We start from the raw sequence: 69,899 nt of genomic DNA, 5'->3' as shown, positions 1-69,899 counted from the left end.
GTCTCGTAGCTTCCTGAGACTTTGGAGGTATCTGCCAGGATCTGACATCTACAGAGAGGAATGTAAACAGATTTAAAAAACCATTACCTTTATACAACAAACAAAAGGATTGTAGTACTAATATTCCGGCAAAAAACACTGCCTGTGGGTACATTTAGTATTTCAGCAACCGGTCTGTTTCTCATCACGATGACAAAGTTTTTAAGAAAGTATTTTCAGTTCTTGCCCCAGCTCTCACAGGAAACGAGACAGGTCACTTAGGATTCCAACATGACAGCTTTGGCAGATTTATTAATGACAATGCAGGCAGTCTCCCCCATCCTGTTCCCACGTGAGCCACACAATCGCTAGCCAGCAGTGCCTATGCCTTTAGCAGAGTTTGTATAAAGAAACTTCGGCTTGCATCTTGGCTGCAGCTGCTTGTAGACCGACTCACTTTAAACACCAAGGCAGATACCAAAGCTCATCTAAGAGAGTTCTTACCTTCTTCATAAAGAAGGAGAGCGCTAAGCTCTGAGGAAGAGCAATTTCTTTCTGTGTAAATTCATTGCACATACCAGAGCTCCAGAAGTTACAGTGAAAACATTGAGACAAAACCCCACTACTTACAGCAGCCTTTCTGTTACTTTCCCAAAGGAGGTAGGAGCTAATTAAACAACCCTGCTTTGAAGATTCTTCAAACATTTCAAGGGATTGTTTTCTTTTTTCTTCATCCTAAGAAAAAAAGGCATGATAGCATTTTTGGTGTTCAGCCAACTAGATGCCAGATCTCAATAATTCAGAAGCTACAGAACAGCTCTGTACTGAAAGCTAGAGAGCAGAATCAACTGATTCTGTGAGTCCCCTTCAGACTACGAGGGGTCCTCCCATTTGAAGATCCAGACTCAGGAAGCACTTAGCAGTTTTCCTCAGCTAGACAAAAGCTTTTTGGCTTGCTTGCCACTGAAGAATTATTTCTTTTTTACATGCATTATGACTGGAAGTCTTCCTTTGAGACCTGAACACACTGCAAGCCCACGATGAAGCCAAAATTAGTTTCACAGTTTGTAAAATGCAATAAACTAAGTTGATAATGTTCCTTTAAACAACCAGTAAATTAAACTCACGAGAACAGAAATCCTAGGCCACTTGAGGAATATAAGATCATTTGGCTGTTGGTTTTTTTTTATTAACCAAGGTAAACAGCATTAGGATCACCAATAAAAGCATTCAAATACATCAGATCAGAAACACTGCTCACCTCAAAGAGACTCAAGACCTTAGCCAAGCAGTGGAGAATAGATCCTTTTTGAGCCTGAAGAAAGCATTAAGATAAAGCATTGTTAAAGATACACAAAGAACAACAGCAAATTTTTGCTAGTAATTCCAGACTACAATTTTGTTTGCCTTTCAATCATTCCTCCTCTTTGCTTCTCTCAATGTTTTGTTTATTTGAGACAGTACTGAATCTCTCGGAAGAGACAGTACAAGCCTCCGGCACTCAGGATATACCAAGTGTATCATTTCAATAAATTCATTGAAACGATTGATCCACAGTCAATGAAGCAACAGGAGTACAGGAGCTCCTTGGGGGAACAAAAATATTTTTTCTAAAATAACTAGATGCTGCTATTAGCCTATGTTGAAGTCAAGGGCAGAAATAAATCTTACTTTCTCCAACTGACACTCTGCTTTGAGACTCTCATAGACCACAGCTTTACAACAGCTTCCACTCAATGACCAGGGAGGACGGATAAAAAGCCAGATAAATGGGGCTGCGCACACATTCAAACGCTCCGCCAGACTGAAGAAGTGAGATGCCTTTAATCCATTCACTTCTGCACGACCCTCATCGGAGATGGACACTGAACAAAAAAAAAAAGCTAGAAATCATTTAAAGTTTATTCATAACACCTGCTTGGCATTTAGTCAGGCTAAGACAGACAACAGGATACAATCAGGAAAAGATTGAACAATGTCTTCCCTCTAGAGCCTTAATCATGCAGACAGCAAAATAAGAGAAATCTTACTACAAAATCAGTCTTTAGGAACATACAACCCTGAGCTGGGAAGGTGGTGTTCTGCAAATCAACACTCAAAGCAACATTAATTTCTGTCAGCGTACAAACTGGTATGCAAATCCCTCTGCAAGGAGGCTTCTCCTCTCAGTTGTCAGTCCCTTTTGGCACATTTATCACACTAGGTTAAGTAGCTAAGTTCGATCAGAAGTTTTCAGAGGATAACTTCTAAATATGAATTCATAAACTATGCATTGACTTCTTTTCTAGAAGAGCTGTGCGCTATACTATCATTTAACACCTAGCAGTTTAGCGACCAGCATTTAGTGGCCTGCACTGAAAGGTACAACTGAAGAGGCATCTTAGTAAATGAGACCTGACCACCCACTGAAGACTGCAAACTGCCCCTGCACTTCACTGCTCTAGAATCTGGGTACAAAAGCATCAGGGTTTGAGATACAGAAGAAAGAGCTTTGTAAGCAGCCAGTAAGAGTGCTGACTTTACAGTGAGACAACTAGTTTGATGTGTATCTATATGTAAGCCTTTAGCTCATCCACATTTCCTTCTGTCATGCCAAAGACCTGAGTACAAGCTTCCACACTTACAGCCTTCATTGTACAGGTACGCTATTCCCAGCTTCACAGCAGCTTCAAAGTTACCCCTTTCAGCAGCCCTGAATGGGAAACAGAGAAGATACTCGAGTTTGAAATCAGTAGCTGCTTCCAGGCCCACATCTTCAAACACTTTACTTCCGTGGAGGTCAGACTGTGAATTTGGTAACCACAAACCATAAGCATACGTGCTTTCACTGCAGAAGTTAAACTAAGTTATGCTGAGGATTTTCTTGCTGGTGGCCTTTTATATGCCAATATCCAGGAAAATCAGACAATTCCTAGGAATTGTTTCCCATTCCCATGCAGCATCCCCAATGCCAGAATGCAGTAATACATTTTAGTACTTGTACCCTCAAGGACATGCATCAAGCCCATGTGCTCCTCCCTTCCAACTGATGTGCACATAGTCGTCTTCTTCAGAAAGAAGATAACACATGCATCAAAGCAGCAATAATCAGAAGCAAAATAATTACCATGACATTTAAACTGACAGATCCCCTTCAAATCAGAAGGGTAAAAAGACCTTCTCCATCTTTTTTAAGCAGATTTAACATTACCCTTTCAAAATTCACTCATTTTAATACTGAAATTTACCTATTTTCAATATACTCATTTACACAAGACCAAGCCAACTCAGGCTTTGAAATACAGTTATGCTTGAGCCTCTGATCCCACCTGCACCTTCATAGAGAAGTACCAGCAACAGATTTTAGATAATGTGTTGTGTTCCAATATGGAATATTAATGCCCTTAAAGAGAAATAGCTTCAGTATATGCAATGGGCCCTGCTCCAGTTAGAGAGCAGTTATAAGCTGCAGCTCAGACATGAAATCAACAATTCTTCATCACCCTAAGCAAAGACTTCTACAAAAAAGGGAACGTCAGGCCCCCCACTTACAGTGAATATTGATTAGAAATGCATATGTACCTTCAAACATCTTCTACAATGTCAGACAGATTTTATTCTTAAAGCTTACCTTTCAAACATCTTCAGATTCTGTGGAGAAGGCCATATTTCTTGGAAACTTGCACATGCCCAAACACTAGCATGATTATCCACAAGGTATTTAAGATGCGAGTGCACCTGCAAGGGGGGGACACCGTAAAATTATAATTACTAAAATAAAGGGACCAACAGAAAAATAGTTCTTTGCAATCTAATTTTAGATGGGTAACTAATTAATCAGAAGTTAAGATTAACTTGTTACCTGCCTAATTATCATTAGGGCAAGAGATGCCAAACCAAACTAATTTGTTCAGCCACAGTGATCTAGCAGGACAATTCCCACAGAGCACTCAAATACTGCTGCTAATCTTCTTGAGTACTGAGAAATAAAACTGCTGCTGGGATAGCAAAAATCTAATTACTGTGTGTACCCTTTGGTTTTCTCTGGGTTTACCCTGACACAAGAGGCCAGCCTTTTCTGTGTGCAGCCCTGGCTCCTAAAGGCAGAGATAAACCATGGTGTGTGACAGCGGGGAAGCAGTGGCAGACTCACAGCTCTGACCGAGAGGATGTCTTCAGCAGGAAGGCCTTTCAGAACATGAAACAGAACATCTTCAGGCAGACTTAACAACGTCAGGACTCGAGGCCGTTTTCTTATCCTTCGCTTTGAAGGGAAGGAAAAACACCTGGAACATCTACAGTGAATCACTGAAAAACAAAAAACAGGGGTCACCTCAGTTAGTGATGGAACAGCACAAGGAAAGAAGGCACTACAGAACATGCACATATATAAATGTATTTGAATACCTATTTACTACACAGCATAGGACATTTCTTCAAACTTCTATCAGTCATAGAGAAATTTAGCACGTGTCACACACCATAAGGCTGAGCCACAAAGTAGTGACTTGTTCAATTTAGCCAATTAAGCCAAGAGGCTCAGAAGGGATAGCTTATACTCAAGTCCTCTTCATTGAGGAGAAATTCTCCATGCCCCAACTCCATCATTTGACTGCATTGAGTTAAACTGTCACTACTAAAACTTCATTTACCTCCCCCACACCTCGGCTTCTCCTTCTCAGTTGATAGCAGTCCTTGGAATGTCACCTGAGAGATTAGGAAGTTGAGACCCACCAAACAAGCTCAAGCCAAGCAGCCAGTTGCTGCCATGGGTGATCATAGAAGATCCCCCAGAACCAGGAAGCCCTTTTTTTTAAGTTTCAGCACCTTGCAATGCAAAGACTAAGACATCATCTACATCTTCTGTTCCTCATGAAGACAGTTTACCCTGCCTGCATTCATCAAGAGAGGAAAACAATCTAACAGCTAAGGCAAACCCAAGCGCAGCACAGGAGTACTGCTTGCTGGTAGAGACTCATATTCCATGGTTGAAAGCCCAATCCCTTTTCCATCTCTTGGGGACAGCCACCAAGAGCCTGCCCCCAACCCTGTGCTCCCACTCTAACAGGGGCAGGAATTCAAATCTGTGAAAGGTGGTAGGAGGGAAAAAAAGCACATTCCCTTCCTCCAGCTCACAAATGGCAGCAAAGGATCACCCTCACAGAGTGGTATCCCAGCAGGACCCTCTGAATCAATCCTGGTTCATGCTGTACCTTTCAGAGCCCTGCCATGCAGCAGTGCAGACACCAACAGTGCTCATTTCCATGTCAGCCTCGTACAGCTCTCAGGAGCAGTCCATACAAGCAACAGAAGCTGATTTCCGCGCAAGAAAAAGGCTGAACATTCTCCTTCAAACATAGGGGGGGGGAATAATAATTCTGAAGTAAAAGCTTGAGTCCCACAAATTAAAAGACCATGTTAAGGTCCTTTGTCTTTATTACAGAAGATTCTTCAGTTGCATTTTTCAAATCTAGTTTAAAGTCTCATACAAAGAGATTACACTTGGAAAATTTACTGATTTTTTTTCTAAAAAGTTTAATAAAGGATAGTCTCCACTAGAAAGTCCAATACTGTGGAACATGCACATGCTAGCATTGCTTACCCTATTTTCACTAGTTCATTATTAATTTGAATATTTTTTGATGTAAATGAAAATAGTAGAGTCAAAGTATTAGTACAATGAATATATCAAACCACTCCATATTATCTATGAGGTAAACCAAGTCACAGTAACATAGTCTTACAAGATCACAGAAGGCACAAGCTGAGAGAATGCTGCAACTCTCAAGCTCTCTTTTACAGTGAAAATATAAGGTGGCTGAATAGTCAAGGTGAAGACAGAACATTATCGAGGCAAAAAATATTCTCCACTAATATTTCTTCCCCTCTGGCCTTCTACTTTAGGTGTTCAATGTCTCCTAACATGGAAAGCCTCATGATCTCATACTAACCTCCAGTCCTTCATGTACAACTTCATCAAGGGACCAGAGAAGCAACACGCTGCATTTCTCTTTGAGAAGATAAGAGCAGCAGCTCTTACCAGCTGCAGATGCAGCAAAGGGAAAGAAACTTATGGAGAGGTCAGTTTCACCCTCTCCTCTCTATAAGCACGCCAGCCCGTAGAACCAGCAAGTGTCCAAACTCCATAGCTAATGCAAAGTTTATGGACAATTTGTTCAAAGCGAAGTTGCTGCATCATACTTAATTACTTAACACAGGTTTTTCAGTTTGCAAAGGGAAGGTTATTTGGGTTTTCAAAAGCATGATCCTCAAGAGGGGGCTGCAGATACCTAAGGCATCTGTGAGCCCACTGTGCTGATGCCTGGTCTTCTGTTCATACGTGCTATTAACATCCTTAGCACTTCAGGTTTAACGAGATGGACCACCAGACTGACACAAAATAACATCCAACATCCCACCAGTAGCACAGACCCTACTTGTTACCTGTCTTTGATGAAAAAGCTATCCCCGTAAAAATAAAAAAACTGCCTTGATGCACACAAGGCAGAACACTGCTATCCTTCACATCCTCTTCCACCTCCCGTAGCAAACTGCAGTTTTATTCAGCAGTATTACCGCCATGAAAAAGACACGGACTTTGCAGTGGTGTGCCTATACGTACAGCCAAATGACTGGGGAGCGTGGGGTACTCGGGCAACTCGGGGAAGAGAAAAATCGATTACAAAAGAGGCAGTCTGAAAGCAGGGGGAAAATTTCACTTTGTTGCTTCACAAAACCCGAGCGATTTAGGCTGGAAGAGACCTCGGGAGGTCACCCAGTCCGAGCCCTGCCCCCGCAGGGGGACTGAAGGACACAGGCTCGACCCGCTCCGAACGCACCCCCGGGGCGAAGGCCGCCTTCCCTTACGCGCCCGGGGGGCTCCCGCGTAGCGATCCGCGCCCGAGCCGTTGGCAGACGTCTTCTATGTGACCCCGGCGGCCGGCGCAGGCTCAGCACCGGGCTGCGCGCTCAGCCGCGCCGCAGCGCTCGAGGCCACCCGCCAGCGGTAACCGAGGAGCCGCAGCGAGCGGGAAAGGCGCAGCCCCAGGCCGGGCCGGGCCGGGCCGCGGCACCCGGCCGAGCCCTCGCCGGGCCAGGAGACCCTGGGGGGCCGCGCCGCCCCCAGCCGCGCCGCCGCCGTTTGAATTCCGGCGCGCAGCCGCCCGCGCCCCGCCGCCACCGGCCCCGCAGCCCTCAGGCGCCGGAGGGAGGCGCAGCGGGGCCCGGCCGGGGTCCGCCACCCGCGGCAGGGGCCGTCCCGCCCTCAGAGGCCCCTCAGGAGGGGCTCGGCTCGGCGCGGGGCGGGGGGGTGGGGTGGGGTAGGGTAGGGTAGGTGAGAACACACGGCGGGGCCGCCGGCGCTCCTCAGAGCGGAGGGAGAGGGATGAAGCGGGACCGCCGGAGCCCGGCCGCGGCCAGGCCCGCACTCACCGCCCGCCTTCATCGCGGCGCGTCCCCGGGGACCGAACGGCCGGCAGCACCCACCGCGCCCCGACCGGCTGCAAGTGAGGGGCGCCGAGGGGCGGGGCCGAACAGGCCGACGGAGGGGCGGGGCTCCGCATGGACACGTCCCCGCCCGCAGCCACGCCCCGCGACGCTCAGCGAGGGTCAGGGAAGGCGCCGGCGGTGGGCCCCGCCCAGGCCCCGTCCCCCACCCTCGATTGGCCTAGGTCCTCTGAGCGACGCCTACCAGCCTCGCGCACTTTTTTTTTAAACACAGCAGAGTTCGCGATTGGCCGGAAGGGAGGCGAGAGGCGGTGCTCTCCCCGCGCCGCGGGCTGTGATTGGACACCGAGGATGCGAATTCGAATCGGGGCAGTTGGCGGTTCGAGCACCCCCCGGGCGCGGCAGCGCGGCTCATGCGCGCGGCGCACGGACGCCCCCCCCCCCGTCCCCGTGCGGGGCGTTGCTATGGCAGCAGCCGCCGGTTGTGCGGCTGGTCCCCTCAGTGCCGCCGCCATCTTCCCATCCGGCCGTCTAGCCTTGGGCTCAGCACGGGGGTGGCAGCCTGCAGCGTGCGCCCTGGCCCGGGCCCCGCGCTGTGAGGGCCGCGGTTCCCTTCCTCCTCTAGGCCCCGGGTGGCAGCGGCTTTCCCAGCCTCAGTGGTGCCTCATCTGCAGCCACCTGCTCTAGCACCGAGGCTTGCCCGGCCGAGGGAGCTACACCAGGCAACTACTGAGGGACACTTGTGTTATATTTCCACCGAATTTACTTCCACCCCAAGTATCCGAGGCCTAAGGGTGTCAGTGCTGGAGCAAGGGCAGCAGGGAGGAGGGAGCAGAGCTGCCCAGAGCATTTCTGACATGCTGAGCTGTGGTGTTGCCCCGTCACTCCACAGCACAGAGCCCTGCCCTGCATGGCCTTGCGTGAGGGTGAGGGGGAATTAGGAAGACAATTTGCAGTCAAAGTTCAAACCTGAGTCAAGTATTCAGAGGAAAGTCCTGATGATCCTCAGAAGGCAAAGTGATAAAGATGTGTGCTGAAAAGGCTGGCAGACAAACAAAGCAACATAGAGAAAATCAGTTACTGCTTTAGCTCACCTGAAGACTTTTGAGAGTCTTTTAGGACAGAGCGGCAAGAAGAGGAGCTGTTGTTTTGTGGGGCATAAAATGTGTCATGATTTCTGGTGGCTGGAAACTCCTGACATTGTGTACCTTGAATAAACATTGTCAGTCCCAGCACAGTTGGGGTTTCTTCCTGGTAACGTGTGTACAAGCTTCGTTTAAGGACAACCCTAGATTTTACAAGCACTTTTGATTGGTATAATGCAAACTTCTGGATGCTTCTCTGCACATACACCCTTGCAAAGGGTTGGGTTGGCTTTGAAATCTCACCCGTGATCTCATTTTATGGTTGGGGAAGCTGAACTTGGGTGGCTAGATGGCTTCTCCGAGCTCACGCCACGCTAGCTGTGCTGGGACTGGCAGGCCCTTGTGCTGACCCACGTCCAGTGCAGTGGCCGTGGGGGATGAGCTGCTGTGGACAGACTTTCTCCCATGTGGGTCCACCTCTCCCCTCCATCCGTAAAACCGCATAATGTTCCTGGGGAGCACAGCAGCTGCTGACGTGGAAAAATGGTACCAGGAGCACAGGGAATATTTAGCTTCTTTTAATTGAGCAGCATTTTGAGTTAAAAAGTTAATGATGCTGTTGTCTTTTTTTCCTTATTTCTTCTCCCCCTCACAGCTGTTTCTGTCAACTAAAAATAAGTTGAACCAGCAAACAAAATGTGAATAATCAGCTCCCCGCAGAAAGCCAAAATACCAGTTCTTGAGTCTTGAGATGCTCTTTGAGTCATAGGTGATCTGTAGTGCAGGGTCCCCTCAGGTAGATCCCGTTCTTTCTAGACAGTGCAGCTGCAGAGGAAGGCAGGGCATGGGGAAGGTTATATTTGAGGGCCAGATTGTAACCAAAACCTGTGTGGGCACAGGGAGGCAGGAGCTGAGATTTTCAGAAGCAGTTAAGTTTGGCCTGTTTTGTCCTTTCCGGAGTCAGATGGCAGAACATTCAGATGGCTTTATCACTGACAGACCAGATCAGAGGTGTGTGATGGAATTCATGTTACCTAAACATGGCCATCTGACAAGATCTTCAAAAGCCTGTGGTGTCTGCAGCACTGCCCAGAGCTGACAGATGGGACAGGAGCGGGACCGGCACCCTCTCCAACAGGCTGGACGCCAGGGTGGATATCCTGCCCTAAACACTTCTGCACCCTCCTTGAAAAGACATTACACAGTTAAGAGTTGGTCTTTACAGCGGAAAAAGGCTCACTAGTGTTCATTTTAATCACTGTTGCCATCTCCTGAGCTGGATTTCCCTTATTATCATGCCTCTTTCTCTGCTGAACAGCAGGCAGAGGGTTGTGTTTCTCCTAAATTGGAATGCCTCTTTGCTCCCTTCACATCTGTTGGCTGTGAAAGTGAGGGTAAATACAACTAAGGCCTTTTGTTTGTCTTGATTGCTGTGACTTAAACAAAACTCAACAAATGTGTAATGCTTATTCGCCATACTGCCAAATGTGTGATTCTTCTGGAGGCAAGCTGCTACACTAGCTCAAGTTTCAGTCAAGGTGTTGGTCCCTCTCATGAAGAGATTCAAGGGCCTGAGACCATGGCATCTAAGCAATACATCCACAGTCAACGGCAACACTCCCCTGGAAAACCTGAAAATTTCTGAAAATACCTTTTAATCAGGTAAATGTCAGTGTGCACTTTTTTTGTGTCCATTTGTGAGAGAAAGAGGACTTGTTGCCACCCAGATTGTTGTTCACTCACTGTCTCGGCAGCTTCAGCCTTTTAAGCCTTTTCAGCTGGGCATTTGTGAAAGTCTTCTTAGTGCTAGTCGATTTTTCCACCCTGATTTGTACATGGATCGTGATCAGATTCAAATGTGTAGATTTTAAGGGAAGAGCAAGAATTTTAGTCAAACAGGACTTAACAGAAAGTGGTATAAACAGATATGAATGTAGCATCCTGTCTAATGCCTTCAGCTAGTGAACGGGCTAACAAACAGCTTGATTTAAACATTCAGAATGTGTTCAGTCTGGTGAACAAGTTGCAGACAAGCACCTAAACATTAAAGGTTCCATTACATGCTGTTGCAAAAATAATTTCATTTAGGTATACAGCAAAATTACATGTCTGCATTGCACTGTGGAGCTGTGTGGTTTGCAGAGGTTCTTTCCCTCCAGACTAACACTGTCCAAGATAGTTCCAGATCTGAAAACAAAATGACTGTGATATTATAGTGCTACATGGAAGTTAATTAGCCAGGCTGAAACCCAAGAGTAATTAGCTCAGCTGCAGGAACATCCCAGCTATGCTGTCCTCAGGATCTAGTTTTTCTGCAGGGTCTGATGTGATGCCATTTTGAATATGAGGATGCCTGAGGCTGGGAAAAAAGCATGCAACAGGGAGTAATTTTGCTACAATTTTTACATAGTCCATGATTATTCAATCAATAAACATGATAGTTTTATATTACAACATCTGAAGAATACATTGGCAGTTGCAAAATGGAACCTTTTCCACAGTTCAAAGGGCAAACAAAAGCCATATAGGCCATTTACTGGATGAAAGGCTGAAATGCTCTATGAATTTTCCTGACAAATCATTCTCAGCTGTCATAAGGCTAAAGTACTGAGAGGGTAGAAGAGCCAATTTTCTCTTGAAAGAGCCAATTCTCAGTTGAAATAGTGGCACCACTCTTTATAACTTTTTCTGTCCTGCTTTTAAAAGGGTGGTGTAGCCCAGCACTTTATTACAGTCTTAGCACAATATAATAACTGCTTGCTGGAGAAAGAAGTTGCTGTCCAAGGGAAAAAAAGAGCTTCTCCAAATCTGCAAATCTAGCTGCAAAATAGGTGGAAGTGTTTGCCTGAGGTCGTTAGATGATAAGGTAACTATGGCTAAACTTTTATGTCAGGACGTGTCAGCATAAACTCTGGTGGCCACATCCCTATGCTGTAGATATTTCCACACAACGTTACTGAGCATAATTTGTAATCCCTGTGTTTTAAGTTCGTACTAACATTTATTAACAATGCTGTTTGGAGTCAGAGCTGCAAATCAGCAGTGACGGGCAAGGGCTGTCGCTACAGATGTCAGGACATCTGTAACATCTTCGTCCTTTCCCCAAACTGCATTTGTCTTTCCTAAGGAACACGCCTGGGAAACATGCCGAGCGATGAACTTTCCCTGCAGATCAGGGCATGAAACTACCACGAGGTGGCATCAAGCCCATACACTGGGGCATCAACTCTCCGTGGTTCCAGTTCTGAGAACATAGCGCAAAAGTCCTAACCGCAAAAGGGGTGCACTGATATTTTAGAAGTGGAAGCTTTACATCTACAGATCTTTTTCAAGCTTAGTACTGCTCTGTGTAATTTCACTGCCTTCGATGAGTACACGGTCATAAACGAACACGAATCAAGCTATCTGCATGAAGCAGGCTAATGCAGTGCTTTCCGAAATCCAGGTCTGTCCCCACCAAGGCAGAGGAAGAGTGAACATGGCTTTCAGCAACAAATAACTTGGCAAAAGAGGCCTGCAGTGTTTCATTTTCTTGGAGAGGGGGCTGTGGTTTCTGCTGGTGCTATCTGCCTCTGAAGTCTCAGTGCACAAAGTGAAACAAGCGTCTAACTTACCAACTTAGCTAACAGATGTGTGCCCGGCCCGTGTGTTGGCTCGTGTGAGGTCCTCATTCTGCGAGGACAGGTTGTGTGTAAAGCCTCTGGCACCGTGGAGGAAGCGGTGGGTGACCTAGGTGGGCTCCTGCAAGTACTGCAGAAACCAGGGGCCATGCTCTGCACAGGCAATGACGAGCAGTGTTGGGGGGCTCAGGGTGGGAAAGGCACAGTGATGCTGCAGGATAGCCATGGAAAAGGGAGCATGAGGAGTGATGCTCATGTCTCATGGGACCTGGCAGCTTTGTGTCCCATGGTGGCGAAGTGCAGTGGCTCAGCTGAGGCCCAGTAACAACCCACCTCCCGTGATGGACAGACCCAGCGCAGGCAGCCCCAGGAAAGGCTGCAGGAGCAGTGACTGATCTCTGGAGGTTCTGGGGACAGGCTCACTGTCAGCCTGTGCCTTTCCCATCCTCTGGGTGCTTGCAGGGCTTTGCTTTGGGGGCTATCAGTGGGGCACCTTGTACTCCCACTCCATTCAAGTGGAAACTTATCAACAGCCCTGCAGAAAACAAGGTACTTGGCCAACCTCTTCCAAACAATAGCTGACTCCCTTTAAACTCTTGCATTTTAAACACTTGAAGAGTATCACTTCTTACAAAACCACACTTGTGTGGGAGGGAGGTACCTGGCGTGGAGCCAGTGAGCCATAATTTGGAGAAACAATTGCGCAACGTGGGCAGACAGAGCACTGCTTTATCTGCCAGACAAGCACTGGCTGTTGTAGCACAAAGCCAAAAGTTCTTGCCATGACCGGACTTTCTCCTCCGGAGGCTCTTGCTGATATAAGACAATCTATTTATGTAGCTTTATTTTTAAAACCCCATGTTTTCAAGATACTTTACACAGATCCTCAGCACCCTAAAGGCTGAGGTGCCAGGAGGGGGCTGTTGCACTGGGCCTGTGATAACTGAAGATTTCGGCATTATTGGATAAGGTGAGCAGCAGGCTGGCTCCTGTCTGTGCGAACACTTCTTTCCCTAAAAGTTACTAAATGCCACCAAAGAAGTCTGGGCCTCACAACTCCAAGGGCAAGTCTTCAGAGCTGAAAGCTCCTGGATACCTCTATAGCTTCTTTTACACTTTATCCTCCTCTCCAAACAAAGTGATTGCTTTTTGGGTCTCCCTTATCATGCAGGGCTGAAAACACAGATTCCTTTCTGTGCATGCATCCATCCCTGGAGGATTTCGCTCTCCCTCCCTTCCCTGGGAGGCCCTCATTGCTGTGGCTCTACCACAGGAGTTAGAGGTACCCCATCTTCCAATTCCACCCTCATCCTCCAAAGGACTCCAAAGGACTTGGGAAAGCTGCCGCCTTTCCCTAGTGTGCACTGGGGAAGCAGAAGCCCAGTTCCCACTGGGATGGCACAGGAACATGAGATGAGGAGGGATGCCCAGATTGCTGATCTTAGCTCCCCCGGATATGCAGGTTTGCTTTGGGAGAGACCCCAGAGCTTCTTCACTGTGTGTCCTGTGGCAGTATGGGCAAAAAGTCTTCAGTACTCTACTATGTGTTCTATAATTACAGGTAGGAAAAGAAAAAGAAGAAAGAAAAACACATGTACCTAACCCATTGCCAGCCCAGTGCTTGCAGGGCTTTGCTTTGGGGGCTATCAGTGGGGCAGCTCTGGGTCCCTGGGAACCCTGGCCCACCTTCTATGTGAAGTTTTGGAATAAAATCATGAATAGCCTCATTATAGCTGAAGCACAATTTGCCATGACTAGCTACGCATATTTATATCTATCATGTACTTTGCTGTTCCACACAAGTGAATGAAGAAACCACACGAGCTCCAGCTGGGCTCCAGATTGCTGTATATACAGCTCGTCATCTCAGCTATATGTGCTGCCGATCTACATATAGCCAAGCACTAATTCATCGCAGAAGGTGGTGATCACCCTGAGTTTCAGATCATGTGAAGGAATACTGCCCTAGTTCTGTGTGGTTCCTTGCTGATTACACAGTCTGAGCCACTTAATACTGGGTGTAGGATTGTTTTTATTTCCTGCAAAGAACAGAGTGTTTGGCAAAAGAGGAGAGTGAGAATGACAACTGTGTACACATTTCACATGTTTCTAGTATTATTTCTCCTCCAGAGAAGAACAGAGCTGTTATTAATAATCACCTTGCCAAGTTTCTGGATTGATATTTTGAAATGAGCTGGGTGTATAATTTAGGAACCACAGGCAAGGGAGAAAATGTGCTTTCAATTGAATTTGAAATGGGTGGAGAGTGGATGATGCAGAGAGATAAATGACGGCGATTTTGGAGGGCTAGAGCTGTAGCGAAGAAAGCCGTAAAACAGACATTTTCCAGACTTGGTGAAGCCAGAGGCATTGCAAGGCTTGAGGAGTGAAAGGAGGTACAAGAAGGGGAGACACAGGCAGAGTCCCTGCGGGTGACGTCCTTAGTCTGGAACTGAAAAGGCATTCGGCTGGGGTAAGGCATCATAAGACTGTGTGTGTCTCTTTGCACAAGCTGGACAAAGGGTGCCGGAGCTCAGGAGGTCTCAGGTGGCCACAGGGAAGGAGGCTGCAATAGCAGGGCAAGGAGAGGAGCAGTCCCTAGCAAGGCAGAGGCTGGAGCAGAGCTTAGACACTGGCGCAGGCATGCACATTGTCCGACATTTGGAGTACTGACCTGTCCCCGGGCAGTGTTATCCCTTACCCTACCAGTTACATAGGGGAGATATAGAAGCTTGGCAAATGTGTTGTCACTTAGGTAGCATCAGAGCTCTCAAGGCGTAAAGCCCTTGAGAAACATGCATTTGGCACGTGAAGGATACCGGGCGAACTGTAAGATAGAAGTACTCGGCAACTTCGTCGGTGTTCCCTCTCCTGTCATCTGTGACCTCCTACAGAAACTAAGCTGCTATTTGAAAACAGGGGAAAAGAATGAACTGTTTAGCCATTACGACTGCAGACTCTCCAGACTGTGACTCAGTGCCATGATGTCTGTGTGAGCCTTCCTCCAGTCAACCTGAAACAAGGACTCTGAAAGAGAAATTGTGTGGGATTACTGGATGCTCTCTATAACTCCAGCAAAATTAAATTTTCTTCCGTAGCAAACAAAATCCTTGTAAAACCTTGCCCATGGCTAACATCACAACGGAGGTTTCTCTTCTTGCCTGCATTCCAGTGTAGGCCCGCTCAGTCAACAAGGCTGGCGTTTGTCTTGCTACAGCAACCCCATCTCTTCCAGCCTTAAGATCTGATAGTGCAAATATTCTAGGTGTGCTTCCTGGCACTGCCCGCTGGCTATCAACAGGCATTGCTCGTCAGAGGACAGGCAACAGAAACACCCTTTCCGGGTATACACTACAAGCACTGGCCAGCTGTGGCCACAGAAAAGCTTCCTTCTCATAGAGCAACCATTTAACAAACACCACAGCCAACACATGTAGGAATGTGGCATTCAGAGCTCAGCAGCCCCCCAGACCTGGGCACTCCATGATACTTCAGTGGCCCCTGCGACCCCCAAGCCGGGGCTGACCCATGCCTGTAATGCACAGCCACCCTGGAGCTGCCCCAGGGTGCCTCCCCAGCTGACCAGCATCCATGGCTTTGCACAACACACGGATCATTTCCCAGCATGTGGTTCTCCAAACCCAGCCCCCTGCAGGGTCAAGGAGGCTGCTGGCAGGGCCCTCAGCACAGCCGCTTCCCTTCCTTTTGGCTTGGCTGCCTGTGTCTGAGGCCAGCTCTGGTACGGATATACATATCCCAGGCCTGCACCGGAGCGTGGTGCAGTGAGAAGCCTTGTGGGGTTCTCCAGAGCTGCCTTTAAGCTCAGGCTCCTGCCTTTGGGGCCATTGCACGAGCCATGTCACAACTATGGCCATGCCTGAACATCTCCCGCTGTGGTTCAGACCCTCACCTGCTGACTTGACTTCTTGGCTTGACCTCAGACCAAGTCCTACTACATTAAGAGGTGCTGTGCCCTTCCTTCCCAAATAGACAATGTTTCCTCTGCAGTAGCGTATGTCAAAATATAGTTTGGACAGTGATTAGAAGGCTGGAACACAATCTTCTGTGACTTGACTTGGATTAAACACAGCCCAGCCAGTTTGAGCCTTGTAAACACGGCAGCTTCCAATGAGCTAACAGTGGTGCATCTGCACCTCATGTGAAATATAAGCCTCAAAGCCCTGCAAACACAAGGCATAAAAACATCAGTCACTTTTCAGGCTCAGCTTCAGCAAAGAACAAATTTATGCACAGCCGCGGTGGAAATACATTTTGCTGAGTTTTGTGGTGCCAGGATTTCATGGTGTCTCTCATTACATTTCAGAGGCAATTTTAAGACGTAGATCTTTAGAGACCTGGATTTTTAATACAAAAAAGAAGTGAAATGTGTAATGCTGAAGAATATCTTTTGAGCTCTCCTCAGACAGGAGGAAACTGCTTTCCCTCGTGTCATTTGTCTCCTGCAAATAGATAATGATATGCATTAAATACCAGTCTGGATCCCCAAATGTATTTTGCCAAGTAACTGCCATTGATTTTCTTTATGGATCCATGACTTGTTTCTCCATACTGTGCTTGCATTGCCCCTCTTCACAACAAACTTTGCAGAAGTGTAGGAAAGAGTCTGACTGCTGCATCTAATTGCAAGAAGAATGAATCATTAACACATTTTAAAACAGTTTAACTAGAACAGAAAACAGAATCAGTCTGTAAGGCCACCATCTTAATAATTAGGAGGGCAAGGGTAAGAATTAGGCTGGCAAAAATCTCCCATATGAATTGTTATGCAATGGAAAGTTAGCAATTGTGAAGCAAAATCAAATTGGGCAATTCATGACAAAATTATTTTTGATTGCTTGTTGGTTATATTTTTTCAATTTGGGACAAATAATTTGGTTTGTTCTTTTTTTATATAATAATTTGCAGGCATACCTGGAGATGGAGCGATGGGTGGGATTGCAGCTTCCCTTGGAGTCCATGAGGCAGGAGGCAGTCTGTGTCACTGTAGGACACAGTCACTTTCTTCACTTTTAGTTATTAGCAACATAAAAAGTGACTCCATTTCTCTTGCCATCCCAATTGCCTTTGTTTCAGTCTGCTTCCCAGAAATTGCCTCTCTGAGTAAGTACGAGCAAAATGTCTGCCTCCTGCAGCGAGAGGCATCAGCTGCAGGCTCAGCCAGCTCCATACCAGTGCAGCCGTGTCTGAAATCTAGTTTAGAAAAAAATAATTTGTTCTTTGTTCACATGATATTGCTTATTCTTCTGCAGTGGATCAGCATGGGGGCTTCCCACATGGTATATCCAAAACACAAGCAATTATGCCTACTGGGGCAGGCTAATAAATATTTCTCCAGCATTTGGTGAGGATGGTGAACTCCATGAGGTCAGGAGATGGGTGCACAGTGATGATTTGTCTCTGCCACCATCCTCTTCTGGCTTCTGCACCTCGCCAGTGTCAAGAGGTATAACAGTAGCCCTATATTCTTATGCCCTTTAGGTTTTTCAGCATTTAGACAGATGACCTGCGTGCTCTAATGACACCCTTTACATTCCATCTGTTTGGCACCTGCATGCTCACAGAGGAGGCTCTGGGTTTGTCCTGTCTGAATCAATACAGCAGAGCAAACCGTGACCAGAACCAGCATGCGGAAGGTCCTACCCGGCACAGTCATCAGCCTCTCTGTCTGAAACATGAGCAATCCTCATGCAGATGCTGGGTACGTTAGTGACTTGTATACTTTGTGTGAGCTCCAGCTTCCAGTGACGCTCCCTGGAGAGCCGGGCTTCTTCACTCCCCAGCATGGGGGGATGTGAAGCACTGGCAGAGCTCTGAGGGGGAAAGACTTCTCAGCAATTCCTTCCACAATTGTGGTCTTGAGGAGCAGATGAACTGTCAAATGCAAAGGAAAACAGAGCTAGTGGGTCTAGTTGATGCTGTTCAGTCACCCAAGCCAGCTTTGGGTTTTCCGGCCCGTTCTCAGTCACAGGAGTAGCTCATGTTTCTGCTAGTACAGTACCCAAGCAGCTCAGCTGTGCCTGTTGGTGTGCAGCTGATGGCTGACATCACCCACAAACCTGACAAAGTATGAAGAGGGTATCAAAGAAGCTTGAGTTAAATGGAAGGAGCAGTTACATCTTCGCAATTTCTGCAAGAACTGAAGAGTGGAGGACACCACAGCAGGCACAGACAACCATATGGAGGTCTGAATGGAAGCCTTGAAGCTCCCTGGTCACTTGAAAATTAACCTTGCACAAGTGTGTTTTCACTGCACAGCCACCCAAAGCTGGCACTGGGGAAGAGGCAGAGCTCTGCAGTGGCAATCAGGGCCAGGGAGAAGACAGGCACTGACTGCAGGGACTGCATGGGCTTGAGCATCACAGGAGATTTCTTTTGAATAAAGTACTTCCACTACAAGTAGATGTGGATTTCTAAGCACGGAAACTCATCCTTCTTTTTTGTACGGGGCTCAGGAAACCAGGTTTTATGTGTGTTTTCTGTAAATATGCCCCATCACACTGAAGAACATACCTGACTGATCCTCACTTTCTCCCCTAGCCGAGCCAGCTATGCCAAGTGCCATCTACAAAGATGCCTCACAGGCTGGGCAAAACACCAGCTTTCACCTCCCAAATCCCCACTAAGCAGGAAAGTAAAACATTCACCTTGTTCTGTCATGACCATGATGAAGATGAAGAACTAATACTCATGTAGCCTAACTTCAGACCTTAGTTAAATTACCTAACATAGGTTTTGGCAGCCCCTGGTCCTGGTGGAGCTGCAGCGAAGGGCAGGTGTCCCTGGTGCATGAATCAGATGCCGTGTGAGTGGCATCACCCTGCAGAGCTCTCCAAGAGGGACCCCAGTTGTTGGGCTCCAAATGCAAAAAGCAGGGGGAATTCAGGCACAAGTGACATCCCTGATGTTGGACATACAGCCTGCAGCATACCAGCCACAGGCTAGCACCTCAGCTGCTGAACTAGCTTTCCTCTCGCTCCTGTGTAAGTTAAATTAAAAGACTCTTCTTGCAGAATTACACCCATGTTTAATGACTGTTGTTGCCATCAGCATATCGCTAAGCGGTCCTAGCTACAGGTGAGGGCCCTGCTGTTTCAGGCTCTGCACAAACACTGAAGGCTGGCTGCTGCCAGAAGTGTGGCGTGCTCACTTGGCAGTGCCTGGCAATGTGATAAAACTTAAGTCAGAATCAGAAAAATCGTGCCCTATGCAGGAAGGCCAGGTGGCCATGTACACCAGATTTGGAGATCACGTTTTCCAATTCCTGCTGTAAATCAAGGTGTTTTTTAACAATCAGTGAAATAAAACATTTGCAAGGGAGCCCTGGCTTCAGAAAAGGAAGTCACTGATATGCTTGCACTTACATTTCTGACTTTATGAACTATAAAATTAGAAGTGATTTCTGTAAGTGGTCTGAGGGTGTAACGGAAGAAGCTTGGACAAGCCGAGCCAAAGAGGCAAGCATGGGAATGCATTCAAAAAGCCACCTTAGGCTCAGCCTGCGTAATGTTACTGACAGCTGGCCAGGAATACACCAAGCACGCTGCAAGGTCCAGGCCCTGTCCAAGGAATCTGCAACCCAACACCGACAAACTCGAAGCCAGGACATCACTGGGGAGGAAGGGAAGTGTGTCTGCAACAGGAAGGAAGAGAAAAGCAATAAACACAGTTGTGGAAGTAAAAAGGTTGATGGAGGACTTTGGGAGACTGGTGAACAAGGGACAGAATGGAGAAGGGGCAGCTTGAAGGGCTAAAGCAAAAGAAAATTGGAGACAGGAATGGGCAGCGAGAAGGAGAGAGAAAATAAGTTTGAACTAAATTTTTAATATTACTCGTTATGGATAAAAAAATGGGTTTAAATAACTGCTTGCTGTAAAAGTCCTGTTGTTGTCCTGCTGCTATGTCACTGCATGCTCATCAGAGCACGTGTTCGCTGTACCGAGTCCTACCACCTCATCACCCCACTCTGTGTTTGTGGCACACAGCAGCCCCCCTCAAGAGAGCAGGTAAAGGCAGAGAGCTCTGCACTGCTTCCAGCCAGCAGCACCAGAGCAGCACCTCCCTGCAATCCTGAGCACTTCAAGGGATGACCCAACCTTCTTCGCAGACCCTGGACCCAGATGACACCAGCAGGGTGAAGAGTCAGGCCAAAACCTCTGAATGCGCCTTCCATGGCATTGCTACCAGCAACTCCATGGTTAAACTGTATTATCCTCTTCTGATAGCTGTCTTCAATAATTATACAATTTCATTTTCTTTGTGGTGATGCTTTAACTCAGTGAGCTGGAAACATTCCCAGAGAGGAAAGAAAACTCTACTCTGAAGACATTTATCTTAATTGTTTTATGAGGGACCCATAGAAAATGACACTAAGTTATCTCTAAAGAGGCAACATTAAAGCATCTGCTCCCCAAAAGGCACCTCATGCTGAACCTCTGACAGGTCCACTTTGCCTCTAATGTGCTTCTTCATCCTGCAGCTGAATGACATTTATTTTTTGCCCTTCATCTAAGAAGACTGTTAGTCAGCTTGCCCTGGACTTCCCAAAACTGAGATAAGAGCAAAATTGCCAGAAATCCAAGTGATCTCAGAACAGGGTACTAAAAAGCCTGACTCTTCTGTGACTTGTAGCAATGTAACCCTGGGGAGCTGCTGTCCGGACCATCGGCGACGAGGAGTAGCTGCTAGAAGAGACCCTAAAGCCGGCCAGATGTGCAGAGATGCATCACCTCTCTCAGGGAGGCATTGCACCTTGCCAGGAGAGTCAGCCCGATGCTTTAAATCAAAGTTCAGCTGCTCAGTTCTTGAGTTGTGCCTGAGGTCTCCAAGGGATAAAGCTTTCCTGATGGGGTTTCAAGACACCAATTTGAAGCCATTTCCAAGAAGGAAATTGAAGTGGAAAAAAAGAGCCAGTGGAAGAAGAAAAAGTTATCGTTAAGACAGAAAGGCTTCAGCTGTTCTGGAGTGAGCACTCCACTTACAGGACCACCATAAGGCTGCAGCTGTAGCCTCCTACCCTGTAACTGCAAATGAAATATGACTTTTCGGGGCAATCTTAGACGCATGCTAGGTGGAGAAACCAGAGAATAAATTCCTGGGAAGTGGGGTTTGCCGGTGGATGGGTCAGGTGAAGCAGCTGTGGGCTCCCTCAGTGCTCTGGGCTGTGCTGGGGAGCCACAGGCAGCTCCATCCCAGGCTGCGAGAGGACCAGACAATCAGCAACGCCGCAGGAGCTTTCCCCGGTGCACGGCACAGTACCCAGCTTTGCTCCTGTGCAGTCAGACCTCACATGAAGTGCTTCAAAGTCTTGTTTTGATACACACAGGGAGCAGTAACTTTATTAACCAGATTTACTTCACTGAACAGTTTCTCCATAATCACAACTGGTACAAACAGCGTTCAAAAGAGCGTGTTAAAGTCATTAGCTGGAGATTGGGTGAGGAAGTTATCCATTCCCTCATGATTAACCACCAATTTCCTACCCATCAAGGCCCAGCACTGCACTCTATTAGACTTTATGAAACATGCAGGGGGTATGTATGCAGAGAACACAGTAATTCTTTTAATTATGGTTCTTTTGATTAGTAATTTTTATTCACTGTCAAGGTTGCCTGCTCCTTTATTTGTGGAGAACAGTTTTCATCCCCTTTTTTTCAGGAACATGTTTTGCATGAGTGACAGCTCCTCAGATCCCTGCCACTGTTCCCTAGAGAAGAGCACACGGTGTCTGGAGGTGTGTGTTTGCATGACGAGAGCTGTCATATTTTTGGCCCTTTCGAAGTTCCCTGTAATACTCTGCATCTTCATAGTCACAGCACAGCTTAATTTCCAGAAGCCAGCGGGCAGACTTTTTCTCCTGCCTCATCTGTTCTCAGACAGGCTCATTAATGTTGCTGCTGTCTTGCACTTCAGTGCTTTTGTTTATCAGATCATACCAGTCCCAGAGGTGCAGTGGGCTGACCCTGGCCCACCAAAGCGGCTCCATCACTCTCCTCCTCGGCAGGACAGGGGAGACAGAATACAATGAAAGGCTGGTGGGTTGAGATAAGGACAGAGAGAGACCACTCACCAACTATGGTCACGGGCAAAACAGACTCCACTTGGGGAAAATTAATTTATTACCAATCATATCAGAGTAGGATAATTAGAAATAAAAGCTAAATCTTAAAACCCCTTCCTCCCAGTCTTCCCATCTTCTCAGGCTTAACTTCATACTCCGTGTCCCTCCCCCCCCCCCAGCGCTTAGTCCCACACACGCTGCCCCTGCCCTGGGGGTCTCCCCACAGGCACAGCCAGCCCGGGGGGGGGGGGGTCCCCCCACGGGCACAGCCCCCAGACTCCCCCGTGGCTCCCTGGGCTGGGGCACAGCCTGCCCCGCCAGGGGTTTCCCCACGGGCTGCTGGGGACCCCCTGGCCCCCTCCCACTGCCCCCCTGCCCACAGGGTGGCTGCTCTCACTCCCCTCTCCAGCAACTGTACCCCCTTCTTGAACCCACTACCCCCCGGCACTGCCACTGTCACTGCAGGGCTCGGCCATGGCCAATGCTGGGTCTGGCTGGCGTGGGCTGTCGGGCATGGGGGGAAGCTTCTGGCAGCTTCTCACAGGACCCCCCCGTAGCTCTCCCACTACCAAAACCTTGTCATGCAAACCCACTACAAGAGGGTGCCTGTTTCAACTGCTGAAGAAAACTATTATACTTCCAGAACTCACATCTGATGGGAAGGTTCATTTGATGCCACTGAATCTGGACAGAGGTAGGGACAGTGCTGTGTAGCGTGTTGGAAGAGAACTAGAGGGACAAAAAATTATGTTACTGGAGCAACAGACCAGGGCATTGCTGGGGTGGACACTGCAGGCGGCTGGGGAGAAAGCAAGTGTGACTGCGAAGGCAGAAGGCGTCTATGACACACTCCATTTACAAAACATGTATAAAATATGAAAAAAGGATGGGAACCCCTGCCTTGGCCAAATACACTATCGGCATAACCTGCGTAGGCAGAGTGTTCCCGCATTGACTGAAACCAAGCCAGGCCAATGGGATTAACAGCCTCCTGTTGGGAATGTAGCAAGGGAACTCTCCATGACTGCAAGCAGGCTGACCTCCACTGCTTTCAGTTTCATCAGCGGAAAGGACGGCCTTGCTGGCAGCGTGGCATCCTCCAGGAGAGGCACAGTTATCCCGAGTCAGACTCAGGGCAGAGAGCGCTGCTAGCTGAGCAATCTGCGCTGCCTTGGTCCCCTCAGGGAGTCTCTCATATAATCTTAGGCCAAAATCTGTGCTCCGTTCCAGTCTGAGATCTGACAGACGCTGTCGCCAATTCAGGCAAGTGTGGGGCCCCCCAGTACAAGCATTCAACTGAGCCACCCAGCTGGAAACCCCAGATCCAGCACCAACAACTGGTTATCTGTGACCTGGGCACGGGCAGGCCTTGGGCACTCACAGCAGAACTCGACAGGTTCCGTGTTTTAGGTGGGATTGCTGTATGCATGCCATGCTACCTGACAAGGCTGAGTTTACTACCACTGTAGTACAAAGCAGTTTTTGTTAAGAAACCTCTGCTGTTGGGGTTGTGCTCTCATCCCTGGTAGGCGGTTGATGGCAGAACTCTCCAGTCCAGCTTTTCAGGGACGCTAAACTGATGGCACAATAAACATTCTCAAGGCTTCATTAAATATCAACTTGACATCTTTTTCTCAAGCAAGAGTAAAAAACAAGAAAAGAATAGTGACCCTGAGTGTGTCAAGATGAAGATAAATACGATACTGCAGGTCCTACAATGGATGGAGGGCTTAGCTTTTCCTCAGTCCAAGTGTCGTTTGAGAGGGTAACACAGTCGTTCACAGCTCACTCACCTCTCTGTCCTTCTGCACTTTGATCAGCAGAGGCTCAGGCAAACAGCTGGGCACTTCAGCTGGTCACACATCCCAGCATCACGCTTGCTCTGCTCAGCCGGGCACAGTCCAACACATCAGACATGCAGCCCCCAGATAGACGCTGATGGATCTATTTACACTCCATTCCAGACTTAAAGCTTTTTGACTCTGCAGCCTGAAGAATTGGAGATTAAACATTTTAATTTGGGTGTAAGCTTAGAGTTTAACAGAGGAAGGCGGCCTCCAGAACAAGAAGTATGGGGTTGAGCTGCTGCAAGCTGACCCTGAAATGAAGCACGCATGCAGCCCCCTCTGCCCCTCTCCCAGGGGAAGCCGCCTCTGACTCCGTCAGACAAACTTCAGGTAAAAGCAGGACCCATGGATCCAATGTCTCCTGATACTGAATTTCTCTGAAGCCTGGGACATCCAGCAAGACACACTCAGGAAAGAAACACTGATGACTGACCTGTCCTTAATCTGAGGAGCACAATAGGGAAGAGTGATAAAGGAGCAATGGAAAGCTTTTAGAGAGCTATTTTTAGCCTTTCCCAGACAACTGAAAAGCTTTACAAATTGCAAGTGAGGGTTGTGCAACAAAAGCTTGCTCTGTGTCACTCTCATCTCATAGAAGAGCACAGGTTGGAAGAGGCAGAAGATGATGCATTTCAAAGGCTAGCACAGACGCTGTGCCAGCTCCCAAGCAGAAAAGGCTTCCATTTACGATGAATCACTGTGATACATTATCACAGCACCCAAGGGCTGTGTTTTAAATCATCATCTTCTGACGCAAGGCACTGCAGTCCCTGCCCTAGAACTCAAAGGTTTCAGCAGGGGATCTCAGGATGAAAAGGCTTTGGATAAGTCACACATGGGATCTAGAGCAAAAATGGGAACCAGTTCCAGATGTCCAGTTCTGAAGGCAAAGTATCTGCCTTAAAGCCATCTTTTGCCTTCAATAGGGAAGTTTCTTACATTTACTTCCTTATGATTATGGAGAAATTGTACCCTTCCCAAGCTGCTAGGGAACAGCAGCCTAGTTTCTTAGAGAGCAAAACTTCTATGCCAGGTCCTCAGATCTCTCTCTCTTAGCCAAAGTCTGTTTTTCATCTGGTTTTTGCTTGAACATTGCACAACGCTTAAGCAAGAGGGTGGGAAGATTCCTGTTCTCAGAGAGAAACCAAGTGAAATGTCAAGAGTGACATCCCTGCAAGTCTAGCATTGAATGTAAATATGCATGAAACCCCAAGGCTGAGTCCTTTCGTCTGAGAAGACGTTAATAAAAATTTACCCTTCAGCTCACAAGCCTGCAAACCAATGAGTAACGGCCATGTCCTGGTAAACTCTGAAACATTTCATAATAAAAACAGAGGAACCTTCTGGGCACTGCATACTTTCATTAAAACATGAAGGAAAAAAATAGTGGTTTTTTACTAAGACGAGGAATGTCCTCCTTCTGAGGTATATCTGTGCTGCTCGTGGTCTGCACTCCGAGGAGTGGCAGCCTGGGAGAGCTCCTTCCTCTTGAACCCAGGCTCAGCTGCAAATAGCAATTTCACAAAAGTCCAAGGGCACCGGCTGCCTCCCAGAGTGATGGAGTTACCCTGTGTAAGGGAACACGTGCCTACTGAGAGTTCGGGCCTGGTCACAGCTGAGATTTATGCCTGCAGTTACCAGCAGAAGGCAGGACCCTTCCTCTTCTTGCAGAAGAATGGGAGAAAAATTACAGAGCAGCATAACAGGGTCTGAGCTGTGGTCTGCGGTCCCCTCCTCCCTACCAGCAGGTTTCTGGTTTCAGCTTTGCCCACTTTGTAGGCACTGGTCTCGCTCCCAAAGACGGTTGTGCTCCATCTGAGACATGTAACTGGAGGAGAGAGTAAAACTCGACGTCGGAGCCAGGGGATGTTCCTTCTTCATCAGCTATCAGAAATGTGTAAGTGGCCTGCAGTTGCCAGGGAGCCTCCTGGGCTCTGACACAGCTCCCAGAAATCAAGAAGTTTCACAGCAGGTCTCAAGGTCCTGGCCCAGGCTCCAAGTACAGTGATGGCTCTGGACTTGCTTTGCTGTGCTGGAGCAAATTTTCCGCAGCCACCCGGTGGTGTCCTTCTTGGAAGCATCTCTGCAGACAGGGACATGAAGATTGACTTGGGAGGTTTGTGTGACTGACCCCAGGCAACCTTCATCAGACTCTTACATTAGCTCCTTGCAGGACCCCTGAGTTGTTTCACACCCAGTGGGACAAACAGCCCTGTCCTGTTCTCTTCTCTTCCAGCATCATGGAAGGTACCTGCTCCCTGCTCCCTGGAAACGTGCCAGTGCTTAAGCACCCCAGTGATGACACGGTGTCTGGGTGGATGAAACGAAGCTGCAAACGTTAATGCAAATGTTGCTTGCCATGCACGAGCAAGCCTGAGCCACCTGGTTTTGACAAACACCAGCCGATATTCTTATTCAGCAGATCTACCTCTGGTGTATTACAGTACATAACACCAGTGCCCCAGGAGAGGCGTAAATGGGGATGCTCTCCCCGTTTTGTGGTTCCTTGCTTCCCCAGGCTTCGAACCGCAGCAGATCCTTTTTGTCTCCTGAGCATGTCCCCCAAAGAGGGTCTGGGCTGTGCTCAGGGCACAGCTGCAGGCAGGGACCAGCTGCAGGGGTGTTTACTTCCAGCACACCCACTTTTAAATAACACCTCCATATTTCTCTTGATCTTTTAATAAGAAGTGAAGAGCTTCCTGTGTCTTTTGCCTCTTCACTGATGCTTACAACAGCCTCTCAGCTAATGAGGGTTTGACGTTGACCCTGAGTGGCTCGACACCCGCTCCAGTAAGTGGTCCCACCGACGGCTGCGTGAATCCCTCCTGTGCCAAAGGCAGAAGGAAGCACACTGAGCAACAACTACTGCACAGGTATTTAGTTATTTTACCAAATTCTTTCAAGCTACGTTTTTTAGCTACTATTTGACAGGGCAGGAATGATTTTGCCCCTAACCCAGATCACCCAGGATGACTCCACGGGTGTGATCGTGGCCCAGGGAGGAGTGGTGAGGAGGTGGAGTGAGACTTACAGGATGCATCTCCTGATCCCCACCTCTCTTGGTAATGGAATGGCCATGGGCAAATCGCATCTTCTCCTGGCCCCACTTGCAGGGTGGGCTTGACGGCTCCATCGGGATGTTGGGAAGGCATGTGCTGCTGATGGGAGCTGCTGGGGCCGCGTGTGTGTGACCAGGGGGTAACAAGTGCTGGTGCTCGCCTGCTCCTGAGGAGCCATACACCCTTGTTTGCTGTGAGCCAAATCTTACTTGTCGTGCTCGTTTCCGTATATTGTGGCACATCTAGAAGACTCTAAGCTCTTTGGCACAGAGATAACATGCCTCATCTGAAATAAAATTACAGCTTAGGTGCTATTTTCATGAAAAATAAGACTGATTATTTCTATGGGTTTACAGTGTATAAGTGAAAACTCTTAAACGCTTGAAGCTGCAGGCCAGCACACCTACTGATTTCCAATTTTTTGTGGCAGAATTCACATCAGCTTTTTGTTTTTACTAAATTATCCTGGGTTCCTTTGTGGGGTTTCATTATTAACACATTCTCCCTCCTGCAGAAATTAAACATTAGCATTTCTCCATCCCAGCAAACTTCAAAGAAACAAAGATGTAAAAGACAAACGCCTCCACTTATATCAAGCCAATGTTGAAGAAGAATGAAATGCAAGAGCGTTAGGGGAGGACAGGAGTTCTTGAGTAGTCCCTGGAGTCAGAAATCCTGTTAAATCCTGTTTAACCAGCAAATACACTTAAGCATTGCATATGACTATGCTGAAAACAAGGCTTACTCTGAAGTACACAGAGGAAAGCAGCCTGCTCTACAGCGTTGAGGGCTGGACAACTGCTTAGGAATGTAAATCATTCATGTATAAGAGGCAAGCTCCAGCAGCTTGATGCAAAATTGGAGGAAAATAACTCTTTCTTATGATATCCATTGTCTCAGTTGAGGTATCTGATAGCACTTCACACCAGGGCCATTGCACCGCTTCTCAGAAGTTTGGGGATTTCCTTTAAAAAGAGGAGGGAAACTGTCCGCTTTTTAGGGATGGGAAATGACTGGTAGGGAACCACACAGCTATGGCAAGCAAAGCTTCCCTCTGACTCATCTCTTACATCTCCCACTCTGTGCCAGCCCTGGCCCTTTTGTAGGGGACTGTCTGCAGGCAAGCACACCTAGGTCAGCAGGAGCTGCAGGGGCAAAGTGCCTCGCACAGGGCTCAGGTCAGGGTGTCGGGCTGGCTGGGGGATGCTCTGGCTGCATGTCACCTGGGACTGGTGACAGCACCACTGGCTGGAGTGGAGAGGCTGCGGTTCAGCAGCTGGCTTGTCTGAGACCCCTCTCTTCTTAGTTGATGCCGTACGGGGATATAAGTGAGTAGAGGTAATAAACAAGAGTGAAACAAGAAGTAAATAAGTGAGTGAAGGTACTTCCCTGAAACTATCCAGCGGCTTGGAAGGGAAAAAGGTTAACAAACATCTCTGAGACTCGGTTCGCTTCCTTCTGCTGCACCTTTCCTGTGGGCAGCAGCTCCCTGCGTGGGCAGCTCTGGGGTGAGGGCAGTGGTGGGTGCACAGGCAGGACCACAAATCACAGCGCGGTCAGAGAGCACGAGGCAGCCCTGGCCAGCCTGCGTCAGGAGAAAATGGAAAACTACAGAACAATCTGAAGAGCTTTCTATAGCCCCAAGGAGGCTGACTAGGCAATCTTTAAAACCGTGTTACTATAGCAGCCCTGATGGTAATTTACCAGTACATCTCCTTTTCTCTTCTTCACACCCCTTTCACAACAAAAAAATGAGATTAGTCTCATCTTCACCAATTACCTCGCCATGTTCCCTTCACAGCCGTTGGCTAACAGCTTTCCAGAAAAGTCCCACAACATTGCTGCACAGCTCAGGGCCCTGTATTGTTCTCCCCTGGTGCAGGGCAAAAAACAGCCTGTGCCAGGAGCATCCTGTGGGGACAAGGACAACGTCACGGAGGAAAACACGTGGCGCTTGCATGATGGGCTCCCACAGCACCATGCCTCTGCTGTGCTAGCCACAGTTTTGACAGGAGTTTTTTGCATGAGCGGGAGAGAAGTTTTGCTGGAGGTGTGGGTAGGAAACACTCATCTGCCTCAAACCCCACAAATATATGGGGCTTAGGAGTAAAGTCATAGACCAGTGCCAGATTTCCACTCTCTGGTTTTGTTAGTGATAATCAGTTTTAGCTTAACTGATTTTACATTCTTCCCTGGAAAGAAAAATAAGGTTTGGGGTCTGATCCCACCCGGGAGGCTTGGGGAAAGCAGAGGATGGGGTTCAGGGTCTGGTCCCACCTGGGGAGGCTCAGAGAACATTTGGTGCCTGTTAGGAGGCAGGTGCGGGGCACTCCATTCCCGTGCCCTGGTGCCACCCGTGCTGCAGGACACCCCATGCTGGTGTCCCACCTGCCTGCGCCGTGTGGGGCCAGGCAGTGCGGTGGGCAGCCAGGCACAGGCGTGCCCAGGGCTGGAGGGACAGGGAGAGGGTCAAGGTCCTGCGGGACCCCCAGTGAGGGCAGGGATGCTGCAGCCCCCTTGTCTGCCCGCCCATGCTGGGAGTGAGGCTTTTTGTTGTGGCGCACTGTTGCGACTTTAGCAACTGGATTTTTTTCTTTGCTGATGGAGCTATGAGCTAGGATCAAAAGCCTTGGGTAGATCTCCACACAGGTTGGTCTGTGCAGGAGATCTGGTGCAGGCCAGCTTGTCCCAGGCTTGTCCCACCATCCTCCTTCCTCCCCTACAGTCCCAGTGTGGACCTGGAGACCACCCAGAGCCAACCCTTTATTTTGTGCTTCTCTCCAGGCCCTTCCTACATTGCAGAGGGCTGCGGAGCCTGCCAGAGATCTCCCCGGCAGAGCTGGTATTCAGCATGCTCTTTCTTCCTCAATACTTTTAATCCTGCACCAGAGGGGAGACGGGCATCCTCCCTTCTCTGTCAGTGGTGCCTAAAGAAGAAAGACTGCTCCCACTGTGCTTCCTGCACAAATCAACATAATTACCCGTTCCAGTGGAAGTTAATGAGCTTAAAGCTTTCATGGCCAGCGCCTCCTTCCCTCCCTGCAGGAGAGGCAGCCTCAGCCAGGACTGTCCTTAGCTAAAGAGCTTTGACAGTGGTGGAGGAACAGGAGGAAAAGTCTTTGGGGAACAGAAGAGCATCATTGGTGCTGCTGAGGCTGCTGAAGGCAGAGCTGTTAGTCTGAGGCGGGGCTCTCAGTGTGTTTGAAACCCCTGCCACATGAGGGGGGGTGGATGCTGATGAAAGGGGATTCAGGGCCTTGCTGCTGCAGGTACCTCCTTGCTCCCACCCCTGTGTCCTGCAGCACTGCATGCATGTGCGGACGCTGTCCTGGGCTCAGTATCACAAACACTTTCCGCATGCTGCAAACAGGGCTGGCAGCATGTTTGCATTGCTGTGCAGGGCTGCTGGTAGGTGAAATCCCCGTGATGGAAGAAAATACAGCAAATGCTGTTCATGATGGCATCTCTAGATTTGGGGGAGTCTGGCTCCTTCCCATGCTGGCTGTCCCCAGACTAGCTCTTCTGGGGAAGGATGACCCATTCCCATCAACAAACTGCTCCTGGTGCTTGTTCTGCCTGTGCCCTGCACCTGCCCTGAGCCACCCCAGCAGGAGCCAGGAACTGAGCTGAGGTCCCCATCATCTGCAGCATCTCTGATCAGTGGTGCAGTTGGCTGCAAGGCTCCTGGGTCCCACCTGCTTTTGTGCTCCCCTTTACTACAGTGTCTCCCTTACTGAGGAAGAATAAATGAACTTCTTAGCCCCAAAAGCAAAAGTATCTGCCTCACAGGGCTTCAGCAAGCACCCATCTACAGATGCCAGCCCGGACTGCTTGGAGTATGCTGCGCTTGCTGCAAAGTTTGACATCTTTGCTTTATTGCACCAGCTGTGAAGCCATTTCAGTGCTGTGGCACTAATCCATCAGCCGGAGCTCAGCTGGGGCAAGCGTGACGTTTGCACTGGTGCGAGCAGGTTTCTGGGTTGCTAGGAGTGACTCACGTGTGTGAACGGACCGTGTCTGCAGAGCAGCACTAATATGATTTTCTCAAACTATGATTGGTTTCCTAATTTCTAAAAAGCCGTCTGGCAGGCTGGGCCCCCTTCCATGGTTTCCTGGAGCTATGAAGATGTTAAGAAGGTGCTGCTCTCAGAGGATTTGTCGTCTGATCTAGTCACTCAGTCCAGCATCAGCTGGTGCTGCCAGGCCAGGACTGCAACTTCCTAAAATGAAGTCAAAACCACAGTGCCAGATCACTTACACACCTAGGGCTGAGGAGCTCGTGGCTGAATTCCAGCATGGCTGGTTCATCCTACACAGCCCAGCTTATTTTCAATCCAGCACCAAGTTTATCCTTCGCTTCTGGTCCTGAGCTGTTGTATAATGTTAATTACCACGTGCTGCCACACTCCTCCCACGTTCACAGATGTCTTCAGGACTGAGGTGATTTCTGCACACAGAAGAATGGGAAGTGCTTGGGCACCTTTGATATAAAAGGTGCCATGTCACTGACAAGGGCAGAAGATGGGGTGATGCTTGCAGAACATGAGTTAGGAAAGAAGAATGATGCAAAGACTTTGATAGCTTCATGTCACGTCTGTCCCCTGGCTGCTTGGCAGATTATCCATTGCCTTTATTAACTCTGTGTTAAATTAATCTTCTTTTCCTGTAATTTTTTTCAAGACGTTTATTGTTTCATTTTGCCTGGTTTATCTTTAGAAGGGCTTTTTGTAAAGCTTCCAGGAGATGCCAGCACGACAGCCCACAGGAAAAGTGTCCCTTTATTCCCAGCACAGGTACTGGGCAGTGCTGGAGGAAAAGGTCCCCATTACACTTAAATACAGGGCCTGGGCAGTGTGGCCGCGCTCTGCGGCTGGCAGACAGCTCTCTGCCTTCCCTGCTGAGCTCCCTAGTGGCACAGGCAGCACTAACCACCAGTTCAGCTGTGACACTTGCCATTAGGAAATGGCCCAAGATCACCAAATGGGCTCCAGGCCAGCAGCCACCCGCCAGGAGACACCAAAGCTCTTCCCCATCTGACCTGCTCTCCCCATGGGAGACTTCTCATGGTGGCCCTCTCCCCTGCACACCCCCCTCCGGCCATCCAGCCTCCTCTGCATGTAGTTTCAGCCATTTCCATTAGGTCTCAATGCACATTTGTGAAGTGCCGGGTGGGTTATCACGGATGCTCTGCAGGGCAGGGCAGTGCTCTGGGGATGCTCTCCCACCGAGGCCACCCTGAAGCTGTGTCAGCCACCCAGCAGCAGCTGTGATCAGTGGATATGGATGTATTTGCTCAGTGCATGCTGTTTTATTTGGTGCTGTTGCAGCTTCATGGCTGTGTCAAGCTGACCTGAGCAGAGGCTCCTGCTGCGGCGGGAAGGATGCCCACTGCTCACACTGCTTCTGCTGCTCACACTGCGGCAGCATCATGTGGCTAGTCAGGTACCTAATGCAGGTGAAAGCACATTTTTCTCCTGAGCCTGATTTCACTGATTAAAAATCAGCATATTAAAACAAGAATCAGAAACATAAAGTGCAGCCCCAGCTAGACCCTCTCCTCAGACACACTGGCCTCAGTGCATTCTGCCTTCACCAGCCTGGTCAGTGGAAGTAGATCTTTTAACAAGTTCTCAAGTCAAAAAAATTCCATTTATTCAGTGGCAAGGTGCTAGCTCCAAAGCCGAGGGAGCCCCATGGCCACATGTCCTCACAGCCTCCTCTGGTCAGCTGGGGAGGAGATGCACACTGCAGCTGGGGCGATGAACCAAGGAAGAGAAAACATCCCTCACCCGCGTGAGAGCTCAGGCCTTGGGGGTTTTAGAGGAAAGATGCCGGTTTACATTTCTGCATGGATTTAGAAGCACAGAATCACAGAGCGGTTTGGGTTGGAAGGGACTGCTAAAGGCCATCCAGTCTAACCCCCCGCTGCAGCGAGCAGGGACACCTTGCACTGGATCAGGCTGCCCAGAGCCCCGTCCAGCCTGACCCTGGTTCTGTCCAGGGACGGGGCATCCACCACCTCCCTGGGCAGCCTGTGCCAGTGTCTCACCACCCTCAGCGTAGAAATTTTCTTCCTTATATCTAGTGTGAATCGACCCTCTTTTAGTTTAAAACCATTGCCCTTTGTCCTTGTTGCTACAGACCTTACTAAAAAGTCTGTCCCCATCTTTCCTATAAGCCCCTTTAAGTATTGGAAGCTGCTGTGAGGTCGTCCTGGAGCCTTTTCTCCTTTTCTCCAGGCTGAGCAACCCCAGCTCTCTCAGCCTGTCTGTACAGGAGAAGTGCTTCCTCCCTCTCATCATCTCCAGGGCCTCCTCCGGACCCACTCCAGCAGGTCCCATGTCTCTCTGGGTACCCCAGAGCTGGAAGCAGCGCTGCAGGGGGGGTCTCACCAGAGCAGAACAGAGGGGCAGAATTACTTCTCCCAACCTGTGGCCACATGTAGTTCAGCCTTGAGTCTGGGATGCTTTCACAGATCCCCAGTTCCTCCCCTTGTCACACCGTGGATACACAGCCATGAGCTGGTTTCCAGCACTGCCCTCTGGCAGCTGAGTGCTCTGTGCCCTCTGCACCCGCTGTGCGTGCGGTGAAGCCTCCACAGCTTCTGCAAGAGACGGCTGGCTCGGGAGGAACAGAGCTGCCCTCGCAGCCAGCCTGTGGCCCTGCCTGATGCCAGGGCAAAGCTCTGCCCAGGGTCTCCTCGGCGAGGGGCAGAGGGGTGAGCCGAAGCAAGCTGCAAGGGCAGGTGCCAGAGCAGGGCAGCGAGGCGGCTGGGGCTGCGGGGGCATCTGCAAAAGTCATCGAAGCAGCGCGGGCACTGCAGGGGGGCACTGGCCTGGGCGCTGGGCAGCGGAGCAGCGGGGTTATTGATGAGCTGGGTTATGCTGGTGACTCACAGTCACTGTCTGTACCTGGCAGTGACTCAGCTCTCGATTCTCTGATGTGACACAAGCTGTAATACAATCCTGGCTTGTTTGTCAAGAGGGTTTTTTAACCCCGCTTCCCACCCCCACTGCAGGATTAAGGCCATCATTTGCCAGCAGCCGTCACAGCAACAAGGCTACGTACACAATTAAAAGCTTATTGGGAGCTTCTTGTCAGCTGGCCAAGGATCTGGAGGCTAAAAGGCCAAAGATTAGAGCGAGGCACAGTTAAAATGCCATTAAATGAGAACAAGTCCAGACCCTGCTGAGCCTGGGATCATGCCTTGGTGTGTGCACCGGGGAGGGAAAACCCCGTTCTTCCCTCCACAGCTCAAATCTGCAGCCAGGTCTGTGCGGCTCTGGCTGTAGAACAAGCAACATGTGCCTGGCCAGCAACAAACTGCTGGATTATCCTTGAGGTTTTACAGTGGAGAGCGTGCTGCCACCTTTGCGGAGCACCACTGGCCTCCCAAAAGGGCTCATGTGGTCTCTTCCAGCTGTTTTCTGGGACCTCCCAACTCTAAAAGTTGAAATTTCTGCCTTGGGCTTTGGCTTGTTCCTGCCCTCTCCCCAGAGCTCTCTGTCACCTCCTGAGCTACTCTTCAGCCTTCCAAGGACATCTCCTCTGGGCCGATGGGTGTGCTGGGCTTTCCTGCTCTCCCTCTTGGACACACTGACCTCTTTGGGGAGGAAATCCCTTTTCTCCCACCACTTTCTCTCTCACATCTCTCCTCTTCTTCACATCACAGTAAGTTTCCACCTTTTCTACACATGCCTCAGTTTCTCTGGCCGTGGGTGCAGCATTCTTTGGGTGGGATGCTCACTGGCATCTCATCCTGGTCTGTGCTGGAGCAGAAGATGTAGCCTTGGAGGTAACCACTTGGGATGCAAATCAAACCAGTGATACTCACTGTGTGCCCACAAAACGCTGTTGTGCTGCTCTTGTGCAGTGCCTGTGCCTGAAAGTAAGTTGTACTTAGAAGATGCAAAGTGTTAACATCCCAGAGAAACTCTTCCGGGAAGTTTCCGCTCAACAGAGCAGCTCTGAGAAAATCCTGCTGGGGACTACTGAAGGAGAATGCAATTTCTGGCACCGCACATCCCCGTCCTGCTCATATTCCCATAGAAGATGGTGTACTTAAAAAATAAATGCTACTGATCTATGTCCTTGGAGCTGCAGGAGTGGGCCTGAGGCACACTGCACGCTGCAGCCACAGGACAGGATGATGGTTTGTCCCATCTCAGGGGCTTCCCATCAAAATCAACCACCAGGTACAGCCTGTGCATAGAGGGAGTACGAGACAGCAGGGACTCGGTCCTGGTCAGCACGTGCAGCTTGACAGCAGCCGTCTCTGTCTGCATGTCTTGTAGGCAATGAAGGAAAGGCAAGTGCTGCGACAAGATCTGAAGAGCAATGGGACAGGTTTGTGGCTATGTACAGGGATGCTTTGCAGAGAGAGGGGAGTCAAAAGTCCTGTAATTGTTTCCATTAGAGTACGTGTCCCGTACCAGAAGGCATTGAGTAAGCCTCTGTATCCAGAGCAGTACACAGTATTCTCTGGATACAGAAATCAGAGAGCAGTGACAAAAGCTCTGAAGTCCCTGAGCCAAGGGACCCCATGCAGCAGCCCCACCTCCCCCACCTGACCCAGCTCCTCTGCCCACTGCCCACCCGGACAGCGCTCTCAGCCTTGGGAATGGCCCTCGCTGGGGGCCTCTGCTTAATGCTCGCCAGCTCTGCCCCCAAACGGCACTTCAAGGGTTTTTTGGACACAACATTTTGAAAATAGCCCTCTGATGACATCTCTTTGCCCTACTTTTATCTCCTGTTTATAGGGCCAAAGCTGCTCATTGCTTCACCCTCCTCTGTCCCTCTTCTATATACTTTCACTTTTGCTGTTTTGTTACTCCATTTATAATTAATTTAGCCTTTATTTTTTGCTCGAAGGGTGGTCAGAGACTCCAGTCCCTTCTTAACTTTTTCAGTGCCGCTTCCTCTGTAGTTAAGACCCTGTCCACATACCATGTGTCCATTAACCCATATTAAGGTTAATGCATCCTTAGAGGATGAGCAGACAACCCTGTAACCACATTTGCACATCTCAAGGTCCTATCCCTCAGCCCAAGCAAGGTGTTGTGAATGCGAAGGACGGTAGGTTTGCTTCAACCCTGTTGCTGTGTCGTTCCCTGCCAAGCTCGATCTCTCTCGCTTGGCTCCCGCAGCGGAGGGCAGCGTGTGTACAATCAGCGACTGGACCCTCCTTGAGATGTCCCAGCTTCCTCATGCAGGTTAACTGGATTGCTTGCAATCCCCTTTCCATAGCTTTGGTGAGCTGGATTTGGTGAAGTGCCTCTCTTCATCAGCTTGCAGTCACAGCCTCTTGCACAAGGTCCCTCTTTAGTTCAGATTGCAAAATTTGCTTTGGTCCTGCTGTGGAGTTGCTCTACACATGCACAGTGGTTGTGTTTTCCCGATATCTACCAACCCCACTGGAGCTGCTCTTCCAACATGCTCCGGATGTCCAGAAACCCCAGACAAGTGCCCCAACATACCCAATTCCAACAAATTCCCAACTGGAAAAAGAGCGGGTGCCTGAGCAGCTCTGGCTGTCCAACCGCCCTGTGTGCAGGAGTGAACCTGGCATGCACGAACACTTCAGCGGTAGTAGGCTACACCTCACAGCAAAATGGAGCAGCTGTTGTTCTACACCAAATTTGGAAGAAACCCAACCGTTCCAGGCTGGCCTTCAAATACAAGGGTCTTCTCTGGACAGAGCATATGGACTTCATGTTTGTGTATATTCTTTTCTCATGCTTCCCTAGTGAGTCACTCTTTCCAGATTTGTTGCTGTGTCTCCTGCCGTGGGTGCCAGCCACTTCAGGCGGCAAATGTATGTTGCTGCCTGTGCATGGGTTCACTCTCCAATTTAGGGACTCTAAAATCCTTTCTATGCATGTGGTTACTAGCTTTTTCCTATTCTTCTTGCAGTAAATGTGAAAATTCCCTTTCCTTGTAGCAGCACTGTGAGGTTTGGACTAAACTGAGTGCATTCAAGCCTGTGCGATGACCCAGCACTAAGAGCTTTCACCGGTCAGTTCTAAAAAGCTTTTAGCAAAAGGCACTTCAGCTTCTACATATTCTGCCACTGAAGGCGTGTTTCTGCGGCTGTAAAGGCCTTCAAAAAAGGGAGCCAGCAGAAAGCTGTAGACAGCTGGAGTGTGGTGAGGAAGATTGCTGTGCTCAGTTGTCTCCTAATGCATGAGCAGAAGCGAGAGCAGTGAAACTGGGAAGGCATGAAACCTAAACCAGAGGGAAACAGTGTCACAACACCCAGCTGCGCTCACTCCATTCCCTGCCGTGTGCTGCAAGGTTCTGCAGAAACACCCCCAAAAAGGCTGACCTTTACAGGGAAGAGGTGCAGTGGTGCCACAGGACTTGCACAGCCAAGAGCAAGTTTTAAAACTTTCTGATTTCTTCCTGAGTGCAAAATGCCTCCAAAGCCCTCAGGGCAAGGGGGAGGCTGTGGGCTGGGAGACACAGGAGCCTCCTGAGTGTGCCTCTGGACCACAGCTTTGCTCAGTGGCTGAAACTTTTAGATGCATCTTGAAGTAACAGAAATCTCTGGCAGACATCCTCGGAGGCTGGATTTTAGCTCTCATGCTTGGTGCCAGTGCCTCGTGGCTGGTTTAACTTGAGAACTCTGTGCTGGCTCGGGAAGCACTTGCTAGGAGAGCCAGGAACATGCTCCACGGCCAAATGTGAACGTGCAAACCCAGACTGAGCTGGCCGAGCACAGCCATGACGCTGCCCACACACCGCACCGTGCCATGAGGCACAGTAGCTGGTGCGAAGCATCAGGGCAGAGGCAGTCCCATGAGACAGCCCAGCTCTCTGGGAGAGGGCGGACACATGGACAGCAGTGGTGTGATGTGCTGCTGCTGTGGAATTTCTCTTCACCTACTATACCCCAAAATTGTTAGGCAAACTGGAAATCTCAATGTAAAGATCAGTGATCTTTCTTGAGCATTTTTTTAATGCTTCACATTTTGTGTGAAGAAGAGACTTTGCAGGATTCCTTGTCCCCTTTATCCCAGCAGGATCTGAGCCTTGCTCCCAGGTGGAGCAGGCTGTGAACTAACCCAGTTTAGGCTCAATGCAGGGAATTGCCTAAGAATGCGTAAAGTTCCCAACAGCTTCAGATCCATTCTTAGCTCTGGCAAAACATTTCAGCATATGGGCTTGAACACATGCTTAATATATATCCCACGGAACTGCTTTACAAGCTGGGGCAGCACCACAAGCCACCACCTACAAGCTGCAAGTTTTGCAAATTTAGCCTTTACTGGGCACTTCTGAAAGTCCAGCAGACGTAGCTATTGCGAACAGAAGCTCGACAAGAGTAAAACCAGGCAGCAAAACATGACCCACATGGCAAGAGCTGGAGTCATAGTACTGTTAGCTGAGATGGGTTTTGCTGGGCTGTGGTGTGTCCTATGTTTTTCTTCCTCAAAAGTGCCTGCCGGGTGTCCTGTGAAGAGCAATCACAACAGCTCTGCGTGAAGGAAAACCAGAGCAAACACCTCAACCAGTGCGTGCTCCCTGCAAAACCTCATCACTGAGCTGGCCCCACAGGCTCCATGCTTGGCAGCTCTGCAAGAAAACATCCTCAGGACTGAGGACTGAGTGAAAAAATGATTTTGCTGTGAACAGAACAAGGAAATGATAAAATCCTGAAAACGTCCGTGTGGAGAGACCCAGTGCAAAAAGCTGCAGTGGTTTTGCTTGGCAGGGTGCTGGGTGTAAGCAGTGGGGAGGGTGGCATGGCTCCGCAGGGCTGGCGGGGCGACCGCGCACAGCACAGCACAGCACAGCACATTGCTGCTGTGTGGCTGGGGCAGCATCCCCCAGGAGATGCCTTTAAAACCCTCCACAGCTTCTCAACGGAAAAGGACAATCAAGTGTCATATTATTTTTGAGTTTCTAAGTGGAATGCTGCAAAATGGAGAGACAAAAAAACCCCCAAACAACTATAGTGTAAGAAGCACTTTTAAAGAAGTACTTACAAAGAAGTATTTTTACAGAAGTGTTGCTGCCTTGTTCTTATTCAGTTAGAGGAAATTTGCTCAGTGAGAAATGCAGGCGAGATCCCTACAGCCCTGGCAGTGCTAGCAAATGCCACTTCAGTTTAAACAAAACCTCGCTGCTCGTGTTTCTCTCTTTTTTTTTCAGATATCATTATCTTTCCTGCCTCCCCTGTTATTATCTACTCTCAAAAGCCTGAAAACAACCTGTGTTTTTCCACCAGCTGCTGTGCTGCCTCCTGCTAGACCGCCTTTTGCCGTCCTTTCTCCTGCCGCTCTCCTGGAGCACCTCCCTTGTTCCTTGACAGTCCTACCCAGCAGCACCTTTTCCAGAAGGATGCCCACAGCAGCAAGACCTATTACTTGCTAACAGGTGCTACAAAGTTTCCTCAAACACCCTCATTGCCTACCTCACCCATCATTTTAACTGTTTCCGAGTTGGCTACCATTAAATAGCTGTGGGTTTGCTTGGACTTTTAACGTGCTTCAGAGTGTGCTTGATACTGTGCTATGACTTAGAGGAGATAGGTCAAATTTCTGACCTAATGTACTAGTTCTTTTAAATATGAAAGTGAAATTTTATTCCATACTTGTAGCTCAGAATGCAGGAACAGCTCTCTGTAAGTGTGAGGGGATGGAGAGGCACCACAGCCACCTGTGCCTCTAATGGAAACTGATTTTAGTCCAGCAAAAAGCCATAACGATGTAATGGTCTCTGGCATTTTACCTTGATAATGTCATGGTATTTATAGTCTTTTATATGTATTTCATGACATAATGCTGTTTGGTACCTGGTTTTCACAAGATCAATGAGAGAGAATGATAACCTTTTATAATTGTCTTCCACCTCCACCAGCTGCATATGCACAGATTCAGGAAAGATGCATTTTGCATCTCACTGGGTAGGACAGATCGAGCACGGCGCAGGGCAGTTGTTGTGATCACAAGGAGGAGAGGGCAGTGGGGAACATGCATTTTGTTTGTCCTCCTGCATCTCAGCCATCACGTATCGGAGCCATCTTCTTCCTCCCACTGAGTATGAGCATGCTTGCAAAGGCTTCCTCCTCAGCACTGCCCACTGGGCACCAGTGTCTTTTTATTTTGAGTAAAAAGACAGCAGAATTGTGTCTTAAAATTAGAAGTTGGCATCCCATGAATAGTTTGGCTGCATCCTGGATGTCTGAAGAGTTGTGCTATCCAATCTCCCTCAGTGACTTGATCTGTGCACAGTCTGCATGTCTTTGTTAGATGGACTTTAATGTAGTTGCTGATTGTTGGGATCAGCAGCCATGGGTAGGTTCTCCCTGGGTGGTTAGGGCAAGGTGGGTGACTGACACAGCCAGCAAAACAGAAGAAAAAGGGGATGTGTGCAGAAATGTCATGGGGGAGTTTATAAAAGGTGATGGAGCCCACGGGTCTCATTGTTGGAATGAAAATGGGTTATAGTGGGTAGAGTGCTCCATGGGGCAGCCCATGTCTCCTGCCGGCCACGCATCCCACGGGCTCCCGTTGCAGCCATAAGTCTGTCTGTGCTCAGCGGGGAGGGCTTCGTGGTGATGCCCCCATCCTGCTCTGACAGCAGCATCCCAGCCTGGCAGACTCCTGCTGCGGTGCGTGACACCAGCCGCTCCTGCCCATCTGCTCCTGCTGCGCTGGTGCCTCACTGCCGGGCACAGAGCGCTGGGGCTGGCGGCTCCTCCGTCCGTGCTGGAGGAAGGGCAGGGGCAAACCTGCAGCCCTGCAGTGCCATGGGATGTGGCCAGGCATGTCCCCAGCAGCTGTTGAGCACGGTGAGCCCTCTGCTCGTCCTCCCTGCCCGATGCCCTCCCTGGCGCAGGCATGGGCTGGCTTCCAGTACACCCCAGGTGGTTCAGCACGGGCCCAAATACATTCCCATCCACCACCTGCATGGCTGAACTTGGCCTCTCTGGTGGGGGGTCAGTGGGGGTCCCACCTCCGTATCCACCTCCAGCCAGGAGCACCTGCCTGGGCCTCATGGGTGGGGGACATGGGCTGAGATATTTGTTTTGGACAATCTCAGGACAGCAGAAGTATGGGAAGGGTCATAGCTTCAGGTCTGGGCAAACTTTGCAGCAGCTTTGGCTTTTGAATGCCACCAGCACCTCTGTTGCAATGAGCCCCCCATTCCTCTGCAACGCATTTTATGCTACAGGATCTCTGACATCCTTCCAAACCTCATTGTCCCTAATCCATGTAAAAACCCTGGGGGAAGGTGCTATAAGCCCAAACGAGGGCTCGAGCAAGCAGCGGCGAGAGGACCTGAACCAGCCCTTGGAGCTGAGCGGTGGCCTCACCCCTTGCTCCACCAACAGTCCCCACTCGCACCCCTCAGCCTCCCTCTCCCCTCCTGCAGCGGGGACCTTGCCAGGGCCTCGGGGACCTTCCTCGGGGCCACCAGAGCCCTGCCAAGTGCTGCAGCTCCCTCTGCGGGGGGGTCCCTATTGTAAGTTGCGGCTGTATTTGAGTCAGAGCACTGAGACTCGCTCAGGGTTCCCCGGAGAAGCCGTGGCTGGCTGGGGCATCGCTGCCAGCATGGAAACAGCCCTGCTGTGCGGCGATATTTCTGTGACAGTAAGTCTTCCAAGCACACAGACTTCAGCAAAAACTGTGTTTATTTGGAAAAAAAACTTCCTGTAAGAGCAAAATATTCTGTAATTGTCTATTTGGGGATTCCTAAAGCAACACTAAAGCAATTCCCCTGGGGAGGGGGATGCTGGGTTAGATGGTCTATTGGTAATTTTCATGTTTCCAAAAGTCTGCCCCCAGAGCCAACTCGGTGCCTGGCATTCAGCCCCTTGTCCTTGCCTGGGAAAACAGAGCTTTCCACACACAGCTAGGAAAAAGAGCTGCTAAAATTTCCATTTGCATTTCCATCCCTTCAAAAAAATAACAAATGTAAGGGGAGTAAATAAACGAGTTTATTAGCCATGAATTCAGCCCAGCTGTCTAGGAGTTACTCACTGTTTTGCTGGCAGCTTTGGACCAGAGCCAAGTAGCCGTGCTTGGCCGTTCCGCACCTCCCCGCGCACGTAGACTTGTTTTTTAAAGTGCAGGGAATGGTGCCGGGCACTGTTTTGCTGTGGTGGATTTTGGTAAGGATGAAAGTCTCCGGCTGTGCAGGCTTCCCTGCTCCTGGCTGGGGCGGTGGGACCCTCACCAGTGCATCAGGCCGGCCTGCGAGCCGTGCAGGGCCATGGCTTGCTGGGACCTCTGCTGCTGGCTGGGAGAGCAGCTTTGCTTCTTGGACCTGGGAATTTCCACGCCCAGCTGACTTCTGGAGAAGAAGCAAAAATCAATGTATTTTCTAATCTGTATGGACTTGTTTAGGGAGCTGCAATGCCTGTCTTTTTTTAGGGTGCCCAGGTGCAGCACAGCCCCGCAGCCATGCATGGGCAGGGGTCACCTCCTCCTCTGGCTGCAGCTGGGCCCTGGCAGAGAGCCAGCAGCACCGCCAGGAGCGGGGACACGGCGCATCCCGGGTCGACGGCATGTGGGCAGACCTCTGGTCCGTGCCCCAGCCCAAAGTCTTGTTCTTTTGCCCAGGAGCCAGCTGGCCAGGTCCTTCCCTGCCGCAGCAGCCAGCCAGTGGGAAAGCTGCAGGTCCCCACGGGGAAGGCGATGTCTGCACCCACCCCACTGCCCGAACGTCACGTGGGGATGTCCCCTGTCACGGGGAAACCGGCAGGCACCCAGCCTCCGTGTTAGACTCAGCTCCACCACCGACCACCTCACTGGCAAGGTGATGTTGTTGTGGCTTCATTCCTCCATCAGATGTGCTGGGGTCCTGCAGCAGCCCAGAAAACAGTCTCTCTCTGACTGTCCCTCTGTCACTGTTTCTGAAGGGCTCAGGACTTCAGCCTCCACAGAAAGAGTAGGAAATAGGAGTTGCCACCATCCCAGTGAGGACTGGAGACTGGGTATGCTGGGGAGACTCTAGCTCAGAGCCCAGGGAGCTCCATCTCTGCTGCTGGCAGCTAAACCTAGGCAGCCGGAGCAGACTGACATGTCAGCTCAGATAAGAAACCAATGTCAGATTTATTTTAAGGATGCATATTTTTATTTTTAAGTTTCCCCTTTGTAACGATTCCCAATCTGGTAGCAACAATTTTTAACCCTTCACTTTGATGCAATAAAACTTGTGCTTTTCCTTTTAAGCCTGGTTACTGTTGAAAGGGGGGTTGGGTGGATCGTGGCAGAAACAGGGCATGTTGCTGTCACAAAAGCTGAACACATTAGCGGGGATGAATTGTTGTTATGAAGAAAGCCTTGGGGAGGTTGTCACTGGAGGCAAGCTTAGGGTCCTTAGGGTAAGGGAATGTTCCCATTACACCGGAAGAGCAGCCTCTGATGGGTGGGATGCAAGAGGCAGGTTATATTGAGGCATGACTTTGGGAAGCAAGCATCTTGGCACAGCCTTTGAACCATCTTTCCTCCCCAGATAACACCTGCCAGGGGAGCGGGGGTCTCTGGCAGGGTGCAAGTCTCCAGCAAGCAGCACTATGTGGGGTGGCACGGCCAGGCAGGGCACCTGGGAGGGTAGGCAGCAAAGCAGACAAAGACTGGTGTTCAAGTGAGCTTTACAGGTTTATTAATTTTTGGTTCTGATCACCTACGAAAGATAAAAGCTGTCTCTTAGCTCCAGATTGCAACAAGACAGCTGTGGCACTGCCTTCCCAGGGCGCTTCCCTGCTCCTGGAGACAGACGGCTCTGGCTGGCTGTGCTGCAGCTGCGCACCGAGAGCTTCTGCTCCGACACCTCAGCCACGGGGTCTGGGCAACAAGGCACGCGAGTGAGCCACCTTTCCCCACCATGGCGTGCGGGTGGGAGACCCAGCCTTTCGCCCTGCCACGGGCACCCAGGGCCCAGGCACCCAGAGTGGAGGGTGACTGTCAGCTGCTGCACCCCACGGAACAGCGTCTTGGTGCGCAGTGGGATGCCTGGGTGGGATGCTTTCTGGAGCCTCTCCAGCTTGCACAGGGAAGGGAACAGCCAGGAAGCTCCCACACATCTGCAATGCCACCAGTGGGGACTTGAGGACAAGGGTGAGATGGCGGTGTTGTCTGCCGGCAAACAGAGAGCCATCAGCTCCCTCCTGCACGCTGCCCAAGGAAGAGCAACACGGGGTGCTGTCAGCAGGGTGGCAAGTTTCGGATCCCTGGGTGCGGTGCTCTGTGAGTGACTGACCATGCAGGTCCTTTTCTCTTCCTCCTTCTGGCTTCTTTGCTGAACAGGGTGTAACTGTCCCAGCCATCTATTCCTGCAGCCCCAAAAAATCACTCAGTGCTCTTTAAGGAGATGAATTTCTCTAGGACTTGCCCTTCAGCCAGTACTTGCATGGTCACAGTCCTGCGGGGGAGCTTACCAGAGTCCGTTCACAGATATAAAACCATTGCAGACAGCAGGAGGGATTTTGCATGTGTACATCTTACACCAGAAATCAAATTCTATAAAGCTTTTAACAGAAACAGAAGAAAAGATCAGCCTGCATCAGACTTTTTAGCTCAGGACTGGGCAGGGATGGCACTCCAGCTCATCCAGGCTCTCTCTGGGATGGGCTCAGCAAGCTCTCTGGGCGCAGAGAGCAAGGCAATCCAGCTCCAGGGAACCGGATTTCAGGATGAAAAAAAGTGTGAGATGTAACGGGCCTGATGCCAGAAATTTTGGGCTGGCTGGCAAGGCTTTCCTCAGGTACAGCCAGACAACCCATCCCTGCATCCTGTTCAGATGGGATTTGCTTTGCAGTGCTGGGGGAGAAGGGCTGAGCACTTGAAAAGGGAGATAAATTTATGGCCAGACTGGTGGCTTCAGGCAGTGGTGAGGAGCAAAGTGAGAGCAGAGGAATTTGCAGGCAGCCACAAGCCTGTTTGCTGAAATATTATAGCAAGAAGAAGGAAATAAAAATTGTAATAATAATAATAATAATAATAATAATGAGCTGGCACCTCAAACTGTCAATACAGGAGCGCTTTGCTGAGCATCCCTGACGACACACATCACTGAGCACCCCATGGCTGGAAACCACCACTTTGCTTGTCCCGAGATAGGCTGAAACTGCAAACTTCAGCTACACAAACACCCCGAAGCAACGATCAAGCTTCCAAAGAACAGCCCGGGCTTGACGCCTGCTAAACTCATCACCTGCTGCAGAGCCGAGCTGGTCTCTGTAACGCCGCCCCACCTCCTGATTGCTCGTGGAAGGAAAGCTTCGGTCAGAGCTGGGGCTGGAAGCGTCTCTAAACCTCCCAGACTCTGTGGGTGTTTGAACCTCACTTTGCAGGACTGGGACTCTAAGTCCCAGTATCCCAGTATCCCAGGCACGATGGCTCCTGGCCATGCCTGCTGCAGCAAGCAGCAGCTCCCAGGGCTTCCTCCCGGCAGAGGAGTGTGATTTAATTATGGAGGCAGAACCAGTGGGGACAGAGCTGCTGGGAGGGCGGGTGGCATGTGGCATGGCATGCTCGTGGGGATCCCGAGCCCCCACACTTTGCTCCTGCATGCCCCCCCCGCTTGTGGCTTTTGGTCTTACTCACTCCCTTCTGCCATGCATGGAAGGCCTCCAGCTGCCGAGCGGCCGGGAACGCGGCTGCTCTCTGTAGCTCTTGGCACTGGTGCCCATCGCACAGGAGCCGGGGGGGGGCTGGTTTTGGGGGGCCCCTCTGGGTGCGGGGCCGCCGGGGCAGGGAGCAGCGTGGCCACGGAGCGGCCGTGCTGCTCTGGGAGCTGCCGGAGAGGGACCCCGGTGCCCACGCCTCGTGCTTATTTTTTCGGGTAAAGAGCGAGCTCAGAAGCTAAACTCAAAGAATGGGAGCAGGCACTTCGTTTCCAAAAAAGTGGTAAAAATGTATTTGCTCCTTCTTAACGCAACTCCAGCTCCTTCTCCCGTGACAGAATTGCTGTCGGACGCCCCTAGCCGGGGGATCTCCCTGGGCGCCCCAGGCAGAGGGACCCCCTCACGGAGGGGACCTGTCCCCCGGGATGCCATCGGGCTGGCTCTCCCACACGGTGACGGAACAAGCCCGGTGCGCCCCCCTCGCCGTTCAGCACCCCGCACCGCACCCCCAACAGCCCCTGCGCTCCCCGCGCCCCCCGGGCTATGTTCGGCTCCCGACCCCCCCTTGCCCCCCGTGCTGTCCCCGGGGCTCCCGCACCTCCCGCTGCCTCCCGACAGCCCCCCCGCGCCCAGCCCCCCGCATCTCCCCAGTTGTCCTTCTGAAAGTCCCTTTGCCCAGACCCACAGGGGTCCTCGCGGCCGGGGAAGGGACAGAGGTGGTCCCGGTTCCTTCCGACGCCGCGCGGGGGGGTCCCGGCACCGGGCTGGCTGCGGGGCGGGGGCGGACCCGGGTCCCCGCAGGGTGACACGCTCCGTGGGCTCCGCGCTGGTTCCGTGCCGGGCCCGGGCGGGCGGGGGGGGCCGGGGCGCCGGCGGGGCTCGGTGCGGGGCGGCGGGGCCGGGCGTCCTGGGGTGCGACGAAGCCGGTGCTGCCACCGCTGCGCCGCGGGGCGCCGGGTGCGGGGGGAAGCAGGGGGCTCCGGGCGGAGCAGAGTCTGCCCCCAGCCCGGGTCATAGGGCTCCCTGCTCCACGGAGACCGGCTCCTGGCGCTGCCGCCTCCGCTGCCTCTCCCACTTGGCCCGCCAGCACACGTAGGCGGCCACCAGCAGGCCCACCCCGAAAATCAAGGTGGCCACCGAGACCACCTTAGCGATGTCCATCTGCGGGCCATTGATGGTGAAGGTGATGCACGTCGCTGCTACGCCGATGACCACGGAGACGATGCCGAAGGGGAAGATGCAGCGGTACCAGGACTTCTCGGTCCCGCCCGTGGCCAGGGCCAGCTTGTTGAGCGTGGCGGTGGAGTCGGTGGCCGCGGCCAGCGGCAGCCCGGGCTTCCCTCCCTGCAGGCAAGTGAGCGAGTTGGACTTGCAGCCCATCATGTTGGCGAGGGACCCCCGGCCCGGCCGGCGCCGGACGCAGCGCTGGGAGGGGCCGTGCCTACGGGCCACCGGTGCCGGGATGGGGCCGGCGCCTACATGGCTGGGGCCGGGGGCTCGGGCTGCCCCGGGCCGGGGGCGCGGCGGCCGCTGCTCTCGCCGCAGGCTCCGGCTCCCGGCTCTTTTGCTGCCGGAGCCAGCGGGGAGCGCGGGGCCCGGCGCGGGGATTGGCGGCGGCGGGTGAGCTCATGCCGGTGGGAGGGCGGCCCGGCCCCGCCGCCGTTAACTCCTTCGGGCCCCGAGCGGCACCGCCCGGCGCCCGTTCGCGCTTCGCAACTGCCCGGGCCGGCCGAGGGCGGGCAGCGCTGGGCAGGGCAGCTGGCCCGGCCGCCCCCCGCAGCCCCTCCAGGGTCACGCTGCTGCCGGCAGCCCCCGGGCAGCCCAGCCCAGCGGGGACGGGTAGGGGGGCTTCAGCCGCCCCGCCGCCCCCTCCCCGGGCAGTGCCAGCGGCCTCGCCTCCTTCCGAGCTGCTCTCCCTGTGTCACCCTCCGGCAGCTCTGTCCCCTGCCCCAGGGCTTGGGTGGCCCGCACGGGGAGCCCGCGGTTGGCTCGAAGCCGAGACCCCCCGGCATGGGGGGACGCTGCCAGGACGTAGGGTGACCAGCCAGGGGACCTGGGAGGAAAGGGGCTGGAGCTGAGGCAGGGGAGGATTCGGGAGCCGGGGTGGTCGCTGCCCAGCCCGGGGGGCACGGCGCTAACGGCCCGGGGCGAGGGGGAGCCGGCGCGCTGCGGGGCCGCCTGGGGCCGCCCGGGCACCGGGTACCGCGCTCGTCGCTCCCACCCCCCCGTGCCCAAACCGTGACTACCGAGATGAACCGAACAGCAACACCAGGCACCGGCAGGTAACGCGGCTCCGCAGCTGCTCCGGTGCGGGATCACGCAGTTGCAGCAGCAGCCGCAGCAGGTGCGATGCCGCTGCCCGGGGCTCCTGGGCAGGGAGGAGGAGGAGGAGGGGATGGAAGTACAAACAGCCTGGAGAGTGCTGAGCACAAAAGCCTCCTGCCCAGCTCTGATTACCAGGAGAGACTTATTTTGTTGTGGGCAAAACCTTTTTGTACCACCTTTCCCATGAGCGGATCAGGCAGACAGGGAGACCGGAGCTGACACAAACAGTTCCCATCTCCACTCGCTTCTCCCGTGCTGGTTGTTTTGGGTTTTTTAATTGGTTTTCCTGAAGGAAAGAGGAAAGGAATGAGCTATCGCAGCAAACGTAAGAGACCTGGAGCCTTTCCCAGGTCACAGCTTCCCCCAAGCTGATGGGGCCCAGCAGGGTTTCTGCATCAACTGAGAAGAAGCCAAAAATAAGGGAGAAAATCCACATCACAGCAGAAGCAGAGCTGTGCAGTGGCGGAGCGGCCCTGCGGGAACGTGAAAAGAAGCAGCAGAGCTGATGGGACTAACTCAGGAAAGGGGAGGTTTGGGCATTAGTGCAGACACGGAACATTATCAGCCTTTTTTTGTGGGCACTGCTCTTCCCTACACCACCCCTGGGGAATTCACCCTACTCCAGGGCAGGGGGAGAATAAAGCTGGTTTGAATCAGCCTTTGCACCTCTCCAGGCTTGATCTGGAAAGCTGCATGAGACCTGTCAGCATGAGAAGGGAGGTGGCTGGTCTGCAAGAGCCCTGGGACTTCTCCTTGCCCCTAGTTTCTTAGCTAACATCTATAAATAACAAAAGCGGAGGTTTATCAAGTGTCAGATAAATTCCCAGATTTTAGTGAGGCTTTGAGCTCCCATGGTATTGCCCAAGGCAGCCAGCTGCAGGACACCAACGACCTGAGCACAGAGGTTCTGGCTTTGCAAATCAATAGCACTGGGAAAATGGCTACTGGTAAGTTAGACGTGCAGCACACGGTGCTCCGCAAACTGACTTTTGTTATTTATTCTCCCAATTGCTCATTAGAACGGAGGAGAAGCAGCACAACGCCATGAGTCAACGCCCTTTGAGCAACAAGGACCAAACCCTGCCTTCTTAAGGCTGGTACTTCCCATTACAAGCTCCATCTTCAGTGTTGTGAAGCTTCGTCAGACTTGAAACTGTTCAGGCTTAAATCTTCTGTGCTGAATATCTACCCGAAGTTGAACCTTTGAAGGAAATTTCAGCTAAAATAGTGCAGCTGTTGCTGAGAGCAGGGTCTGGACGAAAATATGCCAGTGACATACCTGGCAGCTGGCCACTTTCCAAAGTGCTTCTCAAGAAACTGGTGATGTGATGACGCCCCTGAATACAGCTCTAGCCCCCCGAGAAGATGCTGCTACCCACTCAGCCTGTCCTAGCTGGTCCTACCCTGCAACAGTATCCCCACAGCTCCAGCCTCCACTCACCGGGTTGGGAAGGACTCATGGCCTCCATCAAAGCGTGACAGCATTAGTTGGCCGACACCTGTATGAGGGTTTTTTTTAAGTGGTGCTGAAGAGCAGTGAATAGCCTTGAAAAAGCAGGAGGTGACAAAACCGAGCTCAAACTGGTCAGAAAAACACGATGCTTTAGCATGCCTGAAGTTCTGATATGTGATGAATTTGAATATTTGACTCGGCAACACTGCTGTGATCCTGCTGTAGCAACCCTGTGCATCTCCTGCATTGCTGCAAACCACTGCACCTGCTAACGTGTTAGCAGCTGCTTAAAATTACGCAGGAGTAAAACTGTATACATTCACATACATATGCATGTGTACATCCATGTATCAAGTCCTCCATATATACACTGAGACGTAGCTCACCAGATAGTGTTTCCAAGGAAGCAGCAGGCAGCACTGCCGGCACGTCCAGTGGAGGACCCTCTAAATAAAACCCCAGAGATGGTTTAAAATAAACCTGTTCTTTAAGTACTGAAAGAGCAGACAGCAGAGGTGCACACCACTAAGCCACCCTGGCTTTGCCACTGCTTTGAAAGGAAAAGCAAAAAGCCTTAGCAGGACCGGGACAGCCCTGCACAGGGATGGGATCACCTCCAGGAAGCTTCTCACAGCCACATGTAGAAAGCAGCTGGACAACATTGCCTTTCACCCCTCAAAGAGGCTGGATTCAGGCAAACCTATCTCCCATTTTGCAGTGAGTATCTGTAAAGGTCATAAATATGCTAAAGGAGAGAGTAAGAGGCTTCAGGTTGGGCTGCATGGTATAAGCCCATTTTTTTGGGCACTGAATCTTCCCCCTTCAGTGGGGCTGACGGGCCCCTCCGCCTGGGCGCCCAGCTCCTTCTCCACGCTCCTTCTTCTGCGACTAACGTGAGGGTGTAATTTTCACAGCAGAAATAGAGACTTGCGTGTGTTGTCCTCCCTTCTTCCCACAGGAGGAGAGAAAAGCGCAGCTGGGACTGGATGAGTCACGTCTCAGGAGCCGAGATGGATGGCACCCCCCTACACCCCCACCCCCCAAGGGCTCTGCTGCCCTGTCCGGGTGATGGATGGGGCCGCAGCAGCTCTCCCTGCAGCGGGGATGCTGCCCGGGGTGCTGGCTGGAGCAGGGCTGCATCCCCACCGAGGGGGGAGAGGCCTTGCAGCCTGGCTCTCAGGGCTACAGCAAAGAGCTGCAGGAAGGAAAGAAAAACCTGGAAAGTGAAACTTGTGTTTAAGAGGAACAGAAAAAGAGCACGGAAGGTTAATTGCTTTGGTAGGCGATGGAAACAGTGTTTGGAGCAAGAAACCCACATTCCTAGGAGGGAAACAGTGGAAGTGAAAAAGGATGAGGAACCCAGAATCCCTCTAAAACAGATTTATTACTCCATTTTTGAAGTAAGAAAGCCCAGGATCTAATATGATGCTGACCACCGCCAGGGAAGCCTGGGAGGAGCAAGCTGTGGGAGGTGATCCACATGCCCCGGCACTCAGAGCCCAGTGCTGGGGCAGGAGGAAAAAGTTCTATGGTGGGGATCCATAATCACGTGGGTAACCAGAGACGCTTGACTTTTCAAAGTAGATGTCAGAGCACCAAAATAATTTGTAGATGACACGGAAATGATAAAGTAAAGAATGCAGGGCCAGGATGCAGAGACACCCACACTCCGCTTGCTCTGCTCACGGCTTCACCACACACAGCCCGTCACCTCCGCACACACCAGCTGCCCAGCACGGCCGACACCTCCACCCTGGAGCTATTCCACTGTGTAGAAGAAAGGGTTTGTAGATGATGAAATTATGCCTTATTTTTTCCAGAAACTAGAAGGTAATAGGGCTGGAAACAAGGACAGAAAACAACATATCTTTGGGCAAACAACACCTGGGCAAAGATAATCAAAGATCGTATCTGTTACACAGTTCACATCTTTGACTAGTGCAGGGATGTAAGTTACTCACACGTGCCCACCTTGTTTCTCGTTTTTGGGAGACGCAGCTCAATATCCCAGGGTTCAAGCTGTAGAAATCCAGCAAGTGGCAGCCCTAGAGCCTGTGAGAAGTGTGCTCTGAAGTGACCCTCACTCATTTAAACACTAAATACCGACAGACTACATGCATTGACTTATCACACAGAAGAACTGCAAAACACACAAAAAGCAACCCCCCAGTAGTTTGTAAGAACTAAGACATTCCCACAAATTGTTTTTTCTTCCTGTGGCTTTGTGAGGAAATTAATAATTCTGCTTTTATTTGGCTGGTACGGTGCAGTTCATGCAAAAGCCACATGTTAGATGAAGACTAGGGCAAGAAATACCGAATATTTATTGCACAACTATCCCTCATAATAAACAAACTTTGACTGCAATGAAGAGTTGCAGTGAAACGAGTGGGTGAATTCAGCACCAACAGCCACGTGGCCCGTTGCCACAGGTGGTCCAAACCGGGGACTGCGGCTCTCCGGAGCTCTCGGCCACAACTTGAACAGGTTTAACATAGCGTTAAATAGAGCCTTGGGCCAGACCCATCCTGCAGGCTGGCAGGAGTTGCCTAAATACAGAGGGGCAGATCTTAAGTGCTAAAAGGCTGCAGGCTCAGAGGAAAGGAGGAATGAGGTGGGAGAGGGAACTGTGACATCTGGGTTTACCAGAGGCGACGGCCATGCAGGGGGGTGCAGCCCCCTCCCAGCACTGGCAGGGCATGGTGCCTGCTCCGAGCCGGAGCTGCGCCATGCTGCAGCGCCTGCACAGTGCGCAGCGCTGGTCGTCACACCGGGGCTGCATCTGGCTGTGGAAACAACCCCGCAAAAACAGCGTTAGGTTTTGAGTAGCTCCATTAATTTTAAGATAAAGAGCAGGGAAGAAACTCCTCACGCAGCAGGAAAGCTTCAGTCGGGAAGCACAGGTGGCCTCTCAGAGTCCGTTTTAAGTTGCTGCGTGCCATGTAAAACTGGAAAATAGGCAGCAAAATATATCAGGAGGCACAATCTTGAGTGTGCTAGTGACCTAAGATGTATTTTCCAGGTCTATGATTCAGGAAAAGGACAAAAAAGAAAGTAAAATAGAGCAGCAACAGCTATCAGGAAGTGTGAGTCTGAAAATAGCAGCCAAGTGTCACCTTGATCCACTCCAACAAAGACTTCTGCAACGGTGACAAGTTGCTAGGTGACATCGCCCTGCTATTTTGGGTCCGTGGCATTACGCTGCATGGTGAGCCCCACTGGAGCATCTCCCAGCACCGACCCCTCAGCACAGGGGAGGAAACCACTGCCAACCTGCCAGAGGAACTTCCAACATGGGGACAGCTTTTGAAATTAGAGATTCATGTGTCTTACAAGAAGGATGATTTCCTGTGGATTCAAATATAGATAGCAGCAGATGGAAAGGAATTATTACATCACCCACCCGGCGGTAGCTACATTCCTGCCCAGCACTGCGCAACGCTGGTGCAGGCTGAGCACGCACAGACCTCCCTTCGCACCTCCTGCTGCTCCTCTCGTCACCCGTCAGCTGACTGTCCCACGTTAGACCACAGCAGATACTCAACACAAACAATACCGAGATGCAGGTATGATGCAGAAACAGGAAAGAACTGTTAATTAGAAGAAAAGCTGATCCACAGCAACTTCGTTGATGCCCTCTGCCCCCAGAGAAGATGCTCCGGATACTCATGCATGGCCAGGCGCTGCCTGGAAAGCTGGACAAGGCACTTAGTCTCACTCATAGGGCATCCACACTAGTTTTAAGGCTCACAGATAAAAAATAAGTCTAGTACGCTAGAATAAGCTATTTCACCATCATTAATGTTTTTTTAAAAAAAACCCACAATACAAAATCATGTCACATGCATTGTCATCAGCAACACTCTGAATTACTCTCTATAAATGGAGACTGTGGCACTCGCTGCTAGGAGGCAGACGTAGCCATATACAATTCAAATCGTTAATAGTTGGTTCATTCAAACAACTCCATTAAATCTGGTGGGTTTGCTTTTGCAAGGACAGCACAATCACTGCCAAGAGCTTTGTCACCCTCAAGAAGACTCCAGAACAGTGCAGCAGTGGGTCCTGACAAAACACCATTTAATACCAGACAAAACCAGGTAGTTAAGATTGATAATGGTTGTGCAAGGATTTAGAAAATTTGGCAAATGACATTAAAGTGAGCCTTCCAGGCTCACAGAAACACATGGTTATGTTTAAGTCTGTTTATATGCCCAAAGTTGTTAAAATATAAAAAAACCTCTACACCTGATTCATCCCTGCATCCAGTACCTTGAATTCTGTCTCATTATGCAGCCAGCACACAATTGTAATTAGAGCACTGTAGACTATTGATGGTTTCATTAATTTTTTTTAAAGGTAGTTTTCTGTATTTGTGGGCTTTTTTTTTTTTTTTTTTTTTTTTTAAAACTCTATTGTTCTTGTGCTCTCTCCTTCTGTGCATCGTGTATCTGGTTGGTACTGAATAATCAGTTCCTCCTGGAGGCAGTGACAACTGCAGATGCCTTTCAGCTCACACGATGGCACAGAGCTGCCCAACAATTTCAAAAGCAAGATTTACTGCAAACACATCCTATGAGAGATTTCACCTCAAAAAAAAGTGTTTTATATTCTGAAATTTAGAACCTGAAGCAGAAAAAAAAAGACCCAAAAGGGTGAGATCCTCAGATAATGCACTTCTCCAAATTCCAAAGCTGTGCCAGCTGCATCAACAGATGCGGTGCAATAGTTTTAATAAGAGGAAAGAGGATGATGAGGTGCTAGAGGTGCACTGCAACATTGCTTACAATGCAACTTCATTTGCAGTGCGTAAAGCAACCCCACGTCAAAGTCTTACTGACATGAACATGCATGTTATATCTCCCTTATTTTCTTCTTGAACTGAAGATAAAAATGAGACTAATGAATTGCTTCCCACTATATCATGCAAGGGCTGAAAAATAGCTCACTGGCAGGCCCTAACACAACTGTGAGTTTGTGGTCCCAGAAACCAGGAGGGAAGATTTCAGACAGGCTTCTCCCCAGGGTCAGTCTCCTCCACTGACTCAGAGCTTGCTTCTGTTTGCCTTTTCCTATCTGAACTCCAGATCCACTTATTATCTTTCTTGTTCTGTCTAAAAATAAGTCAAACATCTCCGTTTGTGTGCCTAAATAGCCCACTGCTGTAATTTCTCGCCTTCTGAAATTACAGGTCAAAACTCACTTTTCATTTTTTTTTTCCCCTCCCATTACCAGATCTTTATATGCTGGCATACGTGGCACACTGCTTCCTGCTCTCTTCTTTCTAACTAGGCTCAGATTAATTTACAAGTGATAGCTTTTTCTTGATTACAATGTTAAAGCCTTTCTTTCTTCACAAATTAAAACCAAGATGATAGATCTTCTTTCTGGATGGTGGCTTTGATGTTACAAAAATAGCTTTTGATCTGCATGGAGGATAATAGAAATTTTAATACCTATTTAATGAATTGTTTTCATGTCAGACTGAGTCATGATTGGGGTTTTTGTTTTGTGAGGTTGTTTTTAATGGAAGTGAAGGAGGACTAGGAAGCTTCCAGTGAAACTACATGTTAACTGTGCTAGTACCAGTGTACATGCTTAAAAAAACCAAACCAACAAAACCAAACCAAGATGTTTTGCTTCAGAGGGCAAAAGCAGGCTAATGAGCAAGTGAAATAATATCACTCGACGGTTTACAGATACCAAATGAAGAGCCCCTGATGGCAGACCCACCATCTGCTACAGCCGCTTAGTGACCCCACCTGGCAAGAGAACTTGGGACCAGAAACATGCATCTGCCTGCAAAAAATCCGTGTTGGCCCCTTGTCCTGGCTTTCACAAGGCTATTAAAGCATTTCCAACTCACTGCTTACAGTGTACTGACAGTTACACACAGCAGCGTGGTCTGGGGGAGTGCTACACATCCTGCATTACCCTCAGCATGGCTTGCACTCACATGTAACCCAACAGCACTTTCAGATTTATCAGAAGCAGCCAAAATTTCTCAGCAAAGCTTCAGCTGGAAATCCCAAGATCACACGGAATTCTGTGACTCAGGGAGAGACTGGATTTGAGTAGGGGAAAATAAAGGATGTTGTGTGGAAGACATATAGGTCCCCCCAGTACTTCTACTACAAATACAAGCTTTCTGGATCAGCGTTTTACAGCACCATTGCTTTTCCCAGAAACCCTAGACTGGCATGACAGTGCACTCTGCCCAACAGGTTGCTGATTCAGGTATGAATAAAGACACAACGTAGTCAAGTCTGAAGCATTAAGTAACCTGTTCTCTGGAGCTCACAGAAAGCTCATTTGGAGACTTAACACCAACAGCAAATTTGTCATCTGCAGAGTGAACTGGGAGTTTTCCCCCCCAGTTCAACACTTACCATCTTAAACTGCTCGTTGATGAAATTCCGTTGTCCCTCATGTAGCTAATTTGGGTTTGTCTCTCCAAACTGTAACCTGTGCTCCCAGCCCAGGCGGCTGGGGAGTTCTTCCTGCCCTTGCCCCATGGGTGGGACCCTGCGGCTTGTGCTGTGTATGCATCAATTCAGCAAGTCACAGGCTGTCACGCTCTATCCCTGCTCACACACTGCTAGACCCCTCAGAAAGGTCGCAAGAGGCAGGACATTCCTCCACACCAGTCTTGGCAAGACTCAGATTATTTCTGTTTTAGATGAAGAGTATCCCTAAAGCCACACTGTTTAGTCTCTACATGCTGTATCTCCCAAGGAGGGAGCCGTACCAAGTGCTCGGTGGCATGTCTGGTAACATCTGCAGGATAAACCCCTGGAAGGTTTCTATGTGATGAACATCCAGAACTAACCAAGATGACTAGTGCACGCAAAATGCTGCAAGAGGGTCTACTGGTTGCCGTGTGCACTAACAGCAGCACTGCCTCTGGCCTTCCACTGGTCACACGTATTTGCAAAAACACAGTAAGCAGAGAAGTTGCAGAGGGGAAGGAAAGGAAGAAGCCAGTGGAAAAGACAAACTGTAGCAGTTGGAAATGCTTGAAGTTACAGATTCTGGAAAGAAAAGAAAAAGCCCTCTCTCCTCCCAGGAACCCAGCTTCACATCCTTCAATAGTGAAAAATCAAAACCTTTTTAAGACTCTACCACAGGGGAAAAAGAAGGAACAACAGCTGCTAATCCTCCCTGACCCTCACTGTGCTTTGCCTCAGCTTGTGTCTGCACAACACTACTATCATCTATCGCTTTCCAAAAATAGTGTTCGTTTCCTGTATTTTTGTAATACTATTCCCTGGCACCACAAATACTACCTTTTGTCTTTCTTTTCTCCTCTTCTCAATTTAACGTACCAGTATAGTTTCTTTCTATAACAACGGCACATTTTATAATGAAAAAGACCACCTAACCACTGAGTTAAGTGCTATTGAATCTTTATCTCTTCAGATAAGTCTTGTGCTATAGCAAAGTGAGTCATTCGAATGATTTAAAGACTTACACATTTATGAAAGTTATAAAACGTTTCTCACATGGTGTAGGAAGAGTAATAAAACCACACTGCACCCAGAGGCACAAAACAACCCAGCTACCTGTCAGTCATCATGCAGGGAGCTGTGCTCCCCTTCTGCACCCCTCCTACAGCGTCAGCTTGCCTTTTGAGCTCATAACAACCCCTGCAAATCCATTTTGGGAGGTTCAGTCTCTTTTGAACAGTCCTTTCACACCTATACAGTGCTTGCTGTGGCAGTGAAGTTACTGCCAATTTACACTGGACTGCTCTGCACAAAGAAGCAGATGCTCCATGACTCATGCAGTGCTTACAGACACAAGTTATGGATAACAACACTATAATTAACAATACCAAATGTCATCTCCAAAATTCAAACATGCAGATGTTTATGCCCATGACATATGACTGTGTTAATTTAGGAGGCAGTGTCTGCTCCTAGGAGCAGCCTTTAATTAACACCTTGCAAGCCTCCAGTACTGTTGACCACAGCATGGTTTCCCCCTCTCTGCAAACCATACAGATGTAGACCATGCAGGACTCCTACACACTGCAGTGGCGAAGAAGGTAGCAAACTCCTGCCCTGATTGCAAACTCCATGGGAAATAAAGTAACATCTACAAAGAACTGAATGCAATGCGATTTAAAAAAAAAAAAAGATATGCTGATTTTCATCTATCACGTGAATGACTTAGTGAATTTGAGTGTCAGAAAAGGCCAAACATTCAGAAAAGACAGACAACTAACTCCAGCCTTGAAAAAAAACAGAAAGGGGGTGTGTGGGTGATGAGCAATGTCAGCACTGCTAAAAGCTAAATCCCCCCGAGCAAACAGTCCTAGTCCAGCTAAGAGATGCAGTGTGATACAAACTGTAGTAAGCAGCAGTACACATTGGTCCTTGCCTAGAAGGGCTTCGAAGTGCTCACAGGCAGAAGTATTCTACTAAAGCTTTAATTGTCACATAGAGATGGCCAGGGGATTTGGGGATCACATGCAAAACCCTAAGATGCAGGAGGAACTGCAGCTGGAATTTCCCCATGGTGACAAGGTCAGAATTGCCACAGAATCTGTGTTTCCTATCGCCAGGCAAGACATTGCGTTAGTCCCTCTGGAAGACTGCGCCTCCAGCAGCTACTGGCACAGGTTCAGCAGCACGGCAAAGGGCTGAGTGCCACCTGCTGGGCTGCTTCACCCGCTCCCTCCTGCTGCGGCTGGATTCCCCGACATCTCTCAAATGCAGGTAGCCCAACCCTCCTTAGACTCTTGTCTCAGGCACCATCGCCAGGTAAGATGACATAGCAGCAACATTTCAGTTACAGGCTAGGTTTAAGTCCTTACAAAAGGAGCCTGGCGGGTCATGAAGCTGCCTGAAGGGGCCCTGCCTTGAGCAGCCAGTGATGTGACTGACAGGCTGATGGGAAGGGACTGCTGCAGCTGCACAGCAACCCAAGCATCAGCCCAGATCAGAGCAGGTACCTGCAAACCAGAGTGGTTCTGTAAAAGGCACTACTGCACGTGGCCTGGGCAGCTGTGGATAAAGACATTGAAAACACCGTTAGTCAGTGAATATTAGTGACCACTATAACGCTGGTTACATGTCAATTGGTGAACAGAGTAATAGGGAAGCAGCAGCTCAGGTTCTCTGTATTTTCAGGTGCTGGAAGGCTGTGCCCCACCATACTGCGGCTATCTGATCAGTATAAATCATGTTTTATTGCCTGCTACACTGTCTGCATATAGAAGCCTAGCGTCTCAGTGCGACAGCCAAGAATCTAGAGCTAGCCAGAGAGACTGACCTTGGAAGAAAATCCAAAACCAGTGTCTGTGAGGCCCTGAAGGGGCTTCACAAAACCTCAGAGTTAGCAGGTCATAAAAGTGATAGAAAAGAAAAAAAAAAATCTAAACCACTGAAATTTAGTTGGACAAACAGGCAGAGTAAAAAAGTTAATAGAAAAAATTTATTGCTTAAAACTGTCTCTGGCCATGTTAACGTCAGTAGGAGGTTCCCACCAGATCAGTCTGCCAGCTCATCTCTCACCAGCACAGGGAATCGCCTGCCTCCCTCACAGAGCTGTGTGTATATCGCCCGATACAGCTGAGCTGCAGAGGTCTCCGGGTAGAGCCTGGACTCCAGGACAGGCAGGAGTTCTGCCATCATGACCTGAGCAGGAGCAAAGAAGACACGTCACCAGAGCCAGCATGCACTTTCAGAATTACATGAAATGAAGCAGCTGCATAAAAAGTCAAATCTAACCAGAGCAGTATGACTAATAACATGCTAATTGATAGACAGATACTTTCTTTTGTCATATTTAACAAAGGCAGAGTTGTTCATCCTCTGCTCATCAAGTACACCAGCAGCCACCCAGTGCAGTGAGATAAACAGCAGTGCTTTGCCTCTGCTGCAAAGATGGCCCAGTGCTGGGATGACATCTGTTGCAAGAAGCTGATGTTGATTCAAGATCTCTGCAACCACACAGCGAGGTGCTTACTCACCCAATGGTAAATTGAAAGGTAAGTTCAACCCTCATGACTGTTCTTGTCACCTCCCAGCTGGGCCATATTAATCCAAGAGAGACAATAAGTGGCCAACTCCAGCCCAAACGGAACAAAGCTGCATGCCCCCCCAGCAGCACAGGCTACAGAGGATGCTAAAGCTGTCCAACACTCCCCAACCTGGCCTCTGGTCTATTAAGCCTAGCTTGTGATCTCAGTCCACGCTGTGAAACAACCCACTGGCCTGCTGCAACATCATGAACAGCTCAAAGCTCTGGGACTATGACTGTGACTGATAAACTCTGCACAGGTCATCTTCCAAAGGACAGAAGTTAGCCTTTAGTGCCTCACTCTTGAATTAATGCTCAGAAGGAGATTTTGCCTGGGATTTTTTTTTTTTTTAGCTGGCATCAGCTAATGGAAGTCTGAGCAGTTTGCACATTAAAAACCCACAGAGCCTACTGTGCACACTGCCTTCCCAGAAGACGACCGGATAACAAACTGCATGTGCTAGTCACCTCCCTCAAAGCATTTTTCAGTGGTGGAAATAAAGGAAGACCCAAACAGAACAGAGTATCTGCAGGGGGTTTCCTTTCCTGTTCTCTACAAGTCTCTGCACAGAGACACAGAAACACGACACAGCCACTAATCTCTAGTAAGAGTCAAGAGCTGCAGACATGAAAGCTACCTAAGGGGAAAGCTGACACATGAAGGAGCACTACATTGCTCTGCTTCCTAAGAGAGACACCATTCTCTTTTTCATCTGCCTGGTCTACTCCCAATGCATAAGAATAGAGGAAACAGGCCTTCACCAGCAGAGACAGGCTAAGAGCTACCAGGACTTTCTATGATTCTTGGCATTCCTCCATGGAAAGGCAATGGACAGGCCTGGCCCACAAATACATACATCCTTTTCTCAGGGTATTTATTTGGTACCAAGCCCATTCACTTCACCTGACCCTAGAATCTCATCCTGCACACTGCACAGAGCTGCTTCAGGGACTCAGAGCTCACCCAGTACAAAGCACCTATTTAGATACAAGCGCAGAGGAAATGGAGTCAGTTGACAAAGCATCAGGCTTCAGTTACTACTGCATTTTGCGGAGATAAAAATAAAAAACATCATAACCCATAATTCAGGATTATAGTGCTAAAGTCCCATTTGAAGACAGGCTGCAATCTATCTTTAGCCACCGGGAGGAGTGTGGCCAGTTATGAATAACTCTCCTGTGGCTTACAGAAAAAATTACTTCTCCAAAGCCTCTATCATTCAGGTCAATGGCAAAGGTTACGTCAAAGGAGTAGACATGACTTCACACACCTTCTCTGCCCTTTGCTGCTGTTCATTGAGGAGAGCAAACTATCCCTGTGCAGCAAGCACTCTGCTCAGACTGGTGGAGAGACTGACCTCCTACTGTGTTCTTACAGGCAGTCTCTCAGAATGGTAAACATTAAGATTAGCAGCACAGTGGTTTGAGATTTAAAAGGAAAGCAAAAGAAAGCAGAGGAGTTCACTAGGCAGTGGTCATGTAGCAGAGAATAAGAGCGCAGGTGCCCTAATGGGACTGTAAAGACCTGCCAAAAAAGGGTCTTCAGGCACTACCAACAACATCCTCCGCTGCCAAACTCTGAAAGAGTAGCTAAGAAAAAAAAAAACAACACAAAACCAGGAAAGAGTCCTTTAAATGCCTGACTGTACTCTAGCCTTAACAGAAAAACATACATCTATTCATCTACAAAGCAAGCAAGGCACTGATGGGACTTGAACACGAGACACAAACATAGAAACATCACTGGGAAAGCTTGCTGCACTGCTTCCCCCCCACCAAGACCACATATACCAGCTGTTGTTCCACAGTTGCCCTTTTCCTTCTCTACTCCAGAAGCACTAACACTTTTTAAGACTCACCTTTTGTAAGGCAATTTCTTGGTGCAGCATTGAGACTTTTAGCTTCAAGGCAAACAGGTCCCTCAGCTCCTGGAAACTGGAGTAGCAAAGGAGAGGCACAGCCAGCATGCCTGCACTGTCACACATCTGCCCCCTGGGAGGAATACAGGCTGGGGAGCAGCTTCCAGCATCCCCAGTGCAGTCTGGGCACAGGCTCATCTGGGACTCCACAGCTGCCAGAGTGGAAGAATTGGCAGGAGACAAAAATATACAAGTTAAATCTGTACTTGCAGAATTTGTGATCTACTTGCTGTTCCTAAAAGTGAATGACTAATGACATTGTATTAGTCAGGGTAAGCTCCTCACACATGGCACAATCAGGACATCTTGAGCTACAGCATGCAGTCTTCCCTATCTCTCAACAGTTCCCTCACTGGCTCTCCTGAACAGCAGCAGTTAAAGTCCCAAGCCTCTCCTGAACACAGATGGTGACAAACAGATACCGTGGCTTTGTTTGCCACCAGAAAATTTTTACTTGTTATATCACCATTAAAAACAACCAGGAGAAAAATTACATTGATCCACACTTTCTGCACACAGATGGCAAACTACTGTTCAAGCACAGCTGGCCACATTCATACCTGACTACAAAACCAGGGACTGGCTCACCTGTTCGCAGAAGCTGCAGCTTATGCAGACACTGGGAAACTGTGGTTTGCAAACTCTCCAAGGTTAGAAGGCTTTCATACTCTCTTTGCAGAGTGGGATGGTCTAGAAGACAAGCAGAGGAAAACCAGCAGGCATGAGCATACTGAAACCTTCCTCCTGAATACCAGTTTCTAGAGTGGCCTCGGGTTCACAAGCCCTCATTTTAGGCAGAGAATGTTCCTGTCCCTCACGTCCAGCACACACCAACACCACATGGAAACGGAGCCCACTGAAATCATCCTTATTCCACCTTCTGTCCCCTCCATCCCCCTTTTTTCCTCCTTACCTGCAGACTCAGCTTCCACATGCTGACTCAGAAGGGCGGGGATGTCCTGGAGGACCTTTAACTCCTCCTCTATTTCTGCAGGACTGAAGGCAGGCATCGGGGAACAAAACTCAAACAGCAGCAGCTTAAGGAAGGTTTCACACCACCAGCTCTGTGCACTACCCTGAGTCCCGGGCCAGGCTAGCTGGAATCGGGGGCTGCAGAAGAGGGCAAGCAGCCTGTGAAGTGGCATTGCAGGGGAAAGGCAAGGACAGCACAGCTGTGTATGGCATGTTTGCCTTGTGGCCTTGTTTGTCTGGATCAACAATTTTATGACTGCTGAAGAGCTGCACTATGGCAAAAATACCAATTCCTAGAGACCCAGCTTGAACCCCTGTTATTGGAGGCATAACTCTCGCCAGATGGGAGCACACTGCAGAGCGGCTGCACCCAGTGCCTGCTGTACCGTACCACGTGCTTGTGGAAGGGCATGGCAAGCTGAGAAAGGATACAGTTGTCTGGATCCCCTCTATAAAACGGTTCCTTGCAGCTGCTGCTTCGACACTTGTTTGGCAGAGATGACATCTCTTCCATGCCCTGAAAATTCAAAAGGGACAGGAGCTGGAGAAGTTATGCTCCATTGTATGCAGGCTCACACTGAGCCACAATGTGTGACACTCCAATATGCCAGTGCTTCAAATACAAGCATCTTCCTCTCCCCTCTCTTTCACAGGTTATTTGCTAGCTGTTCCCCCCTCATTTTTGAAGCTGGTATTAGACCAATAAGGACACCTGCAGAAAGCATGAGACACTGCAAAACACCTGTTATTTTTCTCAACTTGTTTTGACAGGAAGGATTTACAGCCATCAGAAAACGGACGACACATTTCTATAAGCAGGATGCAAACTTGCAGCACCTCACTAGTTTTGTTGCATCACCCTACCTACGTTTTTATCCCACAGGGAGCAACAAATTTTCCCTTCCTTTCTTGAGGGGTAAGCTATGTGCATTTCTGTACATTTACTCTGTTAGTAAATATGTACAGAAAGAAGAGCAGACAGGACAAATTCTCACCCTAGTCTTTACCACAGTGATTCCTTCATATGCCAAACTTCTTCAAGACTCTCCTTTAATCCTTTTTTTTTTTTTTTAATTTTTATACAAAGTGGCATGTTTGGCAAGAATCATGACAGCAGCATGCCAGTATCAGGGTCACAAAAATATAGAGGTTTAAGGACAGACAACATCATGAGTAAGCTGATCAGGCCCTTGTCCAGTTCTTAAAAGGAAGTGTTACACAAATGATACCACTACCAGAGCAGCGCATTTCACTTACAGAATTCAACATTCCCACCGATGCAGAACCCATAACATCCTTTATTTAAAGGACTGCTTTAAAGAGCCAGAGCATCTCAGCCAGTCTCCCAAAACCTGCCGCAATAAGTGAGCGCCATCAGGAAGAAGTTTAAAATAGCTACACAGTGCATGACTGTCTAACCCAAGCGTGCTTGTGCCTTCTCTCCATCCAAACGGATCTTTTAAATCATGATAGAAACTGCAGTTTTCAGAAACACATTATGCAAAGAAATAGCAAGGTTAATGGAATAGAAAAGAACAGAAGTTATCAGGCAAGATACATTCTCTCTATAAGGGATCTTTACAGCAAAGGTTATTTTCAATCTGTCACTGAGTTGGAAGTAACAGTGAAGAGTGTAAAATTACATCAGAGTGATTAGAATACCGAAAGGCTCAATTTACAAGTGAAAATTAAGGGAATCATGTCTTTACAACTTGCTGAAGGGCAAGTACAAATTGGCGTCTGACAAATGACAGTTCCCAAGAGGAGGAGGAATTCTTGAGGGTAGCACAAGGACCTATAGCTAGATTTAAGATAGGGTTTAAGCAAAATATCTGTAAAAAACACATAATGAGAAATCTGCTGAATTATGGCAAGATTTCTCAAAGGAAATGGGGGGAAACTCTTCCAGAGGGCTGGGGAATGGACTAAAGCACCAAGTTCACCAGAAACTCATCCACCCGCACCATCAGTGCAGTAACATTGTAATTGGCTCTATTTAAGAGTTCATCAGCAGGAATCAGCTTCAAACTAACACAGCCATGGTGCTTCCAAGCTAGAGAGGTGCCCCAGCAGGAGCAGTTCAGGTCAGCAACTGGTTGGGAAACTTTCATTGCACAGGATATACAGGCACACACCCCACAGGGTCTCCTGCCTTCAACAAGTATACAGTATCAGCAGAGACTTCTGCAGCACTGCTAAATCCACAACTACAGCACTCCAGTACTTTCACAACTCAGGATTAACAGGGATTGGCACTCTGAAAACAAAAGTAACATCAGTGATTAGAGTAACATGAAAACATACTCAGAAACAGCTTCGCAGAGACACACTGTATCAGACCACTCCTGCCCTGAGTTCAGGCCCCACACGCGGTGGGGTCAGTGCCTCTTCCCTGTGACCCATACAGCAGTCAGGTCTCCCCTGTCTGACCCCCCTCTCACAGCTCTTAAGTAAAGGGAAGTTCTGGACTGGACTAATCAGGCTGGGCTTACCTGGAATTCCTGGAATAGGCTTTCCTGTAGGGAAGAGGTAGCTTCAGCTGGCATCTGCAAAACAAGAGAAGCATCAATCCTGACTGACTGAGAGCAGCAGAACTATGTCTTCAAACACAGAAAATGACATTTTGTCTAAATTTGGAATTAATTTAGCTCTAATAGAAGATGTCAGCAACCCTGGAGATTGAATCCACCACTGCCTTCAGCCTGTCCTCAAGGAAGGAGGATCAGTCATTTCCACAAGCGTCACTGAGCTGACTTGGGAGAGAGCTCCTGCACCTCACCGCCAGCCATCAGAGTTCATCCAAGGTGAGAAGCTGGGAACAAAGCCCTGACAAGGCAGAGTACAAACATGGAAACAACACGTTCAGGGAAGCTGATCAATACAGACACGAGCATAAGCAGATCACCCCAGCTCTATTGCCATACCTAAGCATGACAATGCAACTTTGCTTAGCACCTTATGACACTCAAAGAAATGGGAAAGAGACATTTCAGTTTCCACTGGGAATATGTATCTTAACCCTGAAGCAGAATAATCCCTAACTTGTTATTGCAAAAATATGTGGGTTGGCAGTTATAGTCAGTCACATGGAGACTATGAACGCAAGACCACAGTTGGTATTTTAAGTAAATAAGCATTTGAATCCAGATTCCTGTTCCTCCAGCAACTGTCACTCAGCATTCTGTGTCCATTCCAACACCACAATACAGTGATAATTTCCTCCCTGCACAGACACAAGAGTTGGGTTGTGGCAGCTGAGAACTATTTCTCAACATTTTCCAGGGACAGGCAGGCAAGCATCAGATATGAACATCACTGTGTCTTTAAGCAAATACACAGAAAAGAATATAGAAGTTATTTAAACAGGGCAGACTAGTCTGAATGCAAAGCCAGTCTTCTAAGTATTATTTTACCACTTTTCCACACAGAATCTCAGTAACATCCACTTAATAAATCTTCTTACAGCAAACACTTGAAACAACTGCATTCTAGTTAATAGTGATCTGTGTAGTTACATGGGCAGCATCTTACAAATTGAAGGGAACAGTATTAAACCCAGATGCCATCTTTCCAAACAGCATTGAGGGGGGGAGTATATAATATGCACTGCATATTATCATTGTGTAAAAAAAAAAAAAAATAAAATTCAGTAAGCTATAATAGGAAGTGCACTCAAAGGAAAACTAAGGCTCAAAAAGCTGTACAGAAACAGCTTTCCAAAACAGTCATGGGGCCTATGAAATATCAAAAGTCTTAATTAAAAGCCTTTCAGTCCCACCCATCCAAGAGTAAGCCCTTAAAATAAAAACACTTTTTCAATCACAATAGAGGCTCTAAAACTGTAAAGGAACCTTCTTCTTGAGAAGAATCTGAGCAGCAGTGAAACAAAGCTAGGTCCTACAGAGCAGTAGGAGAGACCAGACTTTACAGGTCCGCTAGTCAGCGTCAAGCGGAATAAGACAGAGGTGCCCATCTCTCAGTACTTACCCCTTTTCTTGCAGGGTGACTGTCCGAGGTGAGGTGCTCCTTCCCAACGCACTTTCAGCTGTAGGGTCCTCCTTTTTGCTGGGCTCTTGCAGGAAACCACAACTTTTCTTCCCTGCATCAAATAACCGCTGGCCAACAGCTACAGAGTTCTTTCCCCCAGCTGAATCCCCTACAGCAAAGCTTTGCTGCTCATTCTGGACAGATCTGGACAAGCCAGGTGTCTTTTGGCATTCAGCTGGAGCACAGACGTCTCTGTCACCGGCACTGACTACTGTCCTATGACTCCTTCCTTGTTTGCAATGCACCCTTTTTGAGGAGCTGCTCCCAGTTGTCCTGGGACCTTGAGAAACACATTTGGCTGGGGCCTTCCTTTGCAGTTTTTTCACATCTAGGTCAGTCCTATAAGGAGCTCTTAGCTGGTATAGAGAGGGTTTCTTCAAAGAGGCAGGCTTTTTGCTTACAGCTCTCACCTTTGTGCTCTCAGAAACATCCTCAACAGGTACAGGCACTTGCTGCTTTTCATCATTTTTGGAAGCAGGTCCCTCACCTACAGATTTCTCTCCTGTAGCTCCCTGGACCTCTAATGGAGTTTTCAAGATGCTTTTCCTGACTTTCAGTGCCTTCTCTAAGGCCTTGTTTAGCAGTTCCAGCTCCTCCAGCTCCTTGGGTGAAGGCCTGTTCTCTGCAAGAGGAGAAGACTTATTAGAAGGTCCAAGCCTGGATCTTCCCCACGTATCTCTAAACTAACTTGCTTTTCCAGGTGCCACAGAAGGAAAGCTGAACCCACTGAATGGTGCAGTGGGTATTTTGGCCATACTCCCACAAAACTATAGGATGCAGGCAGGCTTGCAAAAAGCCTTGAAAGCCCAGGGTGAATGTGAGTCACAAGAGGAGCCAGTTCTCCCGAGTCAACCACTCCTTGGTCAACAAGTGACAGTCACCACACCTCAGTCAGGCCTGCAGACACTTCATCACTGGCTTTGGCTACCATGGCACAAACCCAAGCAAACGCCAAGGAGGAAAGTGGGAGGAAAAAAGTAGAGGGGGGCTTCAAGTCGCTGCAGAGCACGGGAAGTGCTTCTGCCCCCGGAGCCGGCTCACCCCCGGGCAGGCCCAGGGCCCGTGTGACGAGGAGCCAGCAGGCCGGGTGGGGAGCGCTCACCGTGTCCGCCGCTGGAGTCGGTGCCTGGCTGCGACCCCTCCTCTTCCTCGCTGCCCCTACGGGGGGAGAAACAGGGCGCCGAGGGCCAGCATTGCCGCCCGCCGCCGGGCTCGGCCTCCCCCGCCGCCTCCGGGGCGGCTGCGGGGACACAAGGCCCGCCGGCCGCTCCCCGGCCCAGGGCCTCCCTACGCAGCCCGCAGGCAGGGGCCGGGCCCACACTCACCAGTGCCGCAGGAGGTCCCGGCTCCGCGCCACCCGCCCCTCCAGCTCCCGCCGCCGCTCCGCGCCTTCGCCCAGCGCCGCCGCCAGCGCCGCCGCCAACCTGCAAGGCCCAGCACCGTCAGCGACCCGCCGAGGCTTGCAGTAGGCCCGGCCCCCGCCGCCGCCCGCGCTCACCGCCGGCCGCTGCCCGCAGGCAGCATGGGCCGCCGCCGCCCGGCCTGGCCGGGTCCTGCCCGTTGCAGCGGGCCGCTCTGCGCGCCGCCGCCCGCGCCGGCTCCTTATCGCCCTGCCAGGACCTGCGGGGCGGCGCGCGGCCCTGCGCGCGGCCGGGAGGCTGCTGAGGAGAAAGGGCGGGAGCGGCCCCGCGGCTGGGGGACTCCGGCAGCCCGCTCCGCCCGCCGCCCTGGGCTTTGGGGGCCGTAGCACCGGGCTTTGGGGTATTTTGTGCCCGCCCTGGGGCGGGCGGCCGAATGCCGGAGGCGCCTAGCCCTGGAGAAACCGTTTTTTTCCTCAGGTGGGTTCAGCGCTTCCCTCTCACCCCCTCTGAGGGGCGCTGGCCAGCCCCCGGGAGGGCTGGAGCACCGTCTGCAGAGCAGGCCCGCCCCGGCGGGCTCCTGTACCCGCCCTCTCCTCGGAGTCGGAGCCTAAGTGAGGTTTTGTTTCTGTCAGTCTTTCTCCTCAGAGTCGGAGCCTAAGTGAGGTTTTGTTTCTGTCAGTCTTCGCTGCGGCTGGCCGCTGAGGTAGAGCCACGGACGGGGTCCTGGTGGGGCTCCCCAGGTGTGCTGGGCTGGTGCAGGGAGGACCAACAGCCAGCACCCCAGCAGAGACACCGCACTGCTAGTGACTTCTGCTGCCCCTGGCTTGCCATCAGCAAAGAGGCAAATTTGTGGTTTTTTTAATAAAGAGAGGAAGCTGCCTAGTTTATAATGCAATCTCTGTGAATAGCTGAATGCTGCTGGGATCCTGTCAGGAATACAGCTGTTGCTGTGGAGGGGCACACTGTGCAGTGCAGTTCTCCAGAAGTGCCCCATATCTGGCACTTTGGTACCTGTTCCAGGCAGCTGAGGTGCAGGAATCCAGTCCACCCCCCCTCGCACAGTGGAATAAAAAAATAACAAAAACTTAGAAAGTGCAAAAGAAGTGGCTCTTTGCCTTTGAGGGCTGAATTTTCGGGCTATGTTCGTGATTTCTCTGTAACCACATGACTACAGACTCTTCTAAAGAGGAAAAGGTGAGAATTCCAGGTGACTCATGCAGACAGGACTTTAAAACCCTTTATAAAACATTGCAAATGTATCCATAAAATCATAGAATTGATTATACCGTGCATTGTGGGCTTCCACAGTCAGCATCACAACATACTTCCAGGTGTAAGTTGCACATTTGGCATGTGCAAAGAATGATTTTTCTTCCTACAGACTTTGCAACAGAACCTGAAAATGAGGCTGGCTTCTTCCTGCTGTGTGTCTTGCAAATAAGTGTGAGTTTACTGTCAAAACACTATTAACAATTCTGCTTTTGAGGCACAAGCCAAGACAGAGCCCAGCCTGCTCTTCCATGGCTAAGTGGGCTCATCAGGGCTAACAGGAATATCAAACACTCAGAAAATAATTTAATCAGCAAAGTCAACAGCTGTAATGCTGTGAGCCCCCCTGGGGAGCACAGCAGCAGGACAAGAAGGGCTTGCTTTCAGACAGCTGCTTCTCTAAGTAGACTGCCTTTTCCTTCTGCAAGGCTCCTGGTAGATTTACTTGTTTGACAAATGGCGGCTTGACTCAGAATATCCAGATTTGCTACAATTTGTGCTTCGGAGAAAACAAATGGTCCCTAAGATATTTTTGGCTGAATAGATTGCTTCATGTCGACTCCAAGTGTGTGAAGCTTCTTGTGTTTCCCTTCTTTTGGCAGATCTATTGCCCTGGTTTTCTTCTGGTAAGGTTTAAAAGTCGGTCTCAGCTGGGGCGTCCAAAAAGGATGCAGCCTAATACTGCCTGGTGACAGCACAGGGTGGTTTGCTGCTGGATGGGAATTGCCACACAGATGCAGTTTTACTTGAACTCAGCAGAGGGCCGAGTGCTGCTGCAGCTGCCAGCATCTCCCGGTGCTCTGGAGGAACACAGCCTGGAAAATGAGAGGTATGGATCTCATTAGGCACCTGGATGC

At 49.9% G+C, this 69,899-nt stretch overlaps 4 protein-coding genes across 6 annotated transcripts in view; all 4 read right to left on the bottom strand.

The window, feature by feature from the left end:
* ABCA3 (ATP binding cassette subfamily A member 3) overlaps positions 1-7,027 on the bottom strand; it is a 58,983-nt gene extending 51,956 nt beyond the window's left edge. The window contains exon 1 of the mRNA XM_080387339.1: positions 7,009-7,027. The gene's annotated coding sequence lies outside the window, so the exon portion shown is untranslated. The remainder of the gene's footprint in view (positions 1-7,008) is intronic.
* Positions 1-22,358, bottom strand: part of CCNF (cyclin F) — a 29,358-nt gene extending 7,000 nt beyond the window's left edge. Inside the window, exons 1-8 of one of the 2 annotated variants that reach the window (XM_080387373.1) lie at positions 7,390-22,358; positions 4,112-4,266; positions 3,590-3,696; positions 2,604-2,671; positions 1,651-1,844; positions 1,241-1,294; positions 610-714; positions 1-48 (exon numbers count right to left, since the gene is read on the bottom strand). The exon at positions 1-48 is cut by the window's left edge and continues 30 nt beyond it. In XM_080387373.1, coding sequence (XP_080243499.1) covers positions 1-48; positions 610-714; positions 1,241-1,294; positions 1,651-1,844; positions 2,604-2,671; positions 3,590-3,696; positions 4,112-4,266; positions 7,390-7,402 — 744 coding nt within the window. In that variant the 5' untranslated portion in view covers positions 7,403-22,358. The remainder of the gene's footprint in view (positions 49-609; positions 715-1,240; positions 1,295-1,650; positions 1,845-2,603; positions 2,672-3,589; positions 3,697-4,111; positions 4,267-7,389) is intronic. The other variant, XM_080387372.1, reaches the window with a different exon arrangement.
* A 21,332-nt stretch (positions 22,359-43,690) lies between these two features.
* Positions 43,691-47,598, bottom strand: LOC308063878 (transmembrane protein 100-like). Its single transcript, XM_080387445.1, has one exon. It carries the CDS (start codon positions 47,051-47,053, stop codon positions 46,682-46,684), a length of 372 nt encoding a protein of 123 aa, XP_080243571.1. The 5' UTR covers positions 47,054-47,598; the 3' UTR covers positions 43,691-46,681.
* Positions 47,599-47,959: 361 nt separating this feature from the next.
* Positions 47,960-68,081, bottom strand: TEDC2 (tubulin epsilon and delta complex 2). 2 transcript variants are annotated; one of them, XM_080387403.1, is made up of 10 exons: positions 67,911-68,081; positions 67,738-67,836; positions 67,515-67,570; positions 66,353-67,034; positions 64,858-64,911; positions 62,798-62,882; positions 62,307-62,415; positions 61,982-62,083; positions 61,334-61,545; positions 47,960-48,281 (listed from the first exon to the last, which is right to left on the bottom strand). In XM_080387403.1, the coding sequence occupies exons 1-10, from the start codon at positions 67,934-67,936 to the stop codon at positions 48,138-48,140; spliced, it is 1,569 nt and encodes a 522-aa protein (XP_080243529.1). In that variant the 5' UTR covers positions 67,937-68,081; the 3' UTR covers positions 47,960-48,137. The 2 variants fall into 2 exon arrangements, with proteins under 2 accessions (XP_080243529.1, XP_080243528.1); XM_080387402.1 differs by lacking the exon at positions 47,960-48,281 and adding an exon at positions 58,865-59,089 and having other exon boundaries at positions 67,911-68,078.
* Between the last annotated feature and the right edge of the window lie 1,818 nt (positions 68,082-69,899).

The sequence above is a fragment of the Falco punctatus genome (genome assembly GCF_963210335.1).
Source record: "Falco punctatus genome assembly, chromosome: 4".
NCBI lineage: Eukaryota > Metazoa > Chordata > Aves > Falconiformes > Falconidae > Falco > Falco punctatus.
Note: the sequence above shows the minus strand (reverse complement) of the source record. Positions and strands in the feature narration are given on the sequence as shown.

Coding starts and splice junctions, on each gene's coding strand:
- LOC308063878 (XM_080387445.1), bottom strand. CDS start 47,053: ATGATGGGCTGCAAGTCCAACTCGCTCACTTGCCTGCAGGGAGGGAAG.
- TEDC2 (XM_080387402.1), bottom strand. CDS start 67,936: ATGCTGCCTGCGGGCAGCGGCCGGCG. Junction 67,837..67,910: donor CCTGCGGGCAGCGGCCGGCG/GTGAGCGCGGGC, acceptor TGGGCCTTGCAG/GTTGGCGGCGGCGCTGGCGG. Junction 61,546..61,981: donor GCTGCAGCTTCTGCGAACAG/GTGAGCCAGTCC, acceptor CCACTCTGGCAG/CTGTGGAGTCCCAGATGAGC.